The sequence below is a fragment of the Diceros bicornis genome, chromosome 27 (assembly GCF_020826845.1).
Source record: "Diceros bicornis minor isolate mBicDic1 chromosome 27, mDicBic1.mat.cur, whole genome shotgun sequence".
In the NCBI taxonomy this organism is placed as follows: Eukaryota; Metazoa; Chordata; class Mammalia; order Perissodactyla; family Rhinocerotidae; genus Diceros; species Diceros bicornis.
In genome coordinates this window covers 46,335,395-46,406,793 of record NC_080766.1, presented here as the reverse complement: position 1 = coordinate 46,406,793, position 71,399 = coordinate 46,335,395, and the positions used below count along the sequence as shown (strand labels likewise).

At 48.1% G+C, this 71,399-nt stretch overlaps 1 protein-coding gene across 1 annotated transcript; it reads left to right on the top strand.

Annotated features, from left to right (window-relative positions):
• Positions 1 to 20,774: 20,774 nt before the first annotated feature.
• Positions 20,775 to 36,300, top strand: LOC131393043 (cytochrome P450 4F2). Its single transcript, XM_058523415.1, has 12 exons — positions 20,775 to 21,043; positions 23,085 to 23,229; positions 26,287 to 26,340; positions 26,432 to 26,559; positions 28,284 to 28,405; positions 29,156 to 29,426; positions 30,406 to 30,472; positions 30,657 to 30,786; positions 35,086 to 35,219; positions 35,316 to 35,380; positions 35,559 to 35,641; positions 36,040 to 36,300. The coding sequence occupies exons 1-12, from the start codon at positions 20,846 to 20,848 to the stop codon at positions 36,215 to 36,217; spliced, it is 1,575 nt and encodes a 524-aa protein (XP_058379398.1). The 5' UTR covers positions 20,775 to 20,845; the 3' UTR covers positions 36,218 to 36,300.
• The last annotated feature ends 35,099 nt before the right edge of the window (positions 36,301 to 71,399 follow it).

The following is a 71,399-nucleotide window of genomic DNA, read 5'->3' as shown; positions in this document are numbered from 1 at the left end:
GCTGCCGGCGGCCCGGGTTCGGATCCTGGGTGCGCACCGACGCACCACTCCTCCGGCCATGCTGAGGCCGCGTCCCACATACGGCAACTAGAAGGATGTGCAGCTATGACAGACAACTATCTACTGGGGCTTTGGGGAAAAAATAAATAAATAAAATCTCTAAAAAAAAAAATTTCCATAGTTACATCTGAGAAATTACAAGGGCCTTTGATGACAAGCTGGCCCTAAGCTGGAATCTAAAGATTTTTTTCCCCAGAGAAGCATGATCTGGACTTCATTTTGGCCCGGATGTTTCAGGAAGTGGAGGTCACTCAGGTCCACAGTAGTGAGAGGAAGGCGGAGGGGGTGGAGTGGGGCCACTTCCTCCAGCACCTGGGACAGCAGCTGCCCCAGGACTCCCTCTTCTCTGGCTGTAGCTGGTCCCAGGGTACAGAGTCAACGTCTCAGAGCCTTTCAGGGGCCCACAGACTGAGGGCCTGGAGGATCATTGGTTAACAAGCACATGGGAAGATGCTCAACATCATTAGTCATGAGGGAAATGCAAATCAATGCCACAATGTGATATCACTTCACACCCACCAGGATGGCAGGAATCTGAAAAAGGGAAACAAGTATTGGAGTAATTGGAACCCTCATACACTGCTGGTGGGAATACAAAATGGTGCAGTCACAGTGGAAAACAGTTTTGTGGTTCCTCAATAAATTAAATCTAGAATAACTATATGACCCATGCCCAGGTATTTACCCCAAAGAATTGAAACCAGGTGTTCAAACAAAAATTTGTACGTGAATGTTCAGAGTGACACTATTCACAATTGCCAAAAGTTGGATATTTGGGACAGGATCCAAATATCCGTTAACAGATGAATGGATAAACAAAATGTGATATATCCACACAAAGGAATACTATTCAGTCATAAAAAGGAATGAAGCACTGACACACGCTACCACATGGATGAACGTTGAAAACATTATGTTAAGTGAAAGAAACCAGACACAAAAGGTCACATATTGTATGACTCCATTTACATGAAATGTCCAGAACAAGCAAATTCGTAGAGACAGAAAGCAGATTTGTGGTCACCAGGGGCTGACTGAGGAGGAAATAAGGAGTGACTGTTAATAGGTAGGACGTTTCATTTTCGGGTGATGAAAATGTCTTGGAGCTAGATAGAGGTGGAGGTTGCACAACATTGTGAATGTACTAAATGCACAGAATTGTACACTTCATAATGGTTAAAAAGGTGAATTTTATGTTATGTGAATTTTACCTCAAATGAAAAAATGCTATTTTGTCATATATATGATATTTATTTGTTATGTATATATGTATTGTTATATATATAGTTATATATGTATTTGTTATTGTCGGGGGAAAGAGGGAGAATCTCCCTCTGCCCTTTCCCTTAAGGTTCTTATGGCTGGCCAAATAATTAACAAGACAGGTTAGCAGGAGAAAATAATACCAAGTTTAATAACATGTATACATGGGAGAAACTCAGAAATGAGCAACTCGTCCCTCTGTCTAATCTGCTTGTTTAAGTATTGCAGCTAAAGGCGAGGAGCGTGTTGGGGGTGGGTAGTGGCCTGGGACTTCAGAGGGCAGGAGGACAATTCTTTTCGGGGTCATCTATAGATAATGTGGCCAGGGAGAGACAGAGTTTTTGATAAAAGAGGCTTGGTGCCTTTCCTATTGTAACTTCTATCCTACATTATCTTTACAGCCATCATGATAGAAGATCTGTTCCAGGAAGGAGCCACCATGTCAAATTCTTTAGGCAGTTAGTGGGGGAGGTCAAATGTCCTTCAGAGAAAACAATCAAGGTAAAGAGATATATTTCAGGGTGGCCAAATCTTGATCTCCCATATTATATATGTATATACACCTTGTTATATATTTGTTATATATATTGGATATATATGTATTTGTTATATATACTTGATATGTATATTTGTTAATCTGTGGTTTTCGTGTGATATTATATTGTGACCATCTTTCTATGAGATTACATTATCTTTCTATGACATAAAAATCATCATCTTGGGGTCTTAAAAATCTTTGTGTGTTAAGCGTCAAGCCATTTTTTATTTTTTTAAATGGCATTACATTAGAAAATAACTTAAAATTTTGTCTCACTTTGCAAGAATTCTTGTCGTGCACATTGATGGCTTGAGCTATGCTACCAATTATGAATTGAGTTATTCTTAAATAACTTTTGGTGTAGAAATTTCATCTTTATAGCAATAGATACACATACATTCATGCAAGATGTGGGTGTGGTTGAGCATCTGTCCTAGAACAGGTGTGATCTGGTGACTCTGCAGACACAGATGTTTTGGTCCTATCAACAGAGAAGGGAGAAGTTGACACTTCAGCTCCCCCAGGTAAAGGCCGATAGAGGGTAACTCAGTTGCTCAAGGTCACTCAGTTAGTGAATGGTGGAGTTTGGGTGAATTTGGTCAGCTTGGCATCAGAAGTATGCCTTAACCTACAAAGGAAGTGATCTTCAAGGTGTGTCTTAGCCCTAGGTGCGTCAGATCACTGGGGGAACCACACCAGGCTTACTACATGAGACTCTTTGACAAGCCGTGCCTACATTTTTAAATAAAATATTTTGACATCGAATACATTCACTCATGTAAGAAAATAAAATGCACAGTGAAAAATATTGGTCCTCCATATGTGCTTTGTTTGCCCAGTTTCTTCTTGTTTAGGTAAACACCTTTACTATTTGCATATCGTTTCATAGTATATGTATCCAAATAATATATGTGCTTAGTTAATGCTCAGTCTCATCTCAAAATGTATGTAAGTGTACAAAATTTACAAAAAGTAAAATTTGCTCTATTTGCTGTATGATTCTGAGTTTTGACAAATGGCTAGAGTCATGCAACCATCACTACCACAGTCATCCACAGTAATCAAAAACTTCCTTTCACCCCCAGGCCCTGGCAGCCATGATCTGTTCTCCATTCCGATAGTCTGGTTTCTGTCACTTAACGTAATGCATTTGAGATTCATTCATGTTGCATGTATTGATACTTGTCTCTTTTCATTCTTAAGTAATATTCCACCATATGGATGGGCCACTCTTTTTTCACCAGCTGGTGGACATGTGGAGTGTTTTCAACTTTGGACTATTATGAAAAAACTACTAAGAATATTTGTGTACAAGTGTTCATTGCTCTTGGAATGGAATTTCTGGGTCATATTATATGTGTATTTTAACATTAGAAGGAATGACGAAACTATTTCCAAACTGTATCATTTTTAAAATTTTGATTTAATTAAAATTTCCAGCTTTATTGGTATATAATTTCTGCATAATGTTGTGTAAGTTTCAGGTATACAATGTATTGATTTGATGCATTTATACATTGCAACTTGATTACCACCATAGAATTAGCTACCACCTTCATCCCATCACATAAATACCGTTTCTTTTTTCTGTTGCGAACATTTAAGATCTACTCTCTTACCAACATTCAAGTATATGACACAGTATTATTAGGTATAATCACCATTCTGCACTTTAGATCCCCAAACTTGTTAATCTTATACCTGGTAGTTTGTATGCTTTGACCAATATCTCCCTATTTCCCCACCTCCTAACCCTTAGTAACCACCACTGTGTTCTCTGTTTCTCTGATTTGTCTTTTTTAGATTCCACTTAACAATGAGATCATGGAGTATTTGTCTTTCTCTCTCTGACTTTTCTCCCTTAGTATAATGTCCTCAAGGTCCATCTGAGTTGTTGCAAACGGCAGGTTTTCCTTCTTTCTCAGGGTTGAGTAATATTCCACTGCGTATATTGTGTATCTTCTTTATCCATTCATCCATTGATGGACACTTAGGTTGTTTCCATATCTTGGCTATTGTGAATAATGCTGCAATGAACACAGGAGTGCACGTATCTCTACGAGATCCTAACGTCAATTCCTTTGCATATATACTCAGAAGTGGATCATATGGTAGTTCTATTTTTAAGGTTTTGAGGAAGCTCCATACTGTTTTCCATATGCGTCTGTGTCAATTTCAATTCCTGTCAGTGATGTTTAAAGAGTTTTAGTTGCTCCCCATACTCACTGGCACTTGGTGGTGTCAATTTTTTACCCAGCCATCCTTATGAGTGTGCTATGATATTTCACTGTGATTTTAGTTTGCTTTCCCTAATGACTAATGATGTTGAACATTTTTCATGTGCTTATTTGCCACCCATCCATCTTATTTGGTGAAGTGCCTGTGCAAATGTTTTGCCCATTAATTTTGCTTGTGTTGCTTTCCTTCTTATTGTTGGATTTTGAGAGTTCTTTATATATTTCTCATACAAGTCTTTTGTCAGATATGTGATTTTCAAGTCTTTATTCCTAGTCTGTGGCTGGTCTTTATAGTATCTTAAGTTTCTTTCACAGAGTAAAATTTTAAGATTTTTAAAGTACAATTTATGAATTTTTTCTTTTTCTGGATTATGCTTCTGGTGTTATATATAAGAACTCTTTGTCTAAACCAAAGTCACAAAGATTCTCTCCTATTTTTTCCTCTAAAAGTTTTAGATTTTTACATCATTTAGTCCTATGGTCCATATTAAGTTGAATTTTTTATAAGGTGTGAAATATGAGTTGAATTTTTTTTTGCATGTGGATGTCCAGTTGTTCCAGACCATTTATTGAAAAAAGAATCCTTTGTGAATTGAATTGCTTGTGTGTTTTAAAAAAAATCAATTGACAAACTTTGTGTGGGTCTAATTCTGGACACTCCATTCTGTTCCATTGATTTATGTGTCTAATCTTTTACCGATACCACACTGTCTTGATTACTGTCACTTTATAGTATGTCTCAGAAGGTGTAATGTGAATCTCTCAACTACAGTTTTCCTTTTCAAATAATTTTTAGTTTTGCATTATATTTTTTATTATAAAAATATTATTTACTTAATTATTATTTTCATGTAAATTTCATAATAAGCTTATCTATTTCTAGAAAAAGTCCTGCTGGGATTGTGATTGTGATTTCTTCGAATCTGTAGATCAATTTGAGGAGACTTAACATCTTAACTATATATATATGTGTGTGTATATATATATATATATATTTTTTTTTTTTTTTTTGCTGAGGAAGATTAGCCCTGAGCTAACATCTGTTGTCCATCTTCCTCTATTTTGTATACGAGATGCCACCACAGCCTGGCTTGATGAGTGGTGTGTAGGCCCATGCCTGGGATCCAAACCTGTGAGCTCTGGGCCGCCAAAGCAGAGCATGCGAACTTAACCACCAAGCCACTGGGCTGGCCCCTTAACAATATTGAGTCTTCCAATCCAGGAATGTTGTATATCTCTCCATTAATTTGGGTCTTCCTGTGTTTCTTTCATCAGTGTCTTGAAGTTTTCATCATAGACATCCTGCACATATTTTGTTGGATTTATACCTGAGTATCTCACTTTGTCTGGTGTATGATACTTTTTAACATGGTACTTGAGAACATCTATTTTCCAGTTGTTTATTGCTGGCGTGCAGCAGGGTTGGCATACCTTTTCTGTAAAGGCCCGTGAGGAAATATTTTAGGCCTTGCACACCCCATCCAGTTTCTCAGTTAGCTCAGCGCTGAGCTAACATCCATGCTAATCCTCCTCTTTTTGCTGAGGAAGACCGGCTCTGAGCTAACATCTATTGCCAATCCTCCTCCTTTTTTTTTTCCCCAAAGCCCCAGTAGATAGTTGTATGTCATAGTTGCACATCCTTATAGTTGCTGTATGTGGGATGCGGAATATGTGCGCACACAAAAGTGTGTTGGTGTACACACATGTGAGCGTGCATGTTTAAGTAATTGTGTGCACACATGTGAGTGTGTGCATGTATGTATGTTACTGTGTGCGATTGTGTGCACATGTGTGTGCGTGTATGTGTGTGTGCATAGGCATGTGAGTGTGTGTCTTGAAGTCACTGGACCAATGCAACTGTCCACACTGTGCTCCTGCTCACTGCAGCAGCTGCTGTCACAGCCCCTGCCACATCCGCAGACCTCAGCCTTGCAGTACAGGTAGGACACTGGAGAAATCATGCCCTTGGAAGCAGCCCTGACTGATGACTGGTGGGTGCATGTCCTGTGCTGTCTCCCAGGGGTCCTCAGAGGGACTGAGTCCCAGGTGCCTGAACTTACTTACTAAAGCACCCTTTACCCACTGCCTTCCCTTCCCCATCTCACTTCCCCACTGCCCTACAGGTATCTCCTGGGATCACCTCCCAAAAATCACCTCCAAACAACTTGCTGTTGAATTCTTACATCAGAGTCACCTTGAAATAAAGTGTTTGCACTTGAATCTTTGCATTAGAGGCTACTTCCAAAGAATGCAAACTAAGACACACATATAGGCACACTCCTCCAATCCCCAAAGGCCTATTATTATGCCATTTTTACTGAGAAGGAACATGAGGCTCAGAGAAGACAAGTTACTTGCCTGTGGTCACACAGCTGGAGAGTGGCAAAGCTGGGCTTTGACTACAGGCTGTCTGACCCCAAGCCCAGAGCTAGATCCCCTCCTGGAAACTCTTTCTTGTTAAGGGGCGAGAGAGTGAATCGGGGTCATTTACAGCCAGCGAGGTCCCTGATGTGTGTGCCAGAGGGACCCAGGGCTCATGGCTGGTCCAACGTCCTCGCTCTGTCATGAAATAAGAGAAATAATGGCAAACACGTGCTTGGGGCTGACTGTGTGTCAGAGGATGTTGCTATGAGCACCTTACTCACTTCACCTCCTTCGATTTTCACAACCACCTTGTTATTACCCCCAGTTTTCAGGAGGGAAAACTGAGGCAGAGTGGTGAGGAGACCTGCCTGAGCTCACACAAGCTGGTCCTGATTTCAATCCTTGCACCTGGAGTCCTTGTTCTTCACCACGATGTCCTCTGGCCTCTCACAGGTTGCATACGTTGAATCCTGTCACGTGCCAGGTATGGCACTAAGCAGTTTCCTTAAAAGTACAATTTATTACTACATAGATCAGTAATTGTAGTTGAGACTGTCATGCAGGCTTCATGTAGGAAAGGGAAACAATTGGTAAGTGTAGACATTTAAGAGAACAATTCTTCCTTCCACACCTCCTCCCATGTCAGGTGTTTGGTGCAAGTTTTCAGAGACTTTAGTATCTAGACAGATATCGATGTCCACATACCTGGTTTGCTGAGGAGTCCTGTCCCTTTGGGGAACGTTACAGTTGGGGCCTGGCAGGTGGGCAAATGAGGGTGGGTGTAAGAAAGGGCCTTTCACATAACATGAGTGGGCCAAGGAAACACATCAAGGCCAGTGCAGCACCCTGGGGGCTAGCCTCAGCCAAGAGCTGCCTCTGCCCCAGGCTGATGGGCTAGACTCCAGCTGCTCCTGGAGTCCAGAGAGATTAGCTGTAGCTGAGAGCAGAGGTGGCTTTTGGCAGAGGATGGACGGACGTCATTCACCTTATCCCCTCTGATTGCCTGCAGGTGCCTCCACCTGACCAGACCTCCATCTCTCTGTTTGACCCAGAGTGGCTGCAGGTAGGTGGCCAAAGACTCCTGTTGTAGCCCAATGTCTGGACCTGGGTCAGTGTCAGCTCCACACGCCCCCCGATGGGGGTTCACTCAGCTCCTCTGGACCTGGGACGGCTCCTGCTAGCTGGCTAAGCAGACACCTGAATGGGGGCAGAATTCTGTCTCTGCCCTGCATGCTCCTCTCTTCCCTTTGAGTGAAGTTCTTGGGGTCCCCCCTCTGTTGGTGTTTGGATGAGAAGCACCATTTTACTCTCCACAGGGATGGTCTTTGTTGACCCCCCGTAAGGACCCCCTTTCTGGGTGGAGGGTGGTCAGGCTACTTTTCAGAACTGGCACCACCCAAAAAATGCTATCCAGGGGAAGGTGACACCAACTATTGTGGGTCCTCAGGACTTTCCTGAAGTTTTTCTCATGTCTTATTTATCTAAATGCAGCTCATTTGTTCTCCTGGTACCTCTGCCAAGAAGCTGGCAGCTTATGGATCTGGCACTCGCCTTCCTTCAGGGCTGTTTCCTGGTCTTTGTTATGGTAAGTGAAATGCAGCAGCGCTTCCAGCTTGAGTGTCTGTGGTCCTCAGCGGGGCTGGTTCCTGATTCCCCTACGGACATGCTGAGTGAGATTGCCTCACTGTCTGTTTATCTTAGCCTCTCTGAGGAAGGAAGCAAGAATGACACACTTTTTAGGCCATTTGATTTCCCCATCCTGTGCTGGGTCTTTACAATCCTGGTGTGGGTTCAGGAGTGAGGGGTGGTCTTTATTCACAGCCAGCTCCTCCATGTCATTCAGGTTTCTGCTCAAAGGTCACCTCCTCAAGGAGAACTTCCATGATTGCCCTTTCAGAACAGCCCCCTTGGTCACATTCTAGTATGTCTCATTCTGTTAATTTCCTTCATTACTGCCACCATCTGACTTGGTCTCATTTCCTGTTGGCTTCCCCCATCACACATGAGCACCAAGATCCAGAGACCTCATCTACCTTGTTCATCCTGGATCCTGTGTCCTAGCGTCATGCCTGGTGCAGAGTAGGTGCTCAAGTACAGTTTGTCCTTAAGGAGTGAATTACCTGGGAGGTACAAATTCACTTCTCTATTTTACCCAGGGGGACATGAGGCTCAGAGAGGGCAAGTGACTTCCCTAATGTCACACAGCCAGTGAGTAGCAGAGCCAGGGTTTAAACTAGGTTCTGGCTGAATCCAGAACTTGTTCCTTGCCAATGGCCCAGGAAAGAAAAGGTGAAACTCCAGCCAGCAGGCAGCCTGCCTGCATGTTCCCAAGGGACCCCAGGCCCATTCCTGGCAGGTGTGTCTTCATGGTGACACAAAATAAGAACTGCTCATCTGTTTTGTGTGCCAGCCATGTGCCCCCCACTGTGCCAAATCCTTACCTCTTTTTAAAATTATGTTTTAGTGATAGAAGTTATAGCAGCTCAGTGTGGGGGAAAAAGGATTAGAGACACATACTGAGTTAAAAGTATATAGACTGCGATTCTTCTTCCTCCAGTGCCAGCTGTGATGTGTGGATTCTTCTGGATTTTTCAATGCATATACAGATATATGCACACATGAGCACACACATTCACAAGTGTAATATGTAGATGGGACCATTACTCACATTCACTTTCTAATCGAGATATAATCGACATATAACAATATATTAATTTCAGGTGTACAACATAATGATTAAATATTTGTGTATATATGTCTAGTTAACATCCATCACTACACATAGTTACCAATGTCTTTTCTTCTGATGAGAACTTTTAGGATCTACTCCTTAGTGACTTTCAAATATGCAATACATTGTTATTAACTACAGTCACCATGCTGTTCATTATATCCCCAGGACTTATTCATTTTATAGCTGGGAGTTTGTAACTTTTGACTCCCTTCACCCATTTCACCCACCCCTTACTCTCCACCCTGGCAACCACCAATCTGTTCTGTTCTCTGTAGCTATGAGTTCATTTTTTGTTTGTTTGTATGAGTGAGATCATGCGGTGTTTGTCTTCTTCTGCCTGACCTATGTCACTCAGCATAATGCCCTCAAGGTTCATCCATGTTGTCACAAATGGCAAGATTTCCTTCACAAATGATTGAAACGTGCTTTCCCTACTCTCTCTGCCTTTGTCTGATAGAATACTTGCAACACCCAGGGGTTTGCTAATTTTTTAATTTTATTGAGGTCATATTGGCTTTTAACATTGTGTAAATTTCAGGTGTATGTTATTGTATTTCGATTTCTGTATAGACTGCATCATGTTCACCCCCAGCAGTCTAGTTTTTATCCATCACCATACATATGTGCCCCTTTACCCTTTTTGCCCTCCCCTCACCTCCTCCTCCTCTGGTAACCTCTAATCTGTTCTCCTTATCTATGAGATTGTTTATCTTCCACATATGAGTGAAATCATACGGTATTTGTTCTTCTCTGTCTGGCTTGTTTTGCTTAGCAGAATACCTTCAAAGTCCATCGATGTTGTCACAAATGACACATTGTTATATATTTAATGGCTGAGTAGTATTCCATTGTGTATATATACCATATCTTCTTTATTCATTCATCCATTGACAAGTACTTGAGTTGTTTCCATTGGCTATTGTGAATAATGCTGCGATGAACATAGAGGTGCATAAATCTTTTGGAACTGTTGATTTCATATCCTTTGGATAAATACCCAGATCATCTGCATTTCTATTTTTCATTTTTGGACAAATTTTCTACTGTTTTCCATAGTGGTTGCACCAGTTTGCATTCCCACCAGCACTGTATGAAGATTCCTTTTTCTCCACATCCTCTCCAACACTTGTTCTTTCTTGTCTTGTTAATTATAGCCATCTTGATGGGTCTGAGGTGATAGCTCATTGTAGTTTTAATTTGCATTTCCCTAATAATTAGTGATGTCAAACATCTTTTCATGTGCCTGTTGGCCATCTGTATATCTTCTTTGGAAAAGCATCTGTTCATGTACTCTGCCTCTTTTTGATTAGGGTTGTTTGTTTTGTCATTGTTGAGTTGTATGAGTTCTTTATATATTATGGAAATTAATCTCAGATATATGATTTTCAAATATTTTCTCCCAGTTGGTGGCTTGTATTTTCATTTTGTTAATGGTTTCCTTTGCTTTGCAGAAGGTTTTTAGTCTGATATAGTCCCATTTGTTTATTTTTTCTTTTGTTTCTCCAGCCTGGGTAGACATGGTGTTTGAAAAGAAGCTGCTAAGACTTCTTTTCAACATCACAGAGTGTACTGCCTATATTTTCTATGAGTTTTATGGTTTCAGGTCTAACATTCAAGTCTTTAATACACTTTGAGTTAATTTTTGTGTATGGTGTAAGGTAATGGGCTACATTCATTCTTTTGCAGGTGGTTGCCCAGTTTTCCCAACACCATTTATTGAAGAGACTTTCCTTTCTCCATCGTATGTTCTTGGCTCTTTTGCCAAAGATGTGTGGGTTTATTTCTGGGATTTCCATTCTGTTCCACTGATCTGTGTGTCTGTTTCTGTGCCAGTCATACTGTTTTGATTTCTGTAGCTTTGTAGTATATTTTGAAGTCAGGGATGGTGATGTCTCCAGATTTGTTCTTTTTTCTCAGGATTGCCTTCACTATTCAGGGTCTTTTGTTTGCTCCATATAAATTTTAGGATTCTTTGTTCTATTTCTGTGGAGACTGTCGGTGGGATTCTGATTGGGATTGCAATGAATCAGTAGATTACTTTAGGTAATACGGACATTTTAACTATGTTTACTCTTCCAACCCATGAGCATGGAATATCTTTCATTTCTTTATGTCTTCTTTGATTTCTTTCAATGACGTCATGTAGTTTCCAGTGTATAGGTCTTTCATCTCCTTGGTTAAATTTATTCCTAGGTGTTTTGTTCTCTTTGTTGCTGTTGTAAATGGGATTTTATTCTTGACTTCTCTGTCTCCTAGTTCTTTATTAGTGTATAGAAATGCAACTGATTTTTCTATGTTGATTTTGTATCCTGCAACCTTACTGTAGTTTTTGATTATTTCTAATTGTTTCTTGGTGGATTCTTTAGGGTTTTCCATATTTAGAATCATTTCATCTGCAAATACAGTTTCACTTATTCTTTTCCAATTTGATCCCTTTTATTTCTTTTTCTTGCCTAATTGCCCTAGCTGAAACTTGCAGTACTATGTTGAATAAGAGTGGCAAGAGTGGGCACCCTTGTCTTGTTTCTGTTCTCAGAGGGATGGCTTCCAGTTTTTCATCCTTAAGTATGATGTTGGCTGTGGGTTTGTCATATGTGGCCTTTATTATGCAGAGGTACTTTCCTTCTTTACACATTATTTTAGAGGTTTTAGCAAAAATGAATGTTGGATTTGTCAAATGCTTTCTCTGCATCTACTGAGATGATCGTGTGATTTTTATTTCTCATTTTGTTAATGTGGTTTATCAGATTGATTAATTTGTGAATGTTGAACTATCCCTGCATCCCTGGAATAAATCCCACTTGATCATGGTGTATGATACTTTTAATATATTGCTGTATTCAGTTTACTAATACTTTGTTGAGGATTTTTGCATCATGTTCATTGTTCATCAATGACATTGGCCTGTAATTTTCCTTTTTTGTATTGTCCTTGTCTGGTTTTGGTATCTGGGTGATGTTGGCTTCATAAAATGAGTTAGGAAGCATTCCGTCCTCTTCAATTTTTTGGAATAGTTTGAGAAGGATGGGAATTAAATCTTTGAATCTTTGGTAGAATTCACCAGAGAAGCCATTTGGTCCTGCACTTTTGTTTTTTGGGAGGTTTTGGATTACTGTTTCAATCTTCTTGCTTGTGATTGGTCTATTCAGATTCTCTATTTCTTCTTGATTCAGTTTTGGGAGGTTGTATGATTCTAGGAATTTATCCATCTTTTCTAGGTTATGCAGTCTGCTGGCGTATTGCTTTTCATAGTATTCTCTTATAGTGTTATGCATTTCTGTGTTGTCTGTTGTAATTTCTCCTCTTTTCTTTCTGATTTTATTTATTTGAGTCTTCTTGCTTTTTTGCTTAGTGAGTCTGGCTAAGAGTTTGTCAATTTTGTTTATCTTCTCAAAGAACCAGTGCCTTGTTTCATTGATCCTTTCCATTGATTTTTGTCTCTAGGTCATTTATTTCTGCTCTGATTTTTTTTTTCTTGTTGAGGAAGATTGGCCCTGAGCTATCTCTTGCCAATCTTCCTCTTTTTGCTTGAGGAAGGTTGCCCCTGAGCTAATATCTGTGCCAATCTTCCCTTATTTTGTATGTGGGATGCTGCCACAACATGGCTTGATGAGCAGTTTATAGGCCCACACCCAGGATCCGAACCCATGAACCCTGGGCTGCTGAAGTGGAGCATGTGAACTTAACTACTATGCCACCAGGCTGGCCCCCTGCTCTGATTTGTGTTATTTCCTTCCTTCTACTGCCTCTGTGCTTTGTTTGTTCTTCTTTTTCTAATTCTTTTAGCTACAGGGTAAGCTTGTATATTTGAGATTTTTCTTGTTTGTTGAGGTAGCCCTCTATTGCTATAAATTTCCCTCTTAGTACTGCTTTTGCTGTATCCCACTAGTTTTGGTATGTTGTGTTTTCATTTTCATTTGTCTCCAGGTATTTTATGATTTCTCCTGTGATTTCTTCATTGATCCAACAGTTGTTCAGTAGCATGTTGTTTAGTCTCCACATATTTGTGACTTTTCTAGCGTTCTTCTTGTAGCTGACCACAATGTGGTTGGAAAAGATGCTTTATATGATTTCACTCTTCTTAAAATTTTTGAGGCTTGTTTTGTTTCCCAACATATGATCTATCATTGAGAGTGTTCCATATCACTTGAGAAGAATGTCTATTCTGCTGTTTTTGGTTGGAATGTTCTCTATATATCTAAGTCCATCTGGTCTAGTGCTTCATTTAAGGCCACTGTTTCCTTTTTGACTTTCTGTTTGGATGCTATATCCATTGACATAAGTGACGTGTTAAGGTGCCCTGCTACAATTGTGTTGCTGTTGATTTCTCCTTTTTAGTCTGTTACTATTTGCTCTATGTACTTCAATGCTCCTGTGTTAGGTGAATATATATTCATAAGCATTGTGTCCTCTTGGTGGAATGTCCCTTTGATCACTTCATTATGCCACTCTTTGTCTCTTGTTGTCATTTTTTTCTTGAAGTCTGCTTTTCCTGATATACCCTCCTTCTTTGCTTGCCATTTGCTTGGAGTATCATCTTCCTTCCCTTCACTATGAGTCTATGTTTGTCTTTAGAGCTGAGATGTGTTTCCTGGAGGCAGCAAATTGTTGGATCTTGTGTTTTAAGCCATCCAGCCACTCTGTGTCTTTTGATTGGTGAATTCAGTCCATTTACATTAAGTGATTATAGATAAATGAGGGCTTAATACCACCACTTTTTCTCTTGTTTTCCAGTTGTTCTATATTTCCATTGTTTCTCTTCTCTTGTGTTTACGACTGCCATTTCAGTTTGGTGGTTTTCTGTGATGGTTTTCTCCATTTTCTCTCTATTTATGATTTATGACTCTGCTCTGATTTTTTTTTTATTGTGGCTACCATGAAGTTTGTATAAAATTTCGCCAGATGAGATATTCCATTTTCTGACAGCCTTTTATCTCCATTAGCCTAAGCAGTTTCCATCCCTTCCCTCTTCCCCTTCTATGTTTTCTTGTTGCAAATTATTCTTTTTTGTGTTGTGAGTTTGTGACCAAATTGAGGTGGCTATAGTTATTTTTGATACTTTCTTTCCCTTTATCCTTTATGTTATAATTGTTTGCTAACCTATTCTAATAGAGAGCTGCAACTTTCTGATTTTTTCTGTTTATTTATCTCCTTGCTCCAAGCTTTACAAATCTTTGCCTTTTTGTTTCATGTAGGATGGCTCCCTTCATCATTTGTTGTAAGGCTGGTTTAGTGGTGATGAACTCCCTCAGCTTTTGATTATCTGGGAAAGATTTTGTTTCTCCATCATATCTGAAGGATAATTTCACTGAATAGAGTATTCTTGGCAGATAGTTTTTGTTTTTCAGTATTTTGAATATATCATTCCACTCTCTCCTAGCCTGTAAGGTTCCTGCTGAGAAGTCTGCTGTAAACCTGATGGGGGTTCCTTTGAAGTTTATTTTCTTCTCTCTTACTGCCTTTAATATTGTTTCTTTGTCATTGACTTTTGCCAGTTTTAACACTATATGCCTTGGAGAAGGTCTTTTGCATTGATATAATTAGGAGTTACATTTGCTTCATGTACTTGTAAGTCCAGTTCTTTCCCCAGGTTTAGGAAGTTCTCAGCTATTATTTCTTTGAATAAGCTCTCTACTCTTTTTTCCTTCTCTTCACCCTCTGGGATACCTATAATCCTTATGTTGCTTTCCCTAATTGAGTCTGATATTTCTCAAAGAATTTCTTCATTTTTTAAAAATCTTAGTTCTCTCTCCTCCTCCACCTGGATCATATCTAGGTTTCTATCTTCAAGCTCACTGATTCTCTCCTCCATAAGGTATGCTCTACTTTTTATGCTTTCTACATTATTTTTTATCTGATTATGTTCTTCATATTCAGAATTTCTGTTTGTTTGTTTGTTTGTTTGTTTGTTTGTTTTAGAGCTTCAATCTCTCTGGTGAAGTGTTCCTTCTCTACTTTAATTTTATTCCTGAGGTCATTGAACTGACTTTCTGAGTTTTCTTGTAATTCATTGAGTTTCTTTATGGTAGGTATTTTGAATTCTCTGTCAGGCAGATTGTAATCTTCTGCGACTTCAAGTTTGGTTTCTGGAGAGCTGTCATTCTCCTTCTGTTCTGTCTTGTTGCTGTAGTTCTTCATGGCATTTGATGAACTGATCCTCTGCCTGCGCATTTGTGGTAGTAACCACCTTTCTTATTTGGGTATGGCTTTGGTTACTTTGGTTCTGAGCTACTTCTGGTTGTATTTGAGAGCTGCACTTTCCACCCTCCACTGTCTCTGGTTGAGATGTCATCAGTGCCCTCATCTTGCCTCTTGTGCCTCTGAGGTTGCTGGTGCCTTGCTGCCTTCAATGTCACTGCAGTCTCTGGTGTCACCACTGGGGTCACCATGCTGTGAGCACTTCTGCTGCTTCTGTGGTTGCCTAGATCTCATGTACCCCAAGTTGTGCTCTGCTGGCTCTCCACAGGCTCGGGTGCTGCTGGCCCATGCACTACCTGCACTACCGCTGCTGGGTTATCTGTGGTTGCTGGCAGGGTTACAGTCAGGAGGCGCTGGGTTCACAGGTGTCACAGTTGCTGCTGGGGCCTGAGTTCTTGTATGCAGCCCTGCTGCTTGTAGAGCTGGTGTTTAGGATGCCACTACTGGGGGCTGGGTCTCAGTTTCTGCTCTGGGTCCTGAAGCCGCAGGTCACAGATGCCACCTGGCACTGCTGGGGGAGATGCAGGGGCTAAGCTGCAGGTGCTATTGCTGGCCTGACAGTTTTTGGTCACTGGTTCCCACAGGTGTGCTCCTTGAGGCCTCAGGTCAGGGCACCCTGCTCACGCTGCTGAAATCCACAGTTTGGTTGCTGTCCTCACTGCTGGAGACACCAGTGCCACTGCCAGGGAGGGGGAGGGTCTGAGTCACTGGCACCACTCTGTGTCCTGAAGCCTCAGGTGTGTGCACCCCATGCCACTGCTGTGGGGAGGGACAGAGGCCAAGCCATGAGTACCATGTCTGCCCTGCAGCCTGTGGTCACTGGCATGTGTGCTGGTGTGAGGATCCACATTTAAGATTGCTGCTGTTGGGCGAAGGGGATGGGCTGCTCCCCTAGTTCCACTTCCTCTCAGATATTCAGTCCACTCACCTTCAGATTTACAGATATGTGGATCCCTCAGGTGCTCTGGTGTGCTGTGCTGGGAGTCTTTTGTCAGTCACTGGGTGTCTGACCACTTATAACTTAGAGAGGACAGACAAAGGGAGTGGCTCACTCCACCATGATGCTGATGGCCCTCGACACTGAGGTGTTATCAGGCCCAGTTTACAGATGTGAAGACTGAGGCTCCAAGGGGTGACAGGCCTTCCTGAGGCTGCTGACTCACAGAATGACTGCTACCCCTGGTCTGACACACATTTTCCCACTCCTCAGCTCTGGGTGGGGGTGGAAGGACTAGCTTCTGCCTTTCTGTGTGGCTGCCCTCCCTCCACCACTGGCTGGGAGACATCCCATAAGCCAGGCTGGTGTGATCTGGCAGCTGAGATGTTCCTTGTTGAATGAGAAACAATTGGGGATTCTCCAGCCTGCTCAGGCTCAGAACAGAAACCCCCACAAGAGGCTTCCCACCTCCCATGCTGGCTCCTTTTTCCCTTCTATCACCTGATCCAGGAATCAGGGGAGCCCTGGGCCAATAGATCCTACCCTCATGAGGGCTGCAGAGGCCCACTGGGGCGTGAGTCCTTGCTATGGCCAGAGAAAGTTCAACAGCCATTTACAGCTTTAACATGGGGCCAGACTTTGCTGCCCACCTCGGCCTTCCTAAGGATCAATTGCACGGTCTCAAGCGTCAGTGTTCTCAGCCCCAGGATCAAAGGAACAAGAGCCCACTTGCCTTCCTGTGCAGCCTGGATGTCCCCCACCATGCCTGCCCTGGGAACTCTCCCTCCTCTTTCAGGCCTCTGCTCACCCTGACCCTTGGCTAAGGTAGGATCCCTCCCCCAGGCACATCATTTATCACTGTCTGATACGTTCTTGAGCATTTTTTTGATTGGTGCCCATCTCCCCACTAGACATGAGCCCCTTGACAGCAGGGATGGCCCCTGCCTTGTTCACGGCTGCATTCCCAGTGCCTAGCACACAATAGGTATTCAATAAACATAGAACCATGTGTGTGAACAGCCCCAGGAGGTATAGATATTTCTCCTTATTTTGTACCTGAAAAATCCTCTGAGAATCAGAGGGTTGAAGGCGCTTCTCTCCCCGTATCCCTCACAGAACGAGGACTCAAGGGTCTTAAAGCAACACTTCTTAAAACTGGAGGGAGTGTATACACAATTCCCCTGTAGATCTATTTAGATGCAGTTCTGTCAGTATTCTGGGCAGAGGCACGAGATTCTGCATGTCCTGCAGGCTCTCAGGTGATACAGATGGTGGAGTATCGAGGACTACACTTTGAGGAGCCTTAGGGTCTTAGAGCTTATGTCGGCAAACCTGTCTTTCTTCCCTGGTTGTTTAATGAGCGCCTTTGTTCTAAGCTTTGCTGTCACCCCAGTGTTGTATTTACCTGACTTGCTGTGCAGCTGGAGTAAGTGGCTTCACCTCTGTGAGCCTCCAGTTCCTCTGCTGTAAACATGGGCTCATGAACATGATGTTGCAGGGCTAGGTGACTACACAACAACAGCAATAACAACGACCAGCACTTATGAAGCGCTTCCTCTGCCCTGTGTGTTTTACATGCATTGTCTCTTTCAATTATTCCCACATCTTGGGAGGTGGCACTAACAAAATGCCCACTGACAGACATGAAGGAGCACAGCTTAGTGGTCCAGGGCTCCCAGTGTGACTCCACCAGCTGTGTGACTTTGGGCAAGTCACTCAAAAAGTTTTAGCCTCAGTTTATCACCTGTAAAATGAAAAAAAGTTTAATATACCTATAGAGCTTAAAACAGTTTCAGTGGTTTATGCTGGCAAATGCTGGCAGTGGACACCATCCCTGCTCTAGGCTGACTGCCCATTCCTGGCACACAGTGGGTCCACAGTGAGCTAAGCCCCTGTGGGTTCTGGAGGTTCTTTCTCCTGCATGTCCCAGGACTCTGCCTGGTTTATCATAGTCTGGCCCTGCCCCCAACCCTGACATGAGTGGACCTGCCAGCAGGAGAAGTCAGCTTCAGTGTATGGAGAGGAGATTCTGGGGGAGGGTGCACACACCCCACTGAGGGCTTTAGGACCTGAGTCCACCAGCCAGTGGGAGTGGGGAGAGGGAGGTGTGGGGTCTCCCCAACATCCTACCAGGGTCAGGAGGACTGTCTTCCCCCCTCTCCTGCTCAGGAGCTCTGCCAGGAGCCCATCCTTCAAGTTCTCTCACCTGAGACCATCCCGTAGGGCGGTTCTGGACAGGATCAAGGGAGGGCCAGGAGGAGAGCACTAGATCCATTGGGTGCATCCTGGATAAGGGAGGATGGTCCACGTGGTGACACAGGGGCCTCGAGATGTCTCCCCTCTGGGGTCACCACATTGCCTGAGATTCTCCCATTATAAATGTCCCGGAATTAATGGGGCATCATCCCTTATGAGTGGGAGTGGAGCAGCACAGTAGAGGGAAAAGGCTTGGGATTGGGACTATGACCAGCTCTGCAACTTGGGCTAGAGGCTTGCCCTCTCTGTGCCTCAGTTTACTCTTCTGTTAAAGAGGTACCTTCCGTCTTGCAGATGCCACCACCTGGGTCTCTCTGCCTGATCCCAGGATGCTGGCCCAGAGAGCTGAGGGGAGGGTGATGCATTCTCTTTCTGGCAGGACATCTAGCACACAGTAGGTTTACTTTATGTAGATCACCTGACACAGAGAAGGAGCATTTTATGTACAGTACCACGCACGCAGTAGGCATGCTTTATGTAGAGTACCCAACACACAGTAGGTGCTCTTTATGTAGTAAACCTGGCCCTCAGTAGGCATGCTTTATGTAGAATACCTGAATTACAGTAAACAGGATTTATGTAGAATAGCTGGCACATAGTAGGTACACTTTATGTAGAGTCCCTGGCACACAGTAGGCACGCTTTTTGTAAAAGTACTTTGTGTAGAGTAGTTTTACGTTATGTAGACCACCTGACACACAGTAGGCATACTTTACATAGAGCACCCAGCACAGAGTAGGCACACTTTACATATAGTCCTCTGCACAGAGTATGTCTACTTTATGTATAGGCACACTGCAGCAGAAGTTCTAGGCACCAGTCCTGTCCCTTCACTCCATCTTTTTGGGGCTCCTGATCTTTCCCACCTTCCTGAGGAACCCCTCTGTGCCCCCTCTCAGGCCCTCATCCCACATCCCATTTCCCTGATGGAAGACTGAGCACAGAGAGAGCCGGCATAGCTCACAGTCAAAGTGAGGATGGGCAGGACTCCACTCAGGGTCTCCCAGCTCTGCCCTCCCCTGTCTGGACCCCATGCTCTCACAGCCCCCTGCAGCCTCAACCCCACTCCTCCAGGTGCCCTCGTCTGACTGGGCTCCTTACCCCCAGAGTCTGATGTGGGTAATCCCTAGCTAGGCTGGTGCCCTTGTTCCTGTTCCCAGCAGTCATGTCTCAACCCAGGCCCTGGGCTGCCTGGAGGCAGGTACTGAACTCCTGCCAGGCTGTGAGGCTCAGAGGCCAGAGGCTTCCTGTCTCTATGCTTCCTGATTCTGCACCGAGCAACAGTGCATGACACCCTCCTGGCCCCCATGTGGACAGGAGCCTGGGAGATGTTTGGGGGCAAGGCTTGGCATGGCCCTGCTCACCTGACACATGAACTCTCAAGTTCAACTTTTCACCTGCCACACCCTGCCCTCAGAAGGGCAGGGGCGACTGTAAACTTGGAGCATAGAGTGACCTTTGCCCACCTCCCATCTTGCACACCCACCCCATGTGGGAGGTGCTGAGTCCTGAGGATCCAGTGTCCACGCCATGTGACCCTGAGCTGGTTCCTAGGCCTCTCTTGACAATTTTGGAGCCCTCTTCCCCAACCCTCCCTTTGGGCGGGCTGCCAGGTGGGGAGGAGGTAAGCAGGCTTGTTGGGATTGGCTGGCTTAGCCTGGCCCTGGCCTCCTCCCTGAGGTCATGGGCCAGGGGAAAACACTTCCCAGGAGCAGAGGAAGGGAGGTCTTGTGCTGCTCCAGAGAGAAGGTGCCAGGCTTGGGTAGAGGGCTGGAGGTCCTGACCTGGGGTGGAGAAGGGTGCTGCCCAAGAAGGGGTGGCTCCAGGGAGCGAGCTGGCCTGGGGATTGGTGGTTTCCTAGCAACTGGAGCCTCTGGGAACCTTCCCCTGATTCAGTCTGGGCATTTATTCATTAGTCTCTCTTTCTCTCTCTCGCCCTTCTCTCTGTTTCTGTTTCTGTCTCTCTCTCCGTCTCTGTCTGTCTCTCTCTGTCTCTGTCTCTCTCTCTGTCTCTCTGTCTCTGTGTTTCTCTGTCTGTCTCCCTCTCTTCCTGTGAATTTCCCTGGATCCCCCTCCCCTCTCTGAGCCTTCTCTGCCTTGTCCCCAGCACCCATCATCCCTGCCCCTCCCTGTCCCTGTCCTTCATACCCGTGGCCCTCTCCCTGTCTTTGTGAGCTGTCTGTGTCTGTCTCAAGCTCACCAACATCACGCCTTTCCTGGACCTCAGGAGCTCACCTCCACCCCGTCTGCCCTGCAGGATGCCGCAGCTGAGCCTGTCCTGGCTGGGACTCGGGCCGCTGGCAGCGTCCCCGTGGCTGCTCCTGCTACTTGTGGCGGCCTCCTGGCTCCTGGCTCGCATCCTGGCCTGGACCTACACCTTCTATGACAACGTTCGCCACCTCCGATGTTTCCCTCAGCCCCCCAAACGGAACTGGTTCCTGGGTCACCTGGGCCTGGTGAGTGTGGGCAACAGGAAGGGTCTGGGGTGTCAGGGTGGATGGACTTCCTGAAGTGGCAGGAATGGGGTTCTGGGGGTGGAGCTGGGGTCTAGGACTGTGGAGAAGTGTGAGGGAGGCCCAGGAGGCCCCTCTGTCCTCACTCACTCATTCTCTGCTCTGCCAACCCAGGCCTTTCCCACATCCTTGTCCTCCCACCCCAAGTCTGCTTTGGATCCACTTCTCGCCTGTCTGCCCCACATTAGTGCACCTCTGAGAGGCTCCCAGGGTGGGCTGCACAGAGCCAGACCCCCTGACATTCCCACAGACTCCACCACTGAGCTTGAGATGACTTCAGGGGCACTGTCCAGGGTCCACACCCTGCCTGGCCCATTTCACTGCGTGTGCTCACTCTGGGCTGCAAGAATTAGCTATGACCTGCCCACTCCCGCCCACAGGGCACAGTTCCCCACCCTCCTTCCTAGGACACCTTTCTCTCATCTGACTCTTCCCCCCTAAGATATGCAAAGGGGCCCCGGTGCCTATTCTGGATCAACTAGGCCGCTCACTCCCCTTTCAGAAGCCTTCCTCCACTGCCTGCCCACACCCCAGCCCTTGACCTTTCACTCGGCCATGGTCCAGCTTAATTAAACATTAATTCTCCAATTACTTATTATCTACCTCACCAACTTGATAGTAGCTCTGGAAGCACACTGCAGGGCCAGCGCAGGGGCTGGCATACAGCAAGCACTCAAAATAACGTGTGGTGACCTCAGTGGTGAACATGCTATCACCTCTCTCCATCAAAGCCAAAGAGATGAGCGTCCAGCCCCTCCCACGCCCCAGACCAGCTGAGTGATGAGTACAGCTGTCCTTTCCTTCCCAGGGCAAGAGCTACAGCCTGGGGGAGGACTTCCTGTGATTTTACTGTTCATTGTGGCAAAGTTCAGAGCGGGGACATTCCAAAGCTCATCGTGAAGGGTTCCTGAGATTCTGGGTTGGGAATGTTCTCAGGGAGAGCTGGAGGCAATGGGATCACTACAGTTAGTGCAGTTTTGCTTCTTCAACTAGGGCCTCAGCCGTGGGAGCTCGTATCAGTCACTCTTCCCTTCCCTAGCCCCTCTTGCTGTGTGACCTCGGCTGAGTCACCGTACCTCTTTGGGTCAATGCTTTCAAGTGCTTTGAATTTTCACCGCAGCATAATCAGGGAGAAGGGAGGGTGTCACAAAGGTGAAAATGACTATGTTCGCCTGCCTGGAGCACCTGGGGATGTTTGTCAGGCTTTGAATCCTGAGGAACTGGAGACAACACATCACCAGGAGCCAACACGGACACTCTTACCTTTTGGAAGACAAGGAGTCAGGGTTTTTAATTGTAAATGACACAATTTATGAGTGTGCCCATGGGTTCAGAAGACACAGAAAGACAGACAGGATGCACTGTGAGAGAGAGAGAGAGAGGCAGACAGGACGCACTGCAAGAGATAGAGAAACAGAAGGGATGCACTGTGTGAGACAGAGTGACAGACAGGACGCACTGTGAGAGAGAGTGAAGTCTCTCATAGGTGGGAGCTGCCCTCCTGATTGACTGGCAGAGTTCATATCTGTCGCGTAAGGGACATGCCTGGCGTTGAAGGTCCCCAGTCTGCAGACCCTTCAGTATTTGAGGAACCAGAGCCCGTGTGGACAGATCAGGACTTGGAAGTATGTGAGAATGAGCCCCAGAGACAGGTCCTGAGGCCACCCTGCCCTGCACAAACCTCCCCCATGAGGACGCCCCACTGTGCCTCCCCAGGGGTGGAACCATTCCCAGGATGAGGAAAATCAGTCTTCTCCAGACATTTTGGCATCTCTGTGGACAGAGAGCGTGTCTTCTCCCTGCTCTTGGATACACACTGGGACATGGAGAGGCCTCAAGGACCCTCCTGCCGGAGAGGGAAGGAGTAGGAGGAAGCAGAGATTCCTCCATCCCTGCAGAATCTGGACACACTCTCCACTGCAGAGGTTCAGGGGGACGTGCTGTGGCTCTTTCTGGGGAGTGATCATCTCTGTCTTGTTTGCAGTTCCCTCCGGAGGAGCAGGGCATGAGAGATGTAACTCGGCTGGTGGCAAACTACCCCCAGGGATTTGTGACCTGGCTGGGCCCCATCATTCCTCTTGTCAATCTCTGCCACCCTGACATAGTCCAGACTGTCCTCAGTGCCTCAGGTACCCACGCAGAGCTGTGGTGGTGGGTGCCGTCGCACATCCAAGGGCTTCTAGGTGCTCCTGCCAAGCTTCTGTGTGGCCTCTGCAGGACCCTGGCCCTCTGCCCCCTTCTATCTCAGCCGTATTCCTCTTTCCTTCATGTATTCACTGACCCCCATGTCAGCACCTCTTTCCTCCACTGCTGCTCTACCCCTGCCCTGCTGTCCTGGACACCACTGGGGCACAAAGAGGCCTCAATCCAAGGCCTTGTACTGGGGGGATCCCCAATCTTGAGAAGACAGGTCTAGATAGAGAGCTCCCCAGGCTGCTGTGGTCAGGAATGGGACAGAGGTAGAGAAGTGAGGCAGCCCAGTGGAGAAGCATAGTCTCTGCTGCGGCAGGCTGGAGGGCTTCCTGGAGGAGGAGTTGCTGGCACTGTGTCTGAAACAATGAGCAGAAATGTTTTAAAGCAGAGGGCAGAGGGATGCAGTGGGCAAGACAGCATCCGAGGCCCCTGCCAGGCCTGGCTTCGGCCTTGCCCATCCCCAGGCCCAGAACAATGAGGGATTGAGGATGGTGGAGGATCTGGGCCGCTATTTTCACAATGTCCACCTCTGATCGGCTGATTCCTTCTACTCCCTCTTGTGGCTTGTCCACTTCAAGTTCATTGCCCTCCTGCTCCAGGCCTCAGGAATCTCCCCAAGGAGTCCCCACCCCAGCCAGCCTCCCTTCTCTTGCCCTCTACCTTTCTCACGCTCAGACAGACCAGGCTGAACAGGCTGATCAGGCAGCATCCAACAGAGACCTTGGCTCAAACACCAAAATGCTGGGTGAGTCTGAGCAGGTCCCCAGCTCTCTCTGGCTGCTGAGGTCCCTTTCAGTTGTGAGTAGTGGAAACTCAACCTTGTATGGTCTAAGCAAAGAAAGGGAATCGACTGTCAAGTCCAGGGATGTCTTCAGGCATGGCTGGATCCAGGTCTCAAACAATGTCATCAGGAATCAGTCTCCGTTTTTTAGTTTTTGTTCCTCTGTGATGGCTTCACTCTCACGCTGGCAAAGATGAGTCCCAGAAGCTCAACTCCCATGGAAAAGTGTGCTCCTCCCAACCATTCCAGGGAAAGTTGCAGGATTCGCTTTAATTTGCCTGGCTTATGTCACTGGACCAGTTCCTCTTACAGTCAGTGCGACTCTGATTTCTCAGTCTTGGCAGGCATAGGGTTCTCAGAACTATAGTTTTGGGGTTCAAAGCAGTTCGATGGTTGAGAACTGAGGCCCTGGATTCAGACATACCTGGGCTAGGGTCTCAGGCACGCCACCTATGGCCTGGGAGGCTGTGGGCAAGTGACTCCTTCGCTCAGAGCCTCAGTCTCCTTGACTGGAGAATGGGGATAGAAGAGAAGCCAGGTGAACGTGGTGTTTGGGATTCACACGGGGAAGGACCCTTTCTGTCCCTGTAACTGAGGGACTCCAATCTTGTGTATTGAGGGTGTGGGGAGGGACCCCAGGAGGAGGATGAGCTGCTGGATGGGATTCATGAGGCTCAGGTCAGGGCCTCTGCCCTACAGGTCCTTCCCTCTGGCCACTGGAAGAGTGATTTGGTTCCTCTTTGTCCTTCTCCGGATTTGGAGCTCAGAGGAAGGTCTCCTGTACACAGGGCCTGGTGAGCACCTATGGGGATGTGTGCTGCTGGCGGGTGGGGCCCTGGCATGCAGTCATCCACATCTTCCACCCGACCCGCATCGAGCCTGAGCTTTTTGCTCCAGGCAGACAACACACTGGCCACAGGTTTCCCACTGCTGAGGTCTCTGTGCTGCCTCCTGCTTGGCAGGTGACTGAGGTACAGATAGGAGGGGCTGTGGCAGAGATGCCACTGCCTCTGTCTGACCTGGATCCCCACCTGCTCTATCTCTGGTCATGTCTGCTCACTCCAAGGGTGTGTCTGTGTAACGTATGCTGTATGGTCATGTCTGGTCACGTTTCTGTTTCCACCTGGGTCCTGGTTACAGCTGATACATGTTACACTTGGTTACAGCTGGTATCTGTTACACTTGCTTACACCTGATGTATGTTACACTTGGTTACACCTGGCATTTGTTACACTTGGTTACACCTGGTATCTGTTACACTTGGTTACATCTGGTATCTGTTACCCTTGGTTATACCTGGTGTATGTTACACTCGGTTACGCCTGGCATATGTTACACTTGTTTACACCTCGTATCTGTTACACTTGGTTACAGCTGGTATATGTTACACTTTGTATATGTTATTCCTGGGATCAAATGGAGATGGTTTCAATCACATCTGGGGCTTGGTTGTGGTCAAGGACATTTGAGGCATCTCAGAGTCTGTCTGGCTCTTGTTTGATGCCACTTGAGTTTGTCTGGGTCTCCTGCTGGTCATGTCTGGGCCACATTAGGGGTTTGTCTGAGGTTTGGGACTCAGAGTCCCTCTGGGAGTGCCTGAGACCTGTTGTGAGTCTTGTCTGAGGCAGGTGTTAGGATATTTCTAGGTCATGCCTGGTCCATGTCTGTGACATTAATGGAATTGCATTTAAGTCCTGTCTGTGGGACACACTGAGGTCATGTCAGATAGTCTTTGGGTCCATGTCAGAGTATGTTGTGTCACGTCAGGGTATGTCATGATGTTGTTTCATGTTAGGACCTGTTAACACATGGTGAGACAATATCAGATGTCCCAGGTGATGTCAGAGAGTGCTGGGCAGATGTGGTGTCTTAGGTCCCTATAGAGGCGTTTTGTTGAGTGCTGGGCTGGGCTAGGGTGTTTAGAACATGTTGGACCATCTAAGAGCCATGTCAAGGGGTGCTGGGATCTGCTGGGGTGCATCTAAGCACGTGGGGGTGTGTCTGTGGGCTCTGCCTTTGCTCTACACTGTGCTTCAGCCTGGTGTGGTTCCCCTTCACCTCCCTCCTCCTCCTGGCTTTCTCTTCCCCTCACCTCGCTTCTGCTATGCTGGGCTTGGAGGGGAATGCAGACCTCTGCCTGGGGCTCCACCCCACATCAGAAGTCCCTCCCCTCCCCCTCTCCATGGCCCCTGATGGTCCTCAATCATGTCAGCTGCCATCGCGCCCAAGGACATAGTCTTCTACAGCTTCCTGAAGCCCTGGCTGGGTGAGTAACTGTGTGTGAAGTGGATTGGGGAAAACCTTGGGGTCAGGGGAAGGTGCTGCCCCAACTGACTTTTTGTGGCTGCCCCTACTAGGGGATGGGCTCCTGTTGAGTGCAGGTGACAAGTGGAGCAGGCACCGCCGCATGTTGACACCCGCCTTCCACTTCAACATCCTGAAGCCCTACGTGAAAATTTTCAATGACAGTGTGAACATCATGCACGTGAGTCTCTTGAACCCAAGGTCCCAGCAGGAGCCTTGGGGACGATGGGGGCTCAGAGACATCTTTTCTATATGCACCTTCTATATACAATTCTAGCTCTTCTGGGTGGTTGGGACCATTGCTTTTCCTTTCTGAGCCCCAGTGTCCTCAGCTGTAAACTGGAGATAATAAGCCTCACTTTACAGAGTGGTCGTCATGTAATGGAGTCATGTCCCTGACACATAGTGGGTGCTCACATGTTAGTTTATATGTTTCCCTCACAGAAGCCTTGGAATCCTGAGACACAGTTGATGATAGTGATGGGTCACGTGGCTATGCTGATCTGGGCTAAGTCCTCTCACACGTTTGGGGCTTGGTTGGGGCTTGGTTGGGGCTTGGCTGGCTGACCTAGGATGACCTCAGCTGGGACAATCCTTTCATGTGATTCTCTCCCTCCAGAAGGCATTTCAGGCTTGTTCACATGGCAAAGGCAGGGTTCCAAGACACTGAGAGGAAGCTGCAATGCCTCTCGAGGTCTAGGTTTAGGAAGATCACCTCATCATTTTTATCCCGTTGGCCAAAGCAAGTCAAAAGGCCAGCACAGAATGAAGGGGTGGTGAAGTAGGTTCTACCTCCTCAAGGAAGTTTGCAATCACATTGCAGAGGATATGGATGTAGGGAAGGGAAGCATTGGAGGTGGTTGTTTTGTGAAGTGGGATTGTTGTATACTTGCAAGCTGACAAGTAAGCGCATTACTGTTTTGTGCGTTCTGCCAGAAGACACAAGACTCCTGGGTCGGAGACAAAGGACAGTTTATTACTCATGGCACAACAAGTGGCACATGCCTCTTGTTGGTTTTCATTCTTTCTCCAAGTCTCCAAATCCCATGAGGATGACACAGGTGGGCTTTGATGGGCACCTGTTCATAGGGTGCGTTGCACTGCAGGAGAGGAGCACTAGTCTTAGGGACTGTATGACTTTTATAGCAATTAGAAGCAAGCCTGATATTTGTACAGAGGGAGACATTACCTCATCTCTCAGCGTTGTTTGCTGCAAACACAACTCTGAGAAATGGCCCAGGTAAAGAACATCAGGGCCTTGAATTTTTTGCCATACCCAGCAAGAATGTGCAGCATGCTCAGAGTCCATGGAAGACTACCATGACCAACACGGGACATTTTCCTAATGAATTTATAACAGCAAAGATGATGAACGGTAAGGTTTATTGAGCACACTCTATATGGAAGAAGCTCCCTGCCAAGTCCATGACATATGTTGTCTAAGTTAGTTTTACCACCCTGTGAGGGAGGGATAATTTTTCCCATTTAGAGATGGTGAAACTGTGGCTCAGAGAGGTTAGGAAGCTTCCCTGAGTTCACACAGCTGGCCAGTGAGATAAAAAGTGGAGATGGGTTTCCAGCCTGGTTTATCTGACTCCAAAGTACGTCATCTTAACTGCTACTGAGGATTTGACAGGTGGAGCCCATACGAGGGCAATGAGCTGACCAAGGGCACACAGAGTGTAGGAGGCAGAGCCAGGAGATGAGCCCAGGTCTTCTGACATCCAGCAGTGGGGTCTGCATGTCCTAGTAGTAACAGCTTCCACTCCCACTCAAGCCTGATCCTCCCTGGGGACTGGTGCCAGGGGCAAAGCTGCTGGATCTGGGTGAGGCCCATCTTGGTGGTTGGGGAGGGTCTCAGAGGAGGCAGGTCCCAGCCCCAGCTCTGCCCCTTTCTCTGCCCAGACCAAGTGGAAGCACCTGGCCTCAGAGGGCAGTGCCCATCTGGACATGTTTGAGCACATCAGCCTCATGACCCTGGACAGTCTGCAGAAATGTGTTTTCAGTTTTGACAGCAATTGCCAAGAGTGAGTCCTTGCCCAGGACCTGGGAACATGGGCCATAGACCCATGGGGTAGATGGAGGGAGGACTGACTAGGGCCATCAGAAGGGCCTTCCTGAATGAGAAGGATCAGAGATGGACAGTGACAAACAGGGAAGGGGAAAGAGAAAGAGTAATCCTTTCAAGTAGGTAGAAATGTTTGGAGACACCTGGGAAATGAGTTGGAGGAGTAGGTGAGGGTAGATCTTCATGACGTTCAAAAGCCAGGCAAAGGATCTTTATCCTGAGATTTCCAGGGAAGCATGGATGGTGTTTCAGCAGATGAGGGCCGTGGTCAAAGCTGAGTTTGGACATCTGACTCTAAAGAAGACCGACTGTCATGTAGACACAGGTGGTATTGACACTGTATCCAAGGAGACTAGGGAGGGGCTGGGTCCATTGACCAGTTGAGAGAGGACAAGGTCTGAGCTGTTTGGACAGTTTTGGGAATGAGAAGGGGCAGATACTGTGAAGGAGAGAGAGGAGAGAAGCATGATGTCTAAGCTGTGCCCCAGGTACCTGGGGCATGGACGCAGCTCGCAGAGATAGGAGGCAGGGAGAGAAGAAAGTCTAGACAGTCGTGGCTCCTGAATCATCCCCACCATGTATGTGTGGGGCCATCTGTTCCTGGATATTCAGTTTCCTCATGGGAGTTAGCTCCTGGCATCTGGTGGGAGGTGTTTCCTGGGTTTCAGGTGAGCTAAGTTGTTGCCTCCCTTCATGCCCTATCCTGCAGGAAGCCTAGTGAATATATTGCTGCCATATTGGAGCTCAGTGCCCTTGTGACAAAACGGCATGAGCAGATCTTCCTGCACATGGACTTCCTGTACCACCTCACCCCTGACGGACGACGCTTCCGTAGGGCCTGCCGCCTGGTGCACGACTTCACAGATGCTGTCATCCAAGAGCGGCGCCACACCCTCCCCAATCAGGGTCTTGATGACTTCCTCAAGGCCAAGGCTAAGGTCAAGACATTGGACTTCATTGATGTGCTCCTGCTGACCAAGGTGGGCTTCTCTGGGATCTGAATTCAAGAGGTAGAATGAACCTAGATTTCAAATGTCAGATCAAAGAACTCGGACTCGATCTGAAGGGTCCTGGGGAGCCATGGAAAGTACTTCAGTGAGGGAAGGACAGGTCAGGGATAAGTTTTAGAGATGACTGTGTGGAATGCAGCCTGTGGGAGCCTTCTATGTCTGAAGCTGCGTAAAGCTTTAGGTTTTATTCTACTTAATAAGTTAGTCATATGTGTATATGTTCTCATATATACATATATCTCATAACCCTGGATCAGACCAGCCCATTTATTGCTGACAGAAGTAACAGTAGCCAGAGTAGAACTGTGGCTCTTGTTCCACATTCCCAAATTCCCCCGAGGGTGATATAACACTTTTACCTCTACATGAAGCCATGCTTGCATCACAAGAGAGGTACCTCCACATTATGAATCCTGGAACTTACATAGGACCACTGACTCATCTACCTCTTCTTCCTTATGGTGAGAGACAGAGACAGAGAGAGAGAGACAGAGAGAGAGAAGCTGGAGTATAAACAAATCCTCTTCAGTGAGAAGGCAGTGTCTATACCTTCTATAGGTTTATCTCCAGAGGAGGTAAGGAATCTCTGAATTTACTATCCTAGAATGTGAGCAAATCACTCTGGAGCAACGCTCAATCTCTAACTTCCAAGGCAAGTTGCCAGTCAATCATCCTGTAACCCAGCTTGTCAATAAATTCTTCTCAGAAAGCCATCACCATGTAGAAGCATGAAGATATTCATGGATCATTCATTCCTCCCATAGGGACAAGACAGGAGGCAAGGATGCCAAGGAGGAGGCCTGTGGGGTGGGGCCTCTGGTGACAGTGAGCAAGGGAGGTCCAGGAGTGCAGGGTTGGGTTGGGTTTCTAGGTGGATGATGGAGCTTCAGAGATTGCGTCAGGGCCCCTCAGAATTGGTGTGATTTGGTGGATCTTGCTTTCTCTTCAGGATGAAGATGGGAAGGAACTGTCGGATGAGGACATCCGAGCTGAGGCTGACACCTTTATGTTTGAGGGTGAGACTGCAGAGGGAGCAGGGGTCTCTTTATTCCAGGGACTTGGCATGTGGGCCCTAGACCACCCCATTGCCCCTCATCCTCCCCCTCCTCCCCATCCTCCCCGATGGCCTTAATGTAAGGGCACTGTCCACCTCTGGTGCTGAAGAACCCAGAGACCCAAGCCTGTCTGCCTGCCTCTCAGGGCATGACACCACAGCCAGCGGCCTCTCCTGGGTCCTGTACAACCTCGCGAAGCACCCGGAATACCAGGAGCATTGCCGGCAGGAGGTGCAAGAGCTCCTGAGGGACCGTGAGCCTAAGGAGATTGAGTGGTGAGTGGAGGTTCACATGGTCTGTTCCTGAACCCATCTCATTAGCTCTGCTCCCCAGCTGAAAAGGGGGAAGATCTTTTTGTCAATTCTGTCATTTTTGTTTAGTGGGAATAGGAGCAGGACCCACAGGCAGGGTCTGTTAACCAGCCTGGATAGCAGGGGAAAGGTTACAGCCTTTGGAACAGAAACATCTGGGCTGCTGAGAGAATTAGTGACAATGTGTGAGGTCAAATGATGCCCCTTAGCACGTATTCAGTGAGTGAATACTCACTCCTTTCTTTTCTCTCTGAAATCACATCTTTTTTCAAACATCTTCACTGCCTGAATGACTGCTGGTCTCCTGCCTCCTAATTCCTATCACATTGTGCAGTCCAGAATTCACAGGGGACACTTGGGGGTTAAAGTCATTCAGCTCTTGTCCAGGAACACCTGCATCTTCATCCATCCAGTCCGCATTCAGCAGACACTGCCACACTGCCTTCCCATCTCCAATTCTGTGCCTTCTCCAGTTCTTTCCAGCCCCATTTTGCGTCCTGGAGACTTGAGAAGGACCTAGACCTGGCCTTTGCCTTCCAGGAGCTCCCAGCCTGGTGGGGGAATAGTCCCAGTTCAGGACGCTCTCAGTCCACGTGGGGAGGGCTGGGTTCAGAGCAAGATAGACTAGGCTGAGGGTGGAGAGAGTGTCTCAGCTGAGACCTTGAATGCTGATCAGTAGATATTGGGGTGTAGTTGGGGTACAGTTAGGTTAAGAAGATAGCCTGGGAAAGTGAAGAGGAAGGAGAGGGCAGAGGGAGAGAGAGAGTGAAGGAAAGAGTGAGGGATGGGGTGGCCCCGTGGCTTAGCGGTTAAGTGCGTGTGCTCCGCTGCTGGCGGCCTGGGTTGGGATCCCAGGCGCGTACCGACGCACCACTTCTCCGGCCATGCTGAGGCCATGTCCCACATACAGCAACTAGAAGGATGTGCAGCTATGACACACAACTATCTACCGGGGCTTTGGGGGGGGTAAAATAAATAAATAAATAAATAAAAGAGTGAGGGAGAGAGAGAGAAAGAGAGGGACAGACGGAGGGAGAAGGGAGTGGGGAGAAAGGAGAGAGAGAGAAAGGAGAGGGAAAGAGGGATGAAGAGACGGTGAGGGGTAGAGAGGGAGGGATGGAGGGACAAAGGGAGAGAAGGAGAGTGAAGGAGGCAGAGGAGGGAGAGAGAAATTGAGAGAGAGAGGGAAAGAGAGAGAGGGAGAGAGAGAGGGAAGGAAGGAGGGAGGGAGATAGAGAGAAAGAGAGGGAGTGATGGAGGGAGAAAAGAATTGCGGGAAGGAGAGAGAGAAAGGAGAGGGGAAAAGGGAGGAAGAGAGGGAGAGAGATAGAGAGGGGAAATTGAGGCATAAAGGGAAGGAAGGAGAGTGAGGCAGTGAGAGAAGGGAGTGGAGGGAGAGAGAGAGAAAAAGAGGGGGGTGGGGAGAGAGACTCATGATGAGATGATGAGGCTGGGAAATGACAGCAGAGGCTGGTTGTGGATGACTTTGAAAGCAATGTTAATGGCTCCAATTTGAACACCAGGGCCAATGTGGAACCATGGAAAGTGTTTGAGCAGAAGGAGAACAGGTCAGATCTTGGTGCCAGAGAGAGCTTTCTAGGGCTTGTGTGGGGAATCTACTAGAGAGGACAAGCTGTAGAATGGGGGCCCAGGGAGGAGATTCTGAGGCCTGAGCCAGGCCAGGGACTGGGGGATGGTGAGGAGGCCTTGGACTGGATGGGCATTTTGGAGGAAGTATTCTCCACTCCAAGTCTTTGATCAGCATAGCAGTCCTGTGAGGTGAAGAAACACTTTCATGCTTTTTAAACCAAGACTTTAAACAAAATTATGCACTTGGTCAAAAAAGAAAAGAGTACAAAAGGGTTCATAATAAAAATGAACTTCCTTCTTAATCTCACCCTAGGAGTAATTCCTGTCAATGATCTCCCGTGTGTCCTTTTAGAAGACGTCTATCCTTATATCCATGTTATATTATTCCTCTCTCTCTCTCTCTTTCTCTCTGGGAATTCACGTCTGTACATCAAAAATATATCTTTGAGATCTTTACTTTTTCTCAAAATATGAGTTTTGGAAAAGTAGTTTTGAATTATGAAAACAATGATGAGGACAAGTTATTATTGCCCTAAATGAGACATTGCAGAGAAGACTTGGGTTATCCTTGACACAGTAAGTTTAGTCAACTTCCATCACCATGCATAGTTACAAACTTTTCTTTTTCTTGTGATGAGAACTTTTAAGATCTACTCTCTTAGCAAATTTCAAATATATAATACAGTATTGTAAACTATACTCACCGTGCTGTACATTCCACCTTTTGGGGGGTACTTTTGGCTAGTTTTTATAAAGTCCAATTTGTCCAAATTTTCTTGTGCAGCCATTCTATCCATCCAAATCCTAGGGTTTTGTGGGCTTCCTTCACCTCATGTTAAGTCTGTTATTTCCGTGTCTGTCTCTGAGCTCTCTCTTCTGTTCCGTGGGTCTATTTCCCTGTCCTTGCAGAGATGCCACACTACTTTTTTATTCCTGCCTCTTTGTGATAGGTCTTCGTATCTGGCATAGTTCTTCCTCTTTTTAGTCTTTCAATTTTAAATTGACCTAGCTCTTCATGACCGTTTATTCTTCTAGAAAAAAAATTTAGAGTAGGTTTATCAAGTTTCTAAAAAAGTCAGGTAGATTTTCGCTTGAATTCAATATATTCTATTGGTTGACTTGAATATATGATTGATTTGTGGAAAACGGATTACTTCATAATATTAACACACACTATCCCAGAGTGTGGAACGGATATCCATTTCTGGATATTCAAATAATCTTTAGTCTTTTAATAGAGTCTACAGTTTTTGCATAGAAATTTTATGCATATTTGCTAAGTTAACCCTTAGATACTTTTGCTGACGTGGTGATTCGTATCTTCAATTTGGATTGAGAGAAGTTTATAAGTTCTTTTGGAATATACAGATTTCACAGTTCTTGCTAAATTTAATCCAGATATTTCATATTGTTATTATTATCATATTTTCTTTTATAATCTTTTCTAACTGGTTGTTATTTACATAGGATATATAAATTTTGTGAACACAGTAAATACCAAAGAGGAAGTCTCACATCGACAGGAAAAATCCAGATCATTTAGAAAAAGCTCTTGGAACAACTGGGAAGCTCCCTGGAAAACAGTTAATTCAACCGTATTCTCATGTCTCATAACAAGATAACATGCAGATGAATCAAAGATTCAAAACAAAAAATAAAAGTCTTAAAAGTTCCAGAGGAAACCATGGGAAAATTATTTCATAATTCTAGGGTATGGAGGCCCAGTTTGTGATGCAAATCCCAGCATATACACAAGAAGAAATTGATATCCTGTTAAAAAGATACAGAGCAGTGTATGTCGTATAGACTATATAACTTTTATTATGGGAGTAAATATACTATGTAATTTTATACTTTATTTAATGTATATAGTATATATTATATAATATTTTAGGATGCAAAACAACCCTGGAAGGACACATAAAAAATAAGAACCTAGGCAAACTGTGAGGAGGAGAAATGAGTGGTATTGGGCCACAGAGACAGTGTTTTATAGTTTTCCAATTTTGAACAGTTACCTGTATCAGCTACTAAAAATTCAAATCACCAAACAACAAGAAGAGGGATAAAGAAAAAGAACTCAGCCACCTTACTGGATCTTCAACATTTATAAAAGTTTTCCAGCAGATTCTCTTGTGTTTTCTAAGTATAAAATCACTCTTTGCCAAAAATGACATTTTTACCTCCACATTTCAAATTGCATTACTCTTGTTTTTTCCCTTGTCTAATTGCATTAGCTAGTATCTCTAGTGCCCTGATAAACAAGAGTAAAACATTGGACCTGTTTTTTTTTGCTTCTTACTCATTTACTTGCCTTTTGTTTTGGTCTCTTGCCATAAATAATATTTTAGTTGTATGCAAATTTGAAAATCTTTTTATGGTTTGGGTGTTGTGTTTTGCTAAGAAAAGCTTCTAAAAATATCTGGCTAAACTTTCTGTCTGGCACTTCTGTAATATTGCTTTTCTTTCTTTCTTTTTAAAACCACTTTATTGAGCATCAGTTGTCATACAAAAATGCTGTACATATTTAACCAACACACCTTAACGAGAGTGGAGATATTTGATCCATCTCGAATTTATTTTGCTGTAGGGAGAGAGGATCTCATGGGGCAGCAGGAGGGCTGAGGGGTCTCTGTTCTTGCTCCCTGGATAATCACTGCGGGATTTCGTTAGGGATGACCTGGCCCAGTTGCCCTTCCTGACCATGTGCATCAAGGAGAGTCTGCGGTTGCATCCCCCAGTGGCAGTCATCTCCCGCCGCTGCACCCAGGACATTGTGCTCCCTGATGGCCGGGTCATCCCCAAAGGTGCCCACAACGTCGGGGAGAGGATCATCCTGGGCAGGAAGACGGGTCCATCAGGCAAGGAGGACCTCTTCCTGACTGGCTTCTCCTCTCCCACAGGTGTTATCTGCCTTATCAGAATTTTCGGGACCCACCACAACCCATCCGTGTGGCCAGACCCTGAGGTGCTGCCTCCCCGCCCCCCATCCTTGTCCACTCCAGTAACGGGATCCAGAGGAGGGCGCAGGGTTCCCACCTGGCAAATCAGACATCACCTCCCCCCGCCACACACACATCTGCCTCTCCAAGGCTGGCAGTCCTGGGAGACCCCACCCAGCAGACCTGTCTTGCCCTCACCCTCAGGTCTATGACCCCTTTCGCTTTGACCCAGAAAACATCAAGGAGAGGTCACCTCTGGCTTTTATTCCCTTCTCGGCGGGTCCCAGGTGAGGGCAGCGGGCATCTGTGGTGGGGATGGGGTGATGGGGGCGGGGGTCTGGGACTGAGATCCCAGCCATGACTGTGGGGCAGAAAGGGGAAAACTGAAGATGGTCAGAGTTCGGGCTCTCCTTCCCTTCCCTCCCCTCCCCCGGAGGTTGTGGGTACTGGTGTGGGGAATAGGGTCCTGGTGGCTCAGAGCCCCTCCCCCTGTCTGCTATTGCAAGCTGCGGGCTGGAGTCTGGGCCATGCTCAGGTAATATGCAAGCCCACGTTGGGGTCCCAGGCACGGTTAGCCCCCTTCTCTCTCCTGCGGGCGGGCACGGGGTCCCGGGACAGGTTCCGGGCGCGATGGTGCAGGCATGAGGGACCCGGGCGCCCTCAGAGCCCGCGCTCCCGCCTGCAGGAACTGCATCGGGCAGACGTTTGCCATGACCGAGATGAAGGTGGTCCTGGCGCTCACACTGTTGCGCTTCCGTGTCCTGCCGGACGAGGAGGAGCCACGCAGGAAGCCGGAGCTGATCCTGCGCGCCGAGGGCGGGCTTTGGCTGCGGGTGGAGCCGCTGAGCACGGGCCTGCAATGAGCCCCTGCCTCCTGGCCTGGGATCCACCCTGACCCCACACACCACTTTGCTGATTCCCAGGAATAAAACTGTTTTGTCACCTGTGCCTGAGCCTCACTGGGAGCCAGCAGGGGGCGCTGGGTGACTGTGGAGGGTGGGGAAGGGGTGTGGTAGGGCGGAGGCGGGGCTGGTGTGTCTGAGACCAACAGTTTGACTGCCTCTCCAGCTGACCACAGGGCCCCCACGCTGATAGAGGTGTCTTCCAGAAACTAATCATGGTATTTAAATGTAGGTAATTGGGCACCATGGGAGGTGTTGGAGCAGGAGAGAGACCAGGGTTAAGGATGGACTTAAGGAGCACATTTGAGGATCTGAGTCAGAGAGGAGAACTCAAGTGTGGCACTGTTCTCTGACCACCCTGACCTGGGTTGGAATCTCCTAATGTACCCAATGTCTTCTCACCTCAGAATCTTTCACTGTGTTTCCATGGTTGCTATGTTACTATGTTTACATAAACATAAGCCTGGGTACTTTCTAGTGTGTTGTGGTATCCATCCCTATTACATTGTCTGTTGTTGTTGCTGGTTTTCACTCAAAGGGTCAGTGTTCTTGTTTGCCTCGTTATCATTGCCTGGGTAACTGTAACCAAGCAAAACAGGGCCGGTTCTGCTCCCTGCAATCTGGTGCCAATCAGTTACAAACAAGCTAGTGGTTGAGAAAGGAACATTTATACAATTAGCTAGCATAATCGCAAGATGGCAGACTAGTGTCCTAAAGAACTATCTTAAAATTATACAGAATCTTGAGGCACTTATACAGGGGAAATGGGCAAGTGACTGGGGTTTAGGAATGTCAACCATCTGGTGTGATGGAGTTCAAGGCACCTCATTATCTTTCTTCTGTCATTTGTGATGGGTACCAGTGCAGAGGTTTTCTTTCCGGAGATTGTCATGTTCCTGGGGAACTTATAGGACAAAGTTATCCTCTTATCACAGCTGGGAGATATACACAAGCAAGAGTCATAGAACTAGCAGATCATGTATTTTGCAAAAGGAAAAAGTGCCTAATCCTCTAGGCTATGTGCAGGCTAGAATGTATTCTCAGAGACTAGTGAGTCAGGGTCATAAATAGTTACAATATTGCTTGCTTTCCCTAAGGTGGCTTCCCTCACAATAACCTAAGATCTAGCTGTTATGTAATGGCTCTCATATCTGAAATGATATTTGTTGAATTTGAAGGAGGCAGCTTTCTGTAAGAGGAGTCCTTGGGCCGGGCTGGTTGAGGATTATGTTAAATGAAGTTCATGGTTTATGGTGCCCAAGATCACTAAGGGAATTTAAATTCAACCTGAAGTCACACTTGTAGGATCCTCCTGCAAGGTTGCTGTCACCTTGAGGGGTGTAGCTGTTTGAGGTCTCCACCTATGTGAGGAGGGTCTTCTTACAATTTCCCCTCCTGGCATCTCCCTGGGCTTTGATTTTTCTCTCCCCTCCATGAGGCCATCAAAGCAGAGAAATGCCTCCAGGGAAAAAGCATAATTCATGTTCATTTTATACCAGGTTTCTGATTTCATTTCAGTAGTGTGTTCGTAATTCTTTACTGTCATTTCGGGTCATTATTCATTTAAGAAACTGTGAAACTATTCGGATTTGAGAGTTGTCTTTAAAACACAAGAGTTTACTTGAAATAACCTAGCTTGCCATTCATGGAAAAAAGGAGTCTCAATTGGCATTTTAAATGGTTGTTGTCCAGTTATTACTCCACTCTTGGATGTATTAGGAATGATGATTGCCTTTAAGTGGATAGATTTCTAGACAACAAAAGCCCACATCAGGGTTTAAGGGAGAGGACGACACATCACCCAGAACCTGATCTTTGGGCTGAATGGAGGGAGCAGGTGGACTTTGGGTTTGACTCCCTTGGGTATATTGTGAGTGTGTTCCTTGTATGTAAAGAAGGGTACACATTGGATGCTTTGTTAGTCAATGGGATGGATTGCATCAGAGACTAATTGTGTGCACTGTTATCCCTTTTTGCCCTCTTAGAATCCTTAGGTTTTAGGTAGGTGCATGGCAGGCTGAAATTCACGTTGTATTGGAAAGCTTTTCTTGAAGCTCGATTGGTTAAAGGACTGTACCCTGTCCCATATGGAGAAGTCACAGATTATGTGGTAATTCTGGAAAACTTCTTTAAGAGAAACCTGGGACTCTGTCTCTGCCCAGTCTCCCTGATTCCTCCTTCCTGTTGCATGGACCACTGATGTGGTCCCTGGAGCTCCACCTTGGATGACAGGGACAAGACACTCTCCAGGAAAGGTGGAGCAGGGAGCTGGATGAAGTCAGGGCAGGTGGCCCTGGACCCACCACACCCTGGAGTTGTACTACCAACCGCACAATCTCAGTTTGCTATTAAGCAGCTGTTTGGGGGGAGAATTTTTTATCTCTATGAGCCTCAGTTCCCTTACTGTATAGTAGTAGCCACCTTAATGCACTCTTGTGGAGACTGAATGAGCAAGCAAGTGCAACAAGACTGAGTCAATGTCTGGTAAGCATCAGTCCTCAGTGAGGGTTGATTTCCTCCCTTCTCTGTTCTTTTTGCATCACATCCTAAAATTTAAAATGTTTTAAAGTCATGAAAGTTAAATTTAAGTTTTAGGCAATGTGGCAACTGGCTGTTGAAAAAAGATATCATTAGAAGATTCAGTAAGTTCAAAATATCCGTAGTTACACCTGAGCTTCTGAGGTGCCCCCACTGCCAAAGTTACTGCTGCCCCCACCACCATTTCTCCTGCCATCGCCAACAAAATTGCAGTGTAGGCCAGACATGGCGTTGAAAGACAGATTCCCCTGTCACATCGTGGCCCCCAGTATGGAACTGGGTGCATAGGGAATGGACATATGGGGGTGGTGTCGCAGGATGAAATCTTCTGAGACAGGGGCATGAAGATCCCCAAGTCCCACTCCAAGTGATTGCAGTGGCAACCCTCAATCTATTGACCCTGAGACAAGTCCCTCTCCTAGACGTGGCCAGAGGTAGCCCGACCCCTGGAGCCACACCACAGGGGTCTCTGCCTCTCCCAGGGCACCCAGGAGATGACAGAATGCCTCCCTTACTGCCAGTGTCCCTCCACCCATCACCACCAATACTGTAATCCTCTCTTGGGAGGCTGGGCATGGCCAGCCAGGACCCAGATGTGCCAGCTGGTACCTCCCGTGTCACACACACAACATGATTGGCAGCTTCCTCCCAAGACAGGGCCGACAACACCTGCCAGAATACTTTCAGGACTTAAGGCTCTTTCTTCTGTAATTGACCCACTGACAGAGACTTGGCCCAAGAGGCTAGGATGGCTTCCGTCCTTTGGATTAAGTAGGCAAGCCATAGAGTGCTCCTCTCCCTTTGCCCCACTCCTGTGCACTCAGAGAAAGGGCCAGGAGAGGGCCTACCTCGGCCCTTATTGTCGGATATCTCCCAAGGGTAGTGCCCTAGGCAGCAGGAAAATGGGCTTTCCTGACTCCAGAGTTGAGGGTGGGACCTACTGATGGAAGCGCGTGCCCGGTGCGTTCCCTGTTCATTCCCCAGGTTTCCTGTCTGTGTGGCCACATGTCTTTGGCAAGCCTTTCTCGGCCTTCTAACTTCATAAAGTCTTTTTTCCTCCTTGGGTTGATAGGTTCATCCCTGAGGTGAGGCCGCGTGTTTGGAGGGAAAGATCAGGCGCAGAATGAACCAGCTGACAGAGGGATAGCCTTGGTGTCCTCCCCAGTCCGTTGTTGGCAAACAGTTGGAAAACCACTTTCAGGAATGCAAGCAGTGACCAGAGAAGAAGGGTAGACAGGGATGTGAGACACAACTGAAGGGAATGTGAACCTGAGGGCACCTGCACTTGCACCTGCCCACAGCCTTAGTGCACACCCACACTCTCAGAGCCCCACTGACCCATCACTTGGCAACCAGGATGGTCATTGTGAGGCCAGACACAGGGTTGATGCACATGTGCAGCTAGAGTGACGGGTTTAAACCAAGGCCATTGGGCTCCAGAGGAATGAGAGTCGGTAAGACTGATGGGAAAGTTCGAGGAGGCGGGGAGGCTGCAGGTGTGCCCAGCATCCTCTTCGTAGTTCCCTGAGTTCCCTGATCACTGGGTGGCAGCTGTCCCTGCCACCCACGTTGCCGCATCCCCCACTGCCATTTCTCCCACCACCACAAACCAAATCCCAGTGTAGGCCAGACAAGGCAGTGAAAGCGGTTTTCCTGTCACATCTGTGACCTCACATCTGGACCTGGGAGCCAGGGGAATTCATCAGTTGGGGGTGGTGGGGCAGAACGAAATCCGCTGAGGCAAGGGCAATGAATATCTCTAAATCCTGCTCCAAGTGACACCAATGTTGCTGCCTCTGGCCACGTCTGGGGTTGTGACCTGTCTCAGGGTCAAGAGATTGACGGCTGCCACCACTGTCACTTGTAGCGGGACTCAGTGATGTTCATGGCCCCTGCCTCAACAAATTTCATTCTGCCCCACCACCCCCATCTGATCCATGCCGCACGCACCCAGGTCTGAATTGGAGACTACGGATTTGACTGGGGAATGTGCCTTTCACCGCTGTGTCTGGCCATCCCTGAGATTTTGTTGACAGTAGCAGGAGAAATGGCAGTGGGGTTGGTAGCGAATTTGGCACCGGGGGGCAGCTGCAACTCAGACGCCTGGGATTCAGGGACAGGAGGAGAGTATGGTGGGTGCACTTGCACCCTCCCCACCTCCCCAACCTCTCCCATTCGTCCTACTGACAGTCACCGCCCTGGGAGCACTGATCACTTGAGTTAAATCCATCACTCCAACGGTGTATGCATGGTGACGGGGGCCTCTGGGCTCACAATGACCCTCACAGTTGCTAAGCGATAGGTCTGGGGTCTCAGAGGGTGTGGCGGTGCCTTAGGGCTATTGCCACGTGCCGCTGCAGGCAAACGTGGGTTCACATATCCTTCAGCTGTGCCTCACATCCCCTTCTTCCCTTCTGCTCAGATCACTGCCTACCTTCTTGAAAGTAGATTTCTGGCATTGTTTGCCAACAATGGACTGGAGAGGACATCAAGGCTATCCCTCTGCCACCTGGCTCAATCCAAGCCTCTCTGATTGCTCAGAAAAACACAGCCTCACATCACGAAAGTCTTTGTCAAGTCAGAAGGCCAAGAAAGGTGTGGCAAAGAGTAGTCAGGCCACCTAGAAAACAAACAGGGAACCCACCAGGCAAGCTACTCCACCAGCAGGTCCCACCCTCAACTCTGGAGTCAGGAAAGCCCACTTTCCACCTGTCTAGCACACTACCCTTGGGAGATATACGACAATAAAGGCCTAGATAGGCCTTCTCCTGGCCCACTCCCTGAGTGCACAGATGTGAGACATAGGGAGACGAGCACCCTATGGCTTCCCTAATTTATCCAAAGCAGGCCAGCCATCACAGCCTCTTGAAACAAGACTCTGTCAGTGGGACAAATACAGAGGAAAGAGCCCAGAGTCCTGAAAGTTTTCTGGGAGGTGTCATCGGCCCTGTCTTGGGAGGAAGCCACCAGTCATGTGGTGTGCCCAACGTGGGAGGTAGCACTGCCACATCGGGTCCTTGCCGGCCATGCTCAGCCTCCTGAGGGAGGATGATGGTCTTAGTGGTGGCGGGGGAAGGGACGCCACTGAACTTGGGTTCACAAATCCTTCATCTGTGTCTCACATCCCAGTCTACCCTTCTGCTCAGATTGCTGCTTGTGTTCCTGGAAGTGGATTTCTGGCATTGTATGCCAAGAACAGACTGGGGAGGGCACCAAGGCTATCCCTCTGCCAGCTGGTTCATTCCGGGCCTGATTTATTGCTCAAAACCCACAGCCTAACCTCAAGAATGAACCTTTTGACTCCAGGAGGAGGAAAGACTTTGTCAAGTTAGAAAGTCAAGAAAAACTTTCCAAAGGAGTGTGGCCACAGAACGCAGGCCACTTAGGGAACAAATGGGGAGCCCACCAGGCAGGCTCTTCCATCGGCAGGTTCCACCCTCAACTCTGGAGTCAGGAGAGCCATGCTTTCCTGCGGCCCAGGGCACTGCCCTTGTGAAATATCTGACAATAAGGGCCAAGATAGGCTGTGTCCTGGCCCTCTCGCTGACTGCACATGTGGGAGGCAGAGGAATAGGGGCACCTTATGGCTTGGCTTGCTTACTGCATTTAAAGCAGGCCAGACATCCCAGCCACCTTGGCCAAGACTCTTTCAGTGGTTCAACTATGGTGGAAAGAGGAAAGAGCACTGGGTCCTGAAAGTTTTCTGGGAGGTGTCATCAGCGCTGTCAGGGGAGGAATGCGCTGGTCATCTGGTATGCTGTACATGGGAGGTAGCATCTGCCATTTCCGGGTCCTTGCCAGTGATGCCCAGCCTCCTGAGGGTGGATGATGGTCTTAGCCATGGTGGGTGGAGGCAGGCCGGCTGTGAGGGGGACATTCCATAGTTTTCTGTGTTGCCTTGGGAGAGGCAGGGACTCCTGCACTGTGACACCCATGAGTGGGCTGCTGCTGGCCACATCTGGAGGATGGATCCATCTCAGGGTCAAGAGATTGATGGTTGCCACGAATGTCATTTAGTGCAGGACTCAGGGATCTTCATCACCCCTGCCGTGGCGGATTTCATCCTGCCCCACCACCCCCATATCATCCACACCACAAGCACCCATGTCCAGATTGGAGGCCATGGATATGACTGAGGAAACCTCCTTTCACTGACTTCTCTGAAATACACTGTGATTTTGTTGGCAGTGGTGGGAGAAAAGGCAGTGGGGCAGCAGCAACATTGGCATCTGTGGCAACTGAGACCCAGAGATCTGGGATCTCGGGGATTTGAGGAGAGAACAGTGGGTGCACCCGCACCCTCCCCACCTCCCTGAACTCTGCAATTGGTCAGATTGACTCTCACCCCTCTGGGAGCCCTGTGGCCCTGTTTAAAACCCATCGCTCCAAGTGCTTGCACAGCAACCAGGGCTTCTGGCCTCACAATGACCATCTTGGTTGGTAAGTGATGGGTCTGCAGTGTTCTGAGGGTGTGGTGGTAGCTTCTGGTGGTGGCTAGGTGCAGGTGCAGGTGAACTCCTCTTCACATTTCCTTCAGCTGTGTCTCAAATCCCCTTTTACCCTTCTGTTCAGGTCACTGCTTGCATTCCTAGAGGCAGTTATCTGGCCCTGTTTGCTGACAAAGGATTGGGGAGGACACCAAAGCTATCCCTCTGCCAGCTGGTTCAGTCCAGGCCTCATATACTACTCAAAAAAACACGGCCTCACCTCAGGAATGAACCTTTTGACTCCAGGAGGAGGAAAGACTTTGTCAAGTCAGAAGGCCGGGAAAGGCTTGCCAAAGGAGTGTGGCCACTGCAGGCAGGCCACTAGGGAATGAATGGTGAACCCACTGGGCATTCTCATCCATCAGCAAGTCCCACCCCCAACCCTGGAGTCAGGAAAGCCACCCTATCCTACTGCCTAGGGTGCTACTCTTGGGAGAAATCCAAAAGTAAGGACCAGGAGAGGCCCTCTCCTGGCCCTCTCCCTGAGTGCACAGATATGGGCAGAGGGAGAGGAGCAACCTATGGCGTGCCTACTTTATCCAAAGGAGGCAAGCCATCCCAGACACTTGGGCCAAGACTCTCTCGGTGGAAAACCTATGGAGGAAAGAGCCTTGAGTCCTGAAAATTTTCAGGGAGGTGTCGTCGGCCCTGTCCTGGGAGAAAGCCACTGGTCATGTGATGTGCCCAACATGGGAGCTAGCGCCCCACATCAGGATCATTGCCAGCCACGCCCAGCCTCCCAACGGCGGATGATGACCTTGGCAGTGGTGGGTAGAGGGACGCCAGCAGTGAGGGGAGTATTCCATAGTTTCCTGGGTTGCCCTGGGAGAGGCAGGGACCCCTGTGGTGTGGTGCCAGGGAATGGCTGCCTCAGTTCACACGTTAGGGAGGGACCTGTCTCAGGGTCAAGAGATTGACAGTTGCCACAAACGTCACTTGGAGCGGTACTTGGGGATCTTCATTGCCTCTGCCTCAGCGGATTTCATCCTGCTCTACCACCCGTCTGATCCGTCCCCCACACCCAGGTCTGGATCTGAGGCCACGGATGTGACCTGGGAAGCTCCCTTTCACTGCCATGTCTGGCCAACACTGCCGTTTTCTTGGCAGTGGCTGGAGCATCCGTGTTGGGGGTGGGGGCAAAAATGGAGGCAAGGGCAGCTGCAAGCCAGAGATCTGGAATCTTGAGGACCTGAGGAGAGGATGGTGGGTGCAACTGAGGCTCCCCACTTCCTCGATCTCTCCCATCGGTCCTACTGACTCTCACTGCTCTGGGAGCCCTGCTCCCTTGATTTAAACCCGTTACTCCAATGGTGAATATGAGGCAATGGGAGCCTCTGGCCTCACAATGACCATCACAGTTGCTAAGCGATGGGTCTGCAGGGCTCTGGGGGGCGGGGCACACTAACGCAGTGGCCAGGTACAGGTGCAGGCATCCTGGGTTTCATATTTCCTTCAGCTGTGTCTCACATCCCACTCTACCCTTCTGCTCCAATTGCTGTGTGTGTTCCCGGAAGTGGTTTTCTGGCCCTGTGTGCCAATAAAGGACTGGGGAGGGCACCAAGGCCATCCCTCTGCCAGCTGGTCCATTCTCAGCCTGATTTACTGCTCAAAATCACAGCCTTACCTCAGGAATGAACCTTTTGACTCCAGAAATAGGAAAGACATTGTCAAGTCAGAAGGCTGAGAAAAGCTTACCTAAGGAGTGTGGCCACAGCAGGCAGGCCACCTACGCAATGAAAAGGGAACCCACTGGGCATGCTCTTTCATCAGCAGGTCTCACCCTCAACTATGGAGTCTGCCTAGCGCACTACACTTGGGAGAAATCCAAGATTAAGTGCCAAGTTATGCCATCTCCTGGCCCTCTCCCTGAGTGCACAGAGGCAGGACAGAAGGAGAGGAGCAGCCTATGGCTTGCCTACTTTATCCAAAGGAGGCTAGCCCTCCCAGACACTTGGGCCCAGACTCCAGACTCTGTCAGTGGGGCAAGGAAGAAGGAAAGAGCCGTGGGTCCTGAAAGTTTTCTGGGAGATGTCATCAGCCCTTTCGGGGGAGGTAGGTGCCATTAATCTGGTGTGCCCACCATGGGAGGTAGCGCTCGCCACTTTCTGGTCCTTGCTGGCCATGCCCAGCCTCCCGAGGAGGATGAAGATCTTCGTGGTGGTGGGTTTAGGTGTGTGTGCAGTTAGGGGGGCGTTTCACAGTTTCCTGGGTTGCCCTAGGAGAGACAGCGACCCCTGTGGGGTGGCACAAGGAAATGTGCTGCCTCTGGCTATTTCTGGGGTAGGGAACTATCTCAGGATCAAGAGATTGGCGATTGCCACTACCGTCGCTTGGATTGGGACTCAGGGATCTTCATGGCCCCTGCCTCAGCAGATTTCATCCTGCCTCCCTACCACATTCTGATAAATTCGCCATGCACCCAGCTCCAGATATGAGGCCATGGAAGTGACTGGGACTCTGCCTTTCACCACCATGTCCAGCGTACACTGCTATTTTGTTGGCAGTGGCAGGAGAAATGGTGCTGGGGGCTGCGAAACATTGGCAGTGGTGCATCTGCGACCCAGAGATCTCAGATATCGCAGACCTGAGTGAAGGAAGGCAGGTGCACACACACCCTCCCCACCTCCCCGACGTCTCACAATGGTCCTCCTGGCTCACCTCTCTGAAGCCTGGAGTCCTTGGTTTAAACCCATCACTCCCAATGCACATGCATGGCAACCGGGCCCACTGGCCTCCCAATGAAAGCCCAGTTGCTAAGTGATGTATCCTCAGGGCTCTAAGGGTGTGGGGGCACCCCCGGCATTGACCAGGTGCAAGTGCAGGCCCACTTGTGTTCACATTTCTTTCAGCTGCATCTCACATCCCCATCTACCTTTCTGCTCAGGTTGCTGCTTGCATTTCTGGAAGTGGTCTTCTGGTCCTGGTTGCCAAAAATGGACTTGGGAGGACAACAGGGCTATCCCTCTGCTAGCCGGTTCATTCTGGCCCTGATTTATTGCTCTAAAAACATGGCCTCTACTTAGAAATGATCCTTTTGTCTCCAGGAGGAGGAAAGACTTTTTCAAGTCAGGCTTTCTTGATAACTGAAGAAAATCAGTAAACTATCAAGAGTCAGGAAAAAACAAAACTCTCAGAGATCACATCAGCTGTGTCCCAGTTTAGTCCTTTTAAGAAACCCTGACACCTCAGCCTCAGCCTCGCCATGGTTCAGCCTTGAGAGTTACTTCAGGACTGTCCCACCAAGATGCTCCGAGGGAGCCACCAACAGCACAGAGGACTAACTGACACCCCTGTCTGGGGCCACGTGTTCTACCTTCGTCCTCATGTCAGAAGCCTGTGCAAGTCAGTTTCCCCACAACAGCCGGGGGGCTTTGGTGGGGAGAAGCCGCTGCAAGCTGCCCCGCGGTGGCCTTGGGCTCCCTGGGGCAACTTCAGGCTGTATCTCGACCTCTGAGGTTCCGACCTCTGAGATTTACCCCCGGATGTAAATTACTCCTGGATGTTCTTGTAAAAGGCATGAGTGTATACTGTCGGAGGCTAGAGGCATCCAAGTATGGTGGTTATCTCTGGGGGATGGGGTTATAGGTCAGTTTTCATTGTTTTACTGTTTCTATGTCTTGTTTGTGCATCCTGAGATTTCAGCATTAAATGTGCATTGCTCTGTAAACAGAGGAACTCCACGCTACGAGAGAAAGAAAGTTGTTCCTATTTCAGATGTTGCTGAGCTGTTCCTTCTGTCCTTTCCCGCAGAGCCCCGGCTGTGAGAGGCAGCATCTCCTCTGCCCAGGCCCCCGCTGTGCCGGGGGGCTCATGCCCGTCCCCTTGCGGACGGGGCCTCAAAGGGACATGTGAAGGAAGCCCTGGGAGCTCCAGGGAAGCCTTTCCTTGTAAGAGGAGACAAGCACAGGGGCCGCCTCCTTTGGCCAGCTGTGTATGCTGGGAACAGAGGCCGTGGTCTTGGGGACACCCAGGGGACAGATCTAACATGCTGAAGCTGGCGGAGCAGAGAAAGGAGAGGACTCGGGACCTCCAAGTCCCCTGAGCCTGACCCCATCTCATGATGCACTTTTCTTACACTTTAAGTCGTTTCTTAAGATGAGATGGGTTTCTAGGACTTGCAGCTCCCAGCTGAGCTGTCCTGAGGAGAAACAGATCCTATGGTCTGACCTCTTCTCCACTTAGTGAGAAGCTGGCTCAGTGGGTCTGGGCCAGCTCAGTGGAAGAGAGGGCGCTCGCTCTTCCAGAGGGATATTCTCTGCTGCTGATCCCCTACCCCTGAGCCTGTCCTCCAACCTGGATGGCATTCCTGCTGTTGCACTCTTGCAACAAAACTTCAGATCTATGAACAGGAAAATACTATCTTTAAAGCTATTTTTATACCAAGATCAGAAAAAGTACATTTCTTAGCCTTCCTTGGAGCTAGGTGACCATGTGATACCAAGTTATAAGCTGAGTTTGCCCAGGGATGCAGGAGGTGGGCATCACCACTCATTCCTTGTTTCCTTCCTCCTGCTTGGAATATAAGCCTGATGGCAGGAACCATGGAGCCACCTGGTGACCAAGAGGCTCAGTGACTTGCAAAATTGGCCCTGGCACCTGTGATCTTGGAGTCAGTGCCAGACAATGCTACCTGTCTTGTCTTGTCTAGGGGACTGTGGTGACACAGCTAGGCCTAGACCTGACCAAGGCAGGTGGTAAAATTTAAAAAGACAGACTGGACAGGTTCGTCTCACAGCCTTGAGCTTGACAAGACCATTATTCTTGCTGAGGTTAAGAAGCATTTCCTGAAGAAGAAAGTGGATTTCTATTTAAATCTTTAATTCTAACTTTAGCCAAACATTAAAAAAAAAAAGTATGCCCTTGTTTAGAACATGACGAATTCTGGAGAAAGGGTGGACACTGGTCTTCTGAGCACTGGAATGCCAGCATTCTTTTGAGATGACAGCACATTTTTCTGTCACTGATACTGTTGTCTTCATCTTCATGCAGAGCCCTCGATGCTGCCCGCTCCCCTCCCCCCACGGAGTGAGGTCCCTGCAGGTCCTGGCTTTTCCTGTGCTGAGTCGTGCTGAGTGGTGGGCTCACCTGAGTGGACACAGCTGCCCTGACCTAGTCTCATCTCTAGAGTGCTGGCCACCCGATGTCCCTGCAAGGAGCCTGCCTGCCCTGGACCAACCTGAAGACCTGCTGTATCCCCAGGTGGCTGTCAGCCGCTGGCCTCAGGGGAGGGGCTGTGCCCACCCAGAAGCCCTTTGTCTTGTTATCTGCCTGCTGGACTCCTTGCCTCACCCGGTGCAGCCTCTGACGGGTAGATGGGGTCAAAATAGGGGCCAACTCCCCAGGGTCTGGCCTCCCTCCTCCATTTACTGGACGCTAAATGATAAAGACAAACTGGTACCTGTCATTTTAGGCAACTTGGAAGGAAAACAAGGGGTGTCAGAGTCACAGAGACTTTGGGGCTGCACAGCCAGAGCTACGGAGGGTGTCATGAGGGGGCGGGGGGAGGGAGAAGAGAGAGGGGCAGGGGACATGGGGTGAGAGAGGGGAGGGCACATGGGGGTACATAGTGGGGAGAGAGGAGAGGACATAAGGGGAGGGGACACGGGGGAACGTGGAGTGGGGAGAGGAGTGGACATGGGAGAGGAGAGCCAGGGACATGGGGAGGGTGAGACAGAGGACACAGATGTGAGGGCAGGGCCATGAGAGGTCGGCCGCGGGGGGCAGGGGAGGAAGGCTGGGCTGAGCCTATGAGATAGACAGGAAGCTAGATATGAACTGGGAGCAAGGTCACTCCACCAGGTGCAAGGACCTCATTACTGGCCAGTGGCTCTTCAGACAGGCGTGCAGCATTCCCCCATCCCTGACTGAGAGTAGCCCCAAGCCTCATTATACCCTCATTTGCATTGCGTTTTTGACCTCCCTTGCCAGGGATCAATGCGATGACAGTTCCAGAGATGCCTATGTAAGGGAAAATCTCCCCACCCCCACATGAGGGTGGAGACAATGCCCTGATGGGCATATGTTCCAAGACCCTCACCCACCCCTGGACCCAACCTTCCAAAATCACTGACCACCCCAACTTTGGTGCAGTTGCTCCCCCTCAAGCCTGCCCACCCCTCCCCCTGGGGGTGTAATTTCATTTTGCTAATAAATCCTCCTCTGTTAAAACTTCTGCTGTGTGTCCACTCTCAAATTCTTTTGCGTTTGTGGACCAAGAACCTGGGACCCCACCACACCAATGTGACTGGCGCCAGTGACACCTAGAACACAGGCTTTAACAGCAGTCCATCCAGAGTGGGAAAGAAGATCTGAGACCCCAGTGTCAGACCATGGCAAGGGGAAACTGGGCCCTTGGCATTGCAGCCCAGTGGATTCCATGGCTCAAGGAGACCAGGACCCAGGTGGACAGCAGCACATGTCCTTGACAGAGTGGGTGTGGATCCTGACCTCAGCCCTCCCTACCACCTTGAGGGTCCAGCCAGGAGTGGGGACTGTTTTCCCAAGCTGGATCCTGAGATGGCCAAGCCTCTCTCCCAGTCTCTCCCCTCTCCTGCCTGGATGAGACATGGACTTGAAGGTCACCCATCCCTCTGCCATTCAGAGGAGAGACCCAGAGGAGGATGTGCAGTGTTAGTGGGAGAGAAAGGACTCAGACGCACACTCTGAACAGACCAGAGCTTGGACTGGGGTAAGGATCAAGGTGTCACCCGCTAGGTGCCTCGAGAAACTCAAAGGTGGGATTGGAAGCAATTAACAGTTTTTTCCAAGTTGTTTCTTTTCCTTTTGTACATTAAGGAGATGTAACTACCAGCCATCCTGAAACTGACCAAGCCTCACCACAAGAGCTATGCCCATGACCCTAGCCTTATATTTAATGCAAAGATCTCTCCAGGAGGAGCTTAGGCCTCATGATGTGGAAGCATGTTCTCCAACTGAGCCTGTGCAAGCCAATACCCACCTCTCCCTTTTGAATATTCATTCCCCAACCAAATAAAAGTTCCTGCTTCCCTTTGTTCGGGGATGCCATGACTTTGGAAATGATACCTCATGGCCTCCTATTTGCTGCAAATACACTTTACTTTGTGAGACAACTTCCACTGGTGTAGAGTCTTATTTAACTCTCCAGGAGGCAAGCCCACTTGGTTCTGTAACAAAATTGGTGATCCAGAGGGTACATACTCCTTCATGGTGCCTGTGCTGACAGCTTGATGTCACTGCCCCATCAGGAGACCCAGTGGCTGCACTGAGCGCTTTGCTCAGAGGACCTCTCCATGGAGGTGAGTGGCGCCAACTCTGTGGCACGGCTATAAGAGTTATTTTCTTAAGTTGTCTCACAAAGCCTGTCTGTTGGGGCCTGGCTTCGGGGTTTTAGTCCCCACCCAGAGGTAGCCTGGCTCAGGGAAGTGCGAGTCCCCTCTGTCTGGAAGGACTGCATGACCCAGCCACTCTGGAAGGGCCGATGCCCAGTTCTGGTGAAACGGTAGCAATCCCTGGTGACTAATCATGTGTCAGAGCCCATCTGGAGATTGAATCTCACCTGGAGTGCACTGAGTCTGTCTGTCTAGGGGTCAAATCCCCTCTGGAGATTGGATCTCATCTGGAGTGATGAGATGGGGGTTGGAGGCCCCCTGAGGTCACAGAGTCTGTCTTTGTGTTGTGCCTGTGATCGGAGTAGGGGTCCCCTTGGATGGGGTTAAACCCCTCTGGAGTTGCTGAACCAGTTTATGTGTGTGTGTGTGTGTGTGTGTGTGTGTGTGTGTGTGTGTTTGTCGAGGACGCTCGATTTTTGTCAAGAATGCTTGACATTTTCCACAGGTTTTCTGGACTCCTAGGTTTTTTTCCTTGCCCTCCCTATCAGTGGTCACAGGGTAAAACCCAGTGTCCACCCATTTCATTTTTCTCTAAGGATTTACTTACACAGCCTGGGTCTAGTTTCAGGCTACTAGGATGCTAAACCTCCTCTGAGCATAACCTTGTGGCATCTGTGTCACCACTAACAGTTATGGGTTGTTCCCAGGAGGTTAGAAACAGACCATAAGAGAAGGCACTGGACTATGGGGGGAACAGGCTCTATCCCAGTGGAGAGACTGGTCTGTTGGGCTGCATCCTCCAGAATTGGAACATCTTCGGGCATTTACCATTGACCCAAGAACAGATTATCTTTTTATGTAACACAACCTGGGAGCAATATTCACTGGAATTTGGGGGAAAATGGCCAGAAAAGGGGACCCTAAATGTTAAATGGGAAGAAATCCCTTATGTCCAGTTCTTCATGGCACTACGTCTCTTATGAGGAGCACTTGCTTCTCCAAATCAGGAACCATGGGACTCAGGGAAGCCCACCTCAGAGTCCACCTCGCTCAGATACTCCAGCTCCGGACCAGCTGGTGAGCCCTGAGAGACTCTGGAGGCTCTAACAGGGCCAAACCCTTTACTCTCCCCCCTGAGCAGTCCCTCTACAGGGAACTGGACTCTCCAACAGCAAAAGACCCTTCACCCTCCTCTTCCAGATAGTACGACTGGATTAGAAACCAGTTACAAACCTGGGATATATCCCCTAAGACAGGTGCCTGATGGTGAGGGGAGATTTATTAATGTGCACATCCCCTTATCCACCTCTGATCTGTATAATTGGAAGACACACACTAAAGGATTGAGGGCTGACCCAGAGGAATTCATAAACCTGAGAAAGGGAATCTTCTCCACTCATAATTCAATTTGTACAGATATTCAAAGCCTGTTAACTACATTCCTCACGGCTGAGGAAAAGTCATCTGTTGTGTTAAAACCTAGGGAAGAAACAGATAATAAATATGACCCAGGATCAGACATTTGCAAGCCTAGTGGACAGGCTGTACCAGGGACTAACCCTGGGTGGAACCCCAATGATCCTGAAGACCAAAAAAGCTAGGATAGGGGCCGGCCCCGAGGCTTGGTGGTTAAGTGCGCATGCTCTGCTACTGGCAGCCTGGGTTCGGATCCCGGGCGCGCACTGATTGTTCGGCCATGCTGAGGCGGTGTCCCACATACAGCAACAGAATGATGTGCAACTGTGACATACAACTATCTACTGGGGCTTTGGGGAGAAAAAGGAGGAGGATTGGCAATAGATGTTAGCTCAGGGCCAGTCTTCCTCAGCAAAAAGAGGAGAATTGGCATGGATGTTAGCTCAGGGCTGATCTTCCACACACACACACACACACACACACACACACAAAAGCTAGGATATTTTCAGGCTTTGCTTTTTAAAGCCATGAAAATAGTAAGCCAGCCACCGACCAACTGGTCTAAATTAAGAGAGGTCCAACAAGGCCCTGAGGAAACCCCCTCTGCCTATTTTTCAGAGGCTGCAGGACTGCCTCAGGTGATATACAAATCAGAACCTTGAGGCCTAGGGCAGTACAGTGGTTCTTAATACCCGTTTCGCATCTCAAAGTGCTCCAGACATCTGTAGAAAACTCCAGAAGTTGGCCGTAGGTCCTGATACTAACCCTGCACCACTAGCACAGGCTGCATCTAGAGTGTTCAGTAACCGGGATGAAGCCAAGGATGAGAAGGAAGACAAGATGATGGAAAGGCAAGCCGCCCCGTTAGCTGTGGCCCTCCAGTCTACTCAAGGTAACCCAAGGGAGAGAAAGAAGACGCCACGGGTGAGTGATCCCAGCCCCACTGAGGGACCAAAAGACTACCAACAAAGTTGGGGGCTAATCGGTGCACGTGCTACAAACAGGAAGGGCATAGGTGGCAGGACTGTACAAACTGTCCCCGTAGAGGGAAGGGATTGAACAAGACCGAGCCGTGTCAACTTCCCTTGACTACAGACGAGATGTGATGGGGCTGTGGGGCTCCCCAATTAACTCATATGTACCAGAATGCCCTGTTCCCCTTCTAGGGAGGGACATGCTATCTAAAGTGAGGGCCGTCCATAAGCTGGGAACAAGATAAAATAGAGACCCAAGTCCTCAAAAGTGAGCAAGTTAAGCTTATGACCCTATTACTGGACACATCAACTCCTAAGAAAGAAGAGATTCCCCTAAATATTTTAAGCCAAGCTAACTCAAAATTATGGGCACAAGGACGGGGTGGCGAGCGGCTGGTGTCATGCCAGGTACAAAGTTAAAATTGAAGCAGATGGATCACTGGTTCTGGGTAAAACAGTACCCCTTGAAACCAAAAGCTGTAAAAAGAAATCTTTCCTGTAATCAATGGGCTTTTAGAACAAGGGAATATAGATTTGTAAAAGGCTGGGAACAGGGGAATATAAATTTGGTCTAGTATTTAGTGCTGTCAATGCTATACAGTACTGAGTTTATAATAGTAGATATCTTCATTTTGTTTCTAGAACAGAGCTCCTCAACTCCTGTAATTTCCCACATAAGAGCCATAGGGGCATCCTTTGTTATGATAAATACTTTAATCCTACCTTTGGAAAGCCCCTAAGCTTGGGGGCTGGTTGTCACGGAAAGCAATAGTGTGATTTGGGGGTTGGAACTTTAAGCCCTATCCCTCTCCCCACACCTCCAGGGTGGGGAAAGGAGCAGAAGATTAAGTTCAATTACCAAGAGTCAATGATCTAATCGACGATGCCTGTGTAATAAAGTTCCAATTAAGGCCCAAAAGGATGAAGTTTGGAGGGCTTCTGTGTTGATGAACACGTGGAAATTAGGGGAGAGCAGTGTGCCCAGAGAGGGTCTGGGAGCTCCAAGCCCCTTTTCTACATAGTTTGCTCTATGCATCACTTCCATCTGGCTATTAAGTAAAATGTTTTCCTGAATTCTGTGAGCCACTCTATCAAATTAACCAAACCCAAGGAGGAAGTTATGGAAACCTCTCATCTGCAGCTGGTTGGTCAGAAGCACAAGTGACACTCCAGACTTGCAATTGGCATCTAAAATGGGAGGCAAAGGGTAATCCTGTGGGACTGAATCCTTAATCTGTGGGATCTAATGCTGTCTCCAGGTAGACAGTGTCAGAAATGAGTTAAATATGTTAAACTTCTTAGCCAATAAGGGATATAAAATGTCTAAAGGGAAGGCACAAATATGTAAAAAGAGACTATAAAGTATTTGGGGTTCATAAAAGACAGGGAATAACTATAAGAGGGCTAACCCAAATGTTAAAACCCCTAAAAAGAGTAGTAGTCCATTTCTCAAAGCAGCTAGACACCATGGTGAAAGGATGGTCTCATGCTTGAGAGCTGTAGCTGCCACCTGCCTCTTAATCAAGAAAGCAGAAAAACAGGGCCGGCCCCGTGGCTTGGTGGTTAAGTGCGCACGCTGCGATGCTGGTGGCCTGGGTTCGGATCCCGGGTGCGCATCGAGGCACCACTTCTCCGTTCATCCTGAGGCCGAGTCCCACATGCAGCGGCTGGGAGGATGTGCAGCTATGACGCACGAATATCCACTGGGGCTTTGGGGGGAAAAAATAAAATAAAATAAAATCTTTAAAAAAAAAAAAAAAAAAAGAAAGAAAAACGGACTATAGGCCAACCTGTGATGGTGTAGACACTCCATCAAGTCTCTAGCCAGCTAGAGACTGAGGATATCTATGGCTATCCCAGAATAGAATCAGATTTCCTTAAAGCCCTGTCATACCTTAAACCCGGCTACCCTGCTCCCTGATTCCAATGGGCCTATTACCCATGCTTGCCCAGAGGTGATTGATCAGGTTTACCCTGGCCACAGAGAGCTCCAGAGTGAACCATTGCCCCATGCAGAAGAAGTATGGTTTGTAGATGGGGGCAGCTTCATGAATAATGGACAAAGAAGAGCAGGTTATGCAGTAGTGTCCCTGCATGCAACCATAGAGGCCAAGGGGCTGACACCAGGCACCTCGGCCCAAAAGACAGAAATAATTGCATTAACCAGAGCTTGGGAATTGGGAAAAGAAAAAAGTAGTAACAGTATACACGGACTCTAAGTATACTTTAATTCATGCTCATGGAGCATGTTAAAAAATTAAACATGGGCCCCATTGCTGGAAGCAGTACAGGGCCCCAAGAAAGTAGCTGTTGTCCATTGTAAAGACCATAAAAGTAGGGAATCTGAGGCCATGAAAGGGAATAACTTGGCAGATGCAGCTGCTAAAAGGGCCTGCCATTAATTCCCACTCTAGACTCCTATGAGTCTACACCAGTGTATTCCCCTGATGAAGGGAAGCCATGATACAGGGTTATCAGTGGTCCCCAATAGTTAACGGCTAACTGATGGACCCATGAGGAAAGATTTGGGGGCTCCTTAAGAGTGCTCATGATTCTACCCATTATGGAGAAGAGACCTTATACCTATGGCTGATGAAGGTCATAAGCACCCCAGATAATAACTGGACAATGCATTTATTGCCAGAAGGATAATGTACAAACCAGACCTCCTGTACCTCCCCTGGCCAAAGCCTTTACTGGGGGAAGACTGACAAGTTGATTTTACTATTATGCCCACGGCCCCTGGAGGGTACAAATACCTCTTGGTATTTGTGTGGATACATTTACCGGAGGATTGATGCCTTCTCTTGTAGGTCAAAAAGGGAAAACAAAGTAACAAAGGAGTTGTTACCCCATTTTGGGTTGCCTAAATCAATTCAGAGTGACAAAGGGCCAGCTTTTATATCAATAATAACCTCTGAAGTCCATAAAATTCATACCAGAGAGAAACACTTTCACTGTAATGAGTGTGGAAAAATATTCAGTTACCACTCAGCCCTTATTATACATGACAGAGTTCACACTGGTGAGAAACATGTTGCACGTAAAGAATGTGGGTTAAGCTTCAGAATTTAGACCTCATCAAACATCCAAGATCTCATGATACAAGATAACCTTAGGAATACTATAAATGCTTCCATAAAAGGTTTTTCATGTGTTCTTAAGTTATTACTGACTATAACATAGAAATCTATTTCTTTGAAACTACATTTAAGTGTTACACAAGCCAGTTGTACTAAGAAAAATGTTTCGGAGAAGAAATGTAAGCAGGTGACCTGTAACTACTTGTCACTAAAATTTGTTTTTGTAATTGTTTAAAAGGAAATTGTGTAATTAGTGGTTGTTAAAACTTTTGGGTTGTTTCTCCTCTGCTTTCTAAGCCATTCACCTGAAAAGAAAATCACTCTATAAACTATGCAGGTATGAGTCCTGTGAGTTTTCTCCCTGACTACTTGTTCAGATGATTAATGACTGGCTATCCATCCCAGGCTCTGCCCTGTATCCTAACCAACCCCATACCATTTAGGCACACTATGCGTCCAAGGAGGTTGCATGTTCCTGGGCAGCAGCAGTAGGTCCATCAGAGAAATGGGCAACCCAGTATCTAGACTAGAAAGAACTGATGGAATCTAGAGGGGGAAGGGCAAGTATGCCCGGATCCTAAACACATTGAGGCTAGAAAGTACAGATGGTCGTTCAGAACAACTTGGGGCTATGCTTCTGGTGACCCACAAACCAATTTGAGATTAGCTGGAAATTCTGCTCCTCTACTGATCCCTATGACAACGCCTATGCTCAACAGGAAGCAGTTACAGAAGACAGATCTTCGACCTGTGCCCCTCAAGAATGAGGAGCAGGATAAAACTAGAGGGGGGATTTGTCACCAACTACCTGCCTGGAGAAACTCAAGGGTGAGTTTGGAAGCAACTGACTGTTTTTCCAAGTTGTTTCTTTTCCTGTTTTATGTTAAGGAGATGTAACCACCAGCCATCCTGAAACTGACCAAGCCTCACCACAAGAGCTATGCCCATGACCTTTGCCTTATTTTTAATCCAAAGATCACTCCAGGAGGAGCTTAGGCCTCATGATGGGGAAGCATGTTCTCCAACTGAGCCTATATGCAAGCCAATACCCACCTCTCCCTTTTGAATATTCATTCCCCAACCAAATAAAAGTTCATGCTTCCCTTTGTTTGGGGACACCATGATTTTGGAAACAATACCTCATGGCCTCCTATTTGCTGCAAATACACTTTACTTTGTGAGACAACTTCCACTGGTGCAGAGTCTTATTTAACTCACCAGGAGGCGAGCACACTTGGTTCACTAACACGGCCACTGACAGGCAAGTGGTGTAGGTCCACACCTGGGAATTGAACACAGGCTGCCAAAGTGGAGCATGCCAAACTTAACTACTAGGCCACTGGGGTGGACCATTCTCATCATTTTTTATGAGCTATTTTCCACTAAGGATATTAATCCTTTATCATACATATTGCAAATTTTATTTGCATCTTAATTCTGTTGATGGGGTTTGTGTATTAATATTATCTCCATTTTGATGTTTTTCTTTCTTTTTAAAAATTATCAAGGCCGGCCCAGTGGCACAAGCAGTTAAGTGCGCGCACTCCACTGCAGGGGCCCAGGATTCGCCAGTTCGGATCCCAGGCGTGCACCAATGTACCGCTTGTCAAGCCATGCTGTGGCGGCATCCCATATAAAGTAGAGGAAGATGGGCATGGATGTTAGCCCAGGGCCAGTCTTCCTCAGCAAAAAAAGAGGAGGATTGGCAGATGTCAGCTCAGGGCCAATCTTCCTCACCAAAAAAAAAAAAAATTATCTATCACCTGATCATTGTAAGAAAAATTTAGAATTCTAGTACAATCGTTCAAAAGCTCCTCACTGGAGATGACAGCTGTTCATGTTTTGGCACACGCCCTCCCAACCTTCATCCCATGTAAATATACACAATTGAGTACTGTTAATAAGGCTGAGGTAGTCCTCCACAAATATGTCCATCTTTGCTGAGCTCCTATGAGAGGCCTGGTGCAGCATCTGTGGGGGGAACTGCAGGACATGGAGGAGGGCGCAGAGAAAGGAGGTGCAGGTGATGCTGACAGTGGGTGGGACACAGAATGGTCTTCTGGAAAAGAAGCCTGTAGCTGAGGGTGGGCTCGAAGACACGGCTGGGTGTGGAGGGAGGACTTGCAGAGAGAAGCGCTCTGAGTGGCCTCCTGAGGGGACTGAGGGAGGGCAGGGATGCAGGGAAGAGGCTGTGCAGGGTGGAGGCAGTGATGGTCAGGAGCTTCCGGCTCATTTCGTGGTGGAATGGGGCGTGACTTAATGGGTACAGGGTTTCCTTTTGAGGTGAAAATGTTCTGGAGCCAGGTAGTGATGATGGTTGTACAACATTGTGAATGTGCTAAATGCCACTGAACTGATGGTTAAAATGGTAAATTTTATGTGTATTTTACCACAATTGAAAAACAAAAGACCTATCAGGCTACAGTGTGGAGAACACACCAGAGAAGGTGAGAGCAGAAGATGGGTGACTACAAGGCAGCTCCTGCAAAAGCCCAAGGAGGGCGGGCAGAGGCCACGGCCATGGGACGGCGAGCAGACAGGACGGGTCTTGGGACAGAATCCGCAGCCCGCACGATGGTCTGGGTGGGGCAGACTGGGGTGGGAGGGAAGGGAGGAAGAGCTCTCGTGCTGGGTTTGAGCTCCTGCGAGATGTCTGAGATGGATGTTGGCGCCTTTGCTCAGGCCAGAGACTGCATCTCCTGGACTTCTCTTTGTGTCACAGCCCACATCCAGGTGGTTAGCAAACCTATCTGCATTTCCTTCAGCATATGTATGGACAGAGCTGGCCATTCCTCACCCTCCACGGATTCCTCGTGACCCATGCCACTGGGGCCTCTCCAGAGCCCCAGGGAGCCCCTTGCTGCCCTCCTGGCTTCCACCCTGGCCCCTGTACCACTCCCCAAAGCAGCTAGAGAGATTCAATGCCACCATTCTCCTGCCCGGAACCTCCAGTGACTCCTGCTTCCCAAGCCCTCATCTCCCTGCTCCCCATGCACTCAGCTCCAGCCTCACGCCAGCCACGCCCAGGGCCTTTGCATTCACCGTCCCTCTGCCTGCAGAGCTCCTCTCCCAGATGGCCTGTATCACACCTTGTCATGTGTTCATTTTGCTTGTTTATCTCCCTTCTAGGGTATAAACTACATGAGGACAGGTTTCTGTTTTGTTTTCTGCTGGATCACCCATGTCTAGAACAAGGTCTAGCAGAGTCAGTGCTCAGAAAGAATCTGTCAAATGAGTGAGTGAGTGAAGTTTCTATCTCCTCCCCTTTCCTTATGCTCTACTGTTCCTAACGTGTCAGCTCTTATTTCCCTGCCTCATGGCCACCATGTGGCTGCAGCTCTGGCATTGTAGCTGCGTCCCAGGTGGAAGAAGAGGGCCACCCAGCCACACCCATTCCTTTGGATCAGGAGAGCAGACGCTTTCCCAGAATTCACAGCAGACTCCCACTTGGGTCTCATTGGCCAGATGGGGTCACATGTCAGCCCTCAGTGGCGAGGGAGCCTGAGAAATGGGGGACAGTGTCACCATGACAAGTTGTAACTGTCCCGGTCCGTCGCCTGGGCTGGCCGCTCTGCTTCCCAAGCCGGATGGAGGTCTGACCCCCAGGAGAGGGAAGTGGAGGTCGGCAGGTTGCAGCCCTGTTTTGACAGCTGAGATCCTCACCCCTTCACTGAGAGCTGAGTGCTAGTTAGGACAGAGACCTCCCTGCAAGTCACATCAGTGCGGCGTGTGCTTTGTGTGGCATGACTGAAGAGACCTGCTGAGCTGGAGAGCTTAGCTCAAAGACATTTCTAAACTTACCAAAAGAAGTGCAAAGGGAAAAAGGAGAGTGCTCACTGTTGCCTCCTCCAGGCCCAGGTGACCCCACGGCCCCCGACCCTTCCCTCTAAACCTGCTCTCTCCTTCACCTTACCAAGGAAGACGAAACCTGTGAGGACGGGGGGCTATGTGCCTGTCCCTGACTCTTGCCCCTCTGGAACCCACCTCAGCACCTCACCTCGGGAGTAGGCCCTCCTCTACCAGCAGCCTCCACACTTCTCCTTTCGTGGAAGGAGACCTCAGGCTGGTCTGATGAGAAAATCCAGCTCCTGTTGGTATTTGTACAAATTCTGAGGGTTTGATGAGAAAATACGTTCCAAGAACGAGTCTCTCACATGCTATGAAAAACAAAGTTGTTTTAATCCCACTCAAAGGGGAAACGCAGATGGTCAATTACTAAGAAACACATCTATTTAACAAGAAGACTGGAAGCATATGTGAGAGTTAGAAAAGAGAATCATAGAACACTTTTTCAGCCAAAAAAACACAGGGCATTTCGTGCAAAGAAAATGTTTGATGGATGAGTGGAACAAGTGTGCTCGGCCTTGATGGGGCAGGTCACAAGCTACAGCACAGACCGCACAGGAACTCGAGCCAGAAGGAGTCTCTGACAATGCCGCAAGTTCTTGTAAGGAAGCTGGTGGTACAGGATACCAGGACTCGACTTTGCACATATTTGTGGCTTTAGACTGAAGCTGACTTTCAATCACAAACATGCACACAGTCAATGTAGGGCCTGAAAGTGTTTACACTTTCAGTGATCACAAATTCAATTGGCACCACTTCCCCGTAGTGGTTGCTGTAACCGAGGGGGATTTGTTACTTGGCCCGAGATTTCTAAACTCCTGCCAAATTCAGTGAATGCAATAGAGCACAGCGCAGCAGCACAGAAGAGAGACAGAGGAGACGCGGTCACAGCCCCAGACGCTCACGACGCTCTGTGAGGAGGAGCTGAGCTGAGAAGAGAAGGGGGCGTCCCAGTCAGCGGTGGGCATGGAGGGTGAGCAAGAGCTCAGCGACTTGGGAGGGTGTCCAGGCAGAGAGTCAGGGCTGGCTCCTGGAAGGTGGTGTCCACCACAGCACAGCCCAGTCTCCTCATGGGTGAGTCTGATGGGGGTCTTTGGGGGCACACATAGGCATTTCAGAGCCTAGGCTGGGCTGGAGAGGAGAGACTGAGGCAAGGAGACCAGGTGGCATGTGGGGAAAGCAGGGGGCCCTTGGATCTAGGAGGGAAGGCGACCAAATGAGCGAGGCCGTCCTGCTGGGCAGAGGGCACAGGGCGAGCAGTAGGAAGCAAAGGTCAGGGAAAGGTAAGCACAGGTGGAGCAGGGGCACGTGGCTGGGGGGGATGACGGGTCAGGACGAGGAGCAGAAGGGGCTGGAAGAGGTCCACCACCTAAGGAGGTGGCCGGGACAGGGGCTGAGGCTCTGTGCCCGTGGGGAGGTGAGTCCTGTTCCCCCAAAATGCCAGGAAAAGGGGGGCCTCTCTGCAGGTGGTGGAGGCCTCGGGGATCCTCTCAGTGAAGAAGGGCTGGGACGTCGCCTCTCAGCAGATGGGTCAGCAGAGGGGGGCCAGTCGGGAAGAAGGCACGTGGGCTCACCTTCTGGGAGCCACCCAGCAAGGACCCGGGGGAGGGCCAGGCTGGACTCAGGGTCAGTTTTCAAGGCCCTGAGGTTCTCAGCCCGACAGGTGCATTGTGGAGGCGCTGGGCCTTTGACGTCAACGCCTTACCCCGTAGACCCCAGGCCTCACCCTCCCAGGGAGCCCCTCTAACAGGGCTCCCCTGCCCAGACCACGCTCCTCGCCACCAGGCCCCCGCCTGGAAGCTGAAGAGAATACCAGCACCTGTGTGCCCAGGGGACACCGCAGTAAAATCAGTGTCTCCTGAACTGAGGTGACCCAGCACTTCTCATGTGAGGGCCATGCGTCTGGGCGGGGGGTGAGGGGGGTGGGACTCTGCACGCTCAGGCCCAGGGTCCAGCTGAATCTCACAGATTTAAACAGCAGACTGAGGAGGAGGTGGCCATGCTGTCTGCCAGACCTCAGGTCAATAAAACAGGGCAGCAGAGGTCTCCAGATCATCTTGAGAAGACTCTATTGGGACCAGGTGCTGGCAGCTGCTTCCTGTTCTACAAACCTCCCCAGGGCTCTGCCTCAAAGCAGTTTATGCAGATTTCACGAATGAATCCACCCGAGGTGCTTTGCAGTTACTTACATCTTCCAGTCCCTAATTCTTTCAAACGTAAAATAAAAGCACCCACGTTTCTACATAACACAATGATGGAACACACGGACTAAAATTGCTGGCAAACCACACAAGCTGGCACAAGTGTCCACACTGTGGTGTCAACATGTAACAGCAGGAGAGCGCCAGACAGACGTAGGGGAAGGCAGCTTGAGCTGGTGCCACACGGACTCTCCCATCAGCTGTGACCCAGTTTCTGGGGAGAACCAGCCCACCAAGGGGGTGGGGAGGGAGCTCAGGAGTTCAGCCTCCCTCTCAGCTCCTCCCTCTCAGCTGCCTGCTTTCCAGGCAGCCCTGTCGCAGGAGGCCTGCCCTGGCCTGCCAGCAGGATCCCAGCTTCCTCAGTAAGCCACGGACAGGGGAGGGGGAGGAGGGCTGTGTCCCAGTGCCGCAGCCGGGTGAGGCGTGCAGCCCTCACACCCAGCCTGGAAGCCTCAGCCATCAGAGGGCAATGACAACAGAGGTCCCCACATCCTGGTGGCCTGGGGATCAAGTACCACAGAGCATGTGGAATGATTCTGCAAAGAAGAGAAATGAGAAAGAAGTCATTCCTCCAGATGATTCGACTGACCAACAACCACATAGTTCATCCCCCATCACCCTGTGCCGTCCCACCCCTGCAAACCCTCAACGCCCGGGGTCTGCAGCTCTCAGAGCTCCCCCAGCCGGGGGCTTTGATCCCACCAAGAGAGCTGTGCGCTAATTAAGAATCACTGCCAAAGTCCCCAGGCTATGTCAGCTTTTCTTGCTATAATCATTAGTGAGATGAGGGCGCAGTTTCCTGCTGGGTGCTTTGGGAAGAGTCAATGAAGTCTGGTTGAAAAGAAAAGTAGGTGTGAATTAGGTGTTAGTGCAAAACACGGGTGAAAACTGTTTCAGATCTAGATCGTGGTCCCTGTCCAGACAGACGCAGGCTTCCTCCTCAGCAGGTGTGTGCGACTCGCGCAAGTAGCGAGTCAGAGCAATACCAGGCTAATTTGGAAAGTGCGCGCCTCCGTGGACGGCAGAAGACCCCCAGCAGGAGTCGAGGGAAGGCCTGGTCCCCACCCGCGGCCCCTTCCCTCCATGTGTCCTTCCCTCAATAAAAAGCCAGACCCCACACCGACTCCCTTCTCAAGCCGCGTCCGCGCCCTGAGCTGTGCTCCCTGGGAAGGGAGGGCCGCAAGGCATCGGAGGAGATGCGTCCGCTGGGCGCAAACGCGCAGATGAGGAGCCTCTGGAACGTGGGTGGGGTGTCGGTGCGGACAGAGCGGCGGCGGGCAGTGCGGGGGCCTCCAGCAGACCTGCCGGGAGACTCTATTTCAGGCCACCGTGAATCCCCGCTGAGACCCGACCGAGGAAGCGGACTCGCGTCCGCGCCCAGGAAGCGAAGGCCCCTGTGGGTGCGTATGTCTGTGCCGAGGAGCCTTTATTCATGCTTGACTCTGCTGGATGCGCGTATGTGCGGGAGATGCTTGGCGCCTTTGGGAGAGAGTCGTTATATAAAGAACGTAAATGCCTCTGGTCCTTCCACCCCCAGGGGTGACAGGTGAGGCGCGGTTACCCCCCGGGTGGCGCTTCCTTCTTTTCCGAGGTCGGGCCATGTCTACTTCACTCCTGAGTTAGGACCCGAAACTACTCCCTTTGACATAGGAATGTAGAACAAGGAGTTCTTTCATTTTCATTAACGTCCTAGTATTCATAAAATGGAGAATAATTAAGGGCAGTTAGAAAAACCCCGTAATAAAATATGTTAGTGACTCTAGATTCTCCAGAAAGCACAGTAACGAGCTAAGTGTTTTCACGTCAGCGTCGGACTCCTACTCTAAGCTTTATGAAGTCGTTTGGACAAGCGGGGGACAAAAACGTCGGGTGAAAGATGCCGGTTGAACCCACATCTTGAGAGTACCTTGGAGCCAGACCTCAAAGTGGGGAGGACTGCGCCTTCCGAAACCTTGTCAGTAAACTCTTAACTGCAGTGGAGGAGTTGGGGGAGGGGGCTGAGGAGATGGAGGTTGGCAGGAAAGGGGCCTCACGTCACCAGGACCAGAAGTGCTGGCACAGCCGGCTTATGGCCACAGAGGGAGACGCCCAAAGGAGGAAAGAAAGTCACGGTGACCACGGAGACTGGCACTCCCTCTTCCCAGGTTCTCCTCTCTTTGCAGTCCTTCCCTCTTTTCCTGGGTGAATGGAAGGGCAAAACTCAACAGGATCTGGAAAGGCATTTCACAGTCTGTCCTGAAAGGGCAGTAACTGAGGGTCCAGGGATCAGAAAAATACACTGATCAGGTGGACTCCTTCCTTTGGCCTCACCTTCCTGATCTGTGAAGTGAGGGGTGCTGACAAAGTGGTGTCTCGGTCCTTTACAGTCTTTCCTCAAAAAGTACTTTAAGAGTTCTACTTCCTGATTCAGTAGGGTCTTCATTCTGAGAACCACTGGAGTTCAAAAGATGTGTCATGATATCCCTGTCTGCTGTGTCACCCAGTCCTTTCTCCGCATATTTCTTGAAAACAGGTAACTAACATCATGTGAGATTCAAACCTAAGTCCCTTTCTTTGGACTTTTTAACGAGGAAAATTCTTAGTAATGATTAATTAGATAAGGGATGTAGATCTCCAAAATGAACCAGGATGCGTGTTTTATCCTATGATTGGATGAATGTGTGTTGTTGAGCCCTCCATTTATCTAAAGCTACGCCATAGTCCTGATTCAGCGAGGGCGGGTATCTTGAGGTCTAGCACTCTTGGTGGAGAGCCCCGTTGTTAGAGTGTGCTGGCTGTTGATGGAAGTGATGCAAGACGGACACATTTGGTTTCAGCCCTGCTGACCTGAGATCACACAGCCATTAACTGGAAAGGTGTCCTGAGATTTAAAAGATGCACCCACCACCTGTGGCCAGGGGACCAGGGCCACTTACAGTCTGGCAGTCATCGACCTTCTTGAATTGCAAAACCTGAGTTGTTTGCCCCATGACAAAGTTAGGGAGGGGACCATCGAACTGTGGGATTCTGGAAATCGGGACACAACAGCCTGGAGGATCCAGAGAATCCTGGACCCTCCCGCCCCCCTCTTGCTGTGTCTGTTCCTGAAGAAGTTCTTACCTGTCCTCTGCCCCTCTACCTCTACCATAAATCTCAAAGTGGTTGTGGCTTGGGGCCTGAGCAGCCTTCTGGGGGCGGGTTGGGGCTGTCTGGCTACCTCAGTTCTTTGTTTCCGCTGCTGGGAGGCAGAGAGGAGGCTGGGCCAGAAGCCACTGACTAAAGGCCTAGAGGCAGTAGTCATGGCAGGGCTCAGAGGAAATAAGTCAATAGGCATCAAAACAGCCTTTGAGAGGATGGTGTCAGCAGAGTGCCCTGGCCTGGCAAGAGCCGCTGACTGTGCAGTCCCCAAGGCCACCTCCAGGGTCATTACATCCACTCTCGGAATGTTGTCCGGGCCACAACCCTTCCCAACACCCCTCTCAAGCAGGGTCAGAGAGGATAAAAGAGAACAGAAGCCAAGACCTCCATGCAGGCAGCACCCAGGCCAGCCAAAGGTCCAACTGACCAGGATCCCACTTCCTCCCTACCCAGAGGGATATGATGTGTTATTCAGACCCTGATGACTGTATTTGTACCCCTTTTCTGAAAAAGAGAAAATTCTGATTGTTCTGTGCCCTCCTTGATTAGGATAAATATCTTGGTAACAGTTAAATCTGTCTGCAGCCTAGAGGTGCAAGATCATGAAACTCAACATCTGCACCCTCCAGGATGAGCAGGCGGCACCTTCAGGTCCCCAACTTGCTGCAGAATGATCTGCTTGGATCTGATTCTGGGCCTCTGGAAGAGGAGGAGCACTTCTATGATTGAAAGGACTGTTGCATTATGATAAGTGCAGTAATTTTCAGAATTATCAGTTAGGGAAGAGAGGTGTGTGTGTGTGAGTGTGTGTGTGTGTGTGTGTGTGTGTGTGTGTGTGTGTGTGCTCATGCGTGCATACTTAGGGACAGGGGGTGGACTGTGGTGGAATATGTCACGTGTTTTGTTTACTCTGCTCTGTTAGGTTTCAATTGCTGTGGAACAAATTACTACACACTTGGTGACTTAAAACAACGCAATTTAATTTTCTTACAGTTCTATAGGGCAGAAGTTCAGCACAGGTCTCACCAGGCTAAAAATCCAGGTGTCAGCAGGGCTGCGTTTGTTTCTGAAGGCTCTGGGGGAGAATCTGCTGCTTGCTCATACAGCTTGTTGGCAGATTCAGTTCCTTGTATTGTAGGGCTGAGGTCTCCATTTGCTTGCTGGCTTTAGGCTGAGGGCCATTCCCAGCATCGAGAGGCCGCCTACATGGCTTGTCTAGTGGTCCCTTCTTCTGTCATCAAAGCCAGCAAGGGTGGGGCAAGTCCCTCTCACAGACTCTTCTGCTTTCCTTTTCTGCAGACTCATCTCGTTAGATTGGGACCACTTGAATAATCCCAGATAATTTCCCTATTTTAAGGTCAACTGATTAGGTAACCTTAATTCTACCTACAACCTTAATTCCCTTTTCCCACATAACGTAACATATTTGCAGATTCTGAGTATTAGTATGTGGCCATCTTTGGGGTGCCATTGTTCTGCCCACCACAGCTACAGACCTAGGAGGGAGGGGACTTGTGGGTGGTAGACTCTGCATGTGTTCGTTTTTACCTGATTCTGCTGAATAATTTTCCAAAGTGGTTGCACTCACTGAACACTGTTCTGCTCCATTGGTCTATTTGTTCACTCTCATGCCCATATCCTACTGCCTGAGTTACATTAGCTCTTTAGTCTTAATATCTGGTAGTCTAAATCTTCTTACTTTGTTATGTTTCTTTGAGATTGTGTTTGCTATTTTAGCCTTTTGCATTTCCATATAAATGTTGGAATAACTTGTCAATTTCCACAAAAATATCTGCTGGGATTTTAAATGGGATTGCATAGATTCTATAAATTATGTGGGGGAAGAATTTACATTTTACAATATAGAGTCTTCCAATCCATGAACTAGGAATATCTCTTTATTTGGGTCATCTTTAATTTCTCTCAATAATGTTTTACAGTTTCTTTCACATATTTCATTAGACTTATTCCTAAGTATTTGATATTTTTGAAGGAATTGTAAATGTGTCATTTAAAAATTAATTTCCAATTGTTTGTTCCTGTTATTTAGAAATACACTTGCTTTTTGTCTACTCTTGTATCCAGTGGCTTTGATTTTTAATGATAATAGTTAATTATAGAGTTCTCTGGATTTTTAAATGCACACATTATGTAATCAATAGCCAATAGCAGTTTCGTGTATTCTTTTCCAGGCCCTCCACCCATCTCTCTCTTGCCTTATTTCCCTGACGGCATCTCCAGTACAATGTTGAATGGGGATGGTGGTTGCAAGCATGAGTGTCTTCCCAGTCTCAGGGAGAAAGATTTTCAGACTTTACCACCAAGTAGGATGTTTGCTATGTTTTGCAGATACTCTGTCAGATTAACTGAATTGCGTCTATTAAGAGTTTGCCAAAAGTTTTTCCTTTTCCTCATGAATGGCTGTTTAATTTTATACAGTGATATTTCTGCATCCATTGAAAAGAACATATATATTTCTGTATGTTGATATGGTTAGATACATAAGTTGATTTTTAAGTGCTAAATCAATTTTGCTTTTCAGGCATAAGTCCATTTGCTCATGATGGACTATCCTTTAATATTGATTTATATTTTCATATTGTCTTACATTGTTAAGTTTAATTTTAGACTTGACTTTTAATTTCCCTTTCCTTTAATGTCTTTGTCACGTTTTTGTGTCAAGGTTATGCTGGCTTCATTTACTGAGTTGAGAGTGTTCCCCTTTTTCACTTTCTTGGAAAAGTTGATGTAAATTTGTGTACTTCTACCTTAAACGCTCAGTAAAGCCATCCAGCCTGGGGGTTCTTGGTTAGAAGGTCATCCAGGTGGGAGGGATGCAGAACCCACCTGTAGTGCAACCAAGGAATAAAGACAGAAGAGAGACATCTGAAGGAAACGAACGTGTAGGACTTTAACTACCTGGTCCTCTCTGCGTGAAAAGCGCACCGTGTCCAAGTCTGGAGGTCTGGAGAAATTTCTAAACCTGTGTCCATGATTGGCTGACTTTCCTCCTATACGAACCAGCACCAACTGTCAAGACTGTATAAACTTCCTCATTTGCCTACTCTAGCTCCTTTACTGTAATTGTCACGTTGAGAGTTTAAATAAAGCCACTTTAAGCTAAAAAACAAATAATGGAGGGACCCAAATCCCAAGAAGACTCATGTTGTGAGTCCAAAGTTCCTGCTGCTTCCCCCTCAAAGTTGGGGGGCTGAGATTGCACAGAATGTGGCTGATCAGAAGGAGATGTGAAGCAGTGATGTCCAGGGCCTCGAGAGACAGAAACTGGAGTTCTAGGCCACAGTCCTGCGGAGAAAGGAGCCCTGAGACGTGAGCCTGACTCTCTGTGTTCTCTGCCCACAACAGTGTTAAAATAGAAGTCAGTAATAATGAAGTGTATTGTTAGAATAAGGTGTAATATGGTATACAATAAGGACAGACACATAGGTGATTGATTGATAGATGATAAATAGCAAGAACCTATGTCTAACACCCTAATAACTGAACCCAGATCTTAGCTTCTAAAAACAACTTTCCACTGGAAGGAACCAGAGCTCCTTGGAGAAATGGCTGATTCCAGGGCTGTGTTAGGGAAAGTAAAATGTAAGCCTGGATTATCTTGTGCCAGAAAGCAAGGAAGGGCTCAAAGAATGATGGAGACATCTCGTAAAGACACAGGACCCAGCCTGGAGGGGTTCCTATTGACCAAATCTGGGACAATTTGAGCGTCAAAATAAATAATGAGATAACAGATTATAATTTATTGAATAAAATAGGAAACTATAAAAGCATACCAATATGGGTAAATAAGTAACCACATTGAAAATTTTATGAGGAAGGGGATATTTACATAGTTTCAAAGTACCTCCCCGCAAAATAGTAATCTCAAAAGGGAAAGAGCATCATCATGTTGCATTGCCTAGCAGGCAGACCCAGCTTCATGGAGAGATCAGTGAGCATCCTCATCAGTGGCAAAGGGGAAGCTGCATTCCTCCTGAGAGGACGCAGGAGAAGGACACAGCGTGATGTTGGGATGTTTTGCCAAAGACATGCGACCTTAATCTACTCACGAAGACACATTAGGCAGATCCAGACTACACACTACAAGCAACTGGCCTGTCATCGGGGGCACCACTTTTGACTGAAGCGGACTAGAGAGATGTGACAACAAAGGGCGCGTTTCACTCTGCAGGACACTGCTGGGTTGACTGGTGAAGCTTGAATAGGGCCAGAGGAACAGATGACAGTCCTTTATCAATGTTAACTTCCTGATTTTCATGGATGCATTACAGTTCTTGTTTGCAGGAAATACACACTAAAATATTCAGGGATGATATCAGATTAGCAACTTTCTCACAAATGTAAATTGTCTCCAAGTTTATGACTGTGTCAAAATTTTTTTTAAAAAATTGAATTTATCACTTTCCCACTGAGAAAACTCCAGGCCTGACTAGATTAACTTGGTAAATTCTATCAAAAACCCAAGGAATGGATGTCAGCAACATGGCAGAGTGAGCTGTTCCCTGTGTCTCTCCCCCTTTGAAACACAACTAAAAGGACATTCACTAATCAGCAGAGGATACCCACACAGCACATCAGGATGCCTGAGAGACCCAAGCAGCTATATGTCTGAAGGTGAATGGATTACCCCCCTGAGGAGGTGGTGGAGATAGGTGAGCACCCTTTGGACCCCAGGCAGCCCAGTGCATGCATGTGACTACTTTCCCAGCTGGAGCAATCATAGCACCACTGTGACCCTGAGGGTGGGAGTGTGCCTCAGCACAAATGTGGAAACAGGTGATGACAACCCTGAGTCCCCCATGTGATCACTTCCCTGTCTAGTGGGAGAGCCCTCAGGGCCATACAGCCCACAGAGAGCTACACAGGCTTGGACCCAGTGGGGAAGCCCCACCCACCAAGCCCAAAGGCTGATGCAACCTAGGAGCAGAGGGTGGCTGAGCTGCTGCTCAGGTGAACAAACTCCTGGCTGCCACGAATGCCCATAGTACTGCTGCGGCCCCGACGAGGGGAAGTGTGTCTCAGTGGGACTGTGGGAGCAGGTGGCAGTAGCCCTGAGCCCCTATGTGATCACTCTCTTGTCTGGTGGGAGCATCCACAATACCACCTGGTCCCAGGGAGTGGCTTTGGCTTGGTCCCAGAGGGGAAGTCCCACCCAACAAGTGCAACAGCTGGTGTGACTTAGGAGCAGAGGGCAGCTGAGCTGCCACTCAGACAAACAAGCTCCTGGCTGCCACAAACACCCATAGTACTGCCCTGAAAGGGGGAAGCATGTCTTGGTGGGGCTGTGGGATGAGGCAGCAGCAGCCCTGAGCCCCCCACGTGACTACTTTCCCATTTGGTGGGAGACCCCACAGGGCTGCTGTGATCCCAAGGAGTGGCTCAGGCTCAGACAGGAACAGCTGACAGGGGTCATGGCAGCAGGCTCAGATTACACAGCTCCTGCCCCTTACACAAATGGCAGCAGGTGGAACCTGCATCCAGAAACTATCACTATGTCCCAGCACAAATCAACTCCCCCAAATGGTATAAAGAAATATATTAATACTCCAGACCAGAAGGAAAAAGACAAACACCCAGAAACCAATCCTGAAGGCATGGAAATCTATGATCTAAATGACAAATAATTCAAGACAGCCATCATAAGAAAATTTAATGAGCTACAAGAGAATTCTGAAAGACAGTTTAATGAAATCAGGAACCAAATTACTGAACAGAGGGAATTCTTCACAAAAGATATGGAAACTATAAAGAAAAAACAAACAGAATTGTTAGAGGTGAAAAACACAATGGATGAGATAAAAATCTGGAGTCCTTAAACAACAGAGCTGACAATATGGAGGATATAATTAGCAATCTAGAGGATAGGAACACAGAAATGCTTCAGATGGAGAAGGAGAGAGAACTTAGACTAAAAAGAAATGAAGATTCTCTGAGAAATATCTGACTCAATTAGGAAATGCAACATAAGGATTATAGGTATTCTGGAGGGAGAAGAGAGGGAAAAAGAAGCAGAGAGATTGTTCAAAGAAATAATAACTGAGAACTTCCCAAACCTGGAATTACATGTAAAAGAAGCCAACAGGACTCCTAATTACATCAATGTAAAAAGACCTTCTCCAAGGCATATATTAGTAAAGGTGGCAAAAGTCA

What these genes read in the sequence shown, in the direction of transcription:
- LOC131393043 (XM_058523415.1), top strand. Translation starts at nt 20,846, where the DNA reads ATGCCGCAGCTGAGCCTGTCCTGGCTGGGACTCGGGCCGCTGGCAGCG. An exon ending in TCCTGGGTCACCTGGGCCTG is followed by an intron (nt 21,044 to 23,084) that starts GTGAGTGTGGGC and finishes TCTTGTTTGCAG; the next exon opens with TTCCCTCCGGAGGAGCAGGG. An exon ending in TGGCCGGGTCATCCCCAAAG is followed by an intron (nt 35,220 to 35,315) that starts GTGCCCACAACG and finishes CCTCTCCCACAG; the next exon opens with GTGTTATCTGCCTTATCAGA.